Consider the following 50,791-nt stretch of genomic DNA (forward strand, 5'->3'; position numbering starts at 1 on the left):
TTATATTAAAAATACAATTTTATTATTCTCTACAATCCAATAGTAATGTTTTATTTTTCAAAGTTCTAAACAAATCTTACAATATAATACCAATCTAGTTTCTATTATCTTAGGTTATTTGCTGATAAAAAAAATATTGCTCAAATAAATATATATCATGTAATAAGTTAAGTATTGAGCACAATTTCAATATAATTATCACACTTATTTATCTAATAAAATACAATTCTTTACATTATTTTTTATCATATGTACAAATTATTTTTCTTTAATAGAGAAACTAACATAATTATTTTCGATTCATTTTTGTGCATTAGAAGTATTTATAGATAAATTTATACAAGAACACTTACTCTTATAATAAACTATTTATTTACCTTTCTAACACAAACATTTGAAAAAAAAAGTGTTTTTATCCCTACATTTATGTTAACTAATTTTATAACCAAAATTCAAAAGTTGAGTTTAATTTCATCTAACAAGATATTATATAAATATATTTTTTTAAATTTAAAGAGTAAATATAGCTATTAAACATGTAAAAAGATCTAAAATTTGTTTATTTGATAACAATAAAATAAAATTTAGAAAGATATTTTTTTTTACCTTGGTGATGGAAAAACTATATTAGATTAAATTTACAAATATTCCCAATCTCTACAGTGGTTGGATTGGAGTACAACTAACTGCAAAATCACCCAATAAATTAAACTTGGTGCCTTTCTTTCTTTGTTTCTTCTCTACATCGATTATCCAAACAAACCCTAACCGTTTTTACTCTTCCGATTTCTCACAATCGCAATGGGTTCCGAAGGATCCAGCGTCGTCGGTGAGCATTTATTACTTTTCCCAATCGTAATTTGCAATTTGCGTTTTCAATTCTTCAAATTTTCAATCCTTAAATGCTTTCGGACTCTTCAAATTTTTTGTGATCTTGTGGTTCCCTAATTGAGGAACTAGTCTGTGCTTGTTCTGGCCATACTCCACAGTTTCTAGCTGCGTTCCTTTTTGTTTTGGTGGAGTTTAACTTCAGAAATTGTTGAGTTTTGAATTGGGTGTCTGTGTTGGGTTATGATGAAATAGTTATAATTGTAACTTGTAAATGGCTTTTTGATTTTGGAGATGTATGGTTGCAATTGGTTTTTTATTTATTGTTATGGTGGTTGGAGAGATGGTGATTCCTTCCTTTTAATTTTTCTCCGCAAAGTAGTGCAACAGATTTTTTCTTTAAGATTTTGTAATTGGTGGAATTGTTATCCAATGTTGTGTCTGCCGTGCTAGTATAATGCTTGCTGCAGATGGCAATGAGTTGCTGTGGGCAGTCCATGCTGGGTTTTAAATGGCATTTGCGACTGTAGTTGTGATTTTTCTTGCATATTTTGAATTTGTAATCTTTGATATTGGGACTGGCAATTGGGTTGCGGAGACCACAAATACCTTGATGTTGTAGCTGGCTGCAACTGTGATTGTGGATTTTTTTTAATTTTACTACTTATCACAGCTTAAGTTCTTGACCTATAAGCCAAACCGTATAAGGGATTCACACTACCTTCAACCCAAAATCTTAAGACAATGAGTTTGTACATCTTCTTCCTTATATGTTGCTCAACTTTCATACTTCAACTCAATGTGAAACTTAGACTCATACTTGGATTCCTAACAATGTGTTGGTGAGTTGCCTAAGATGTTATTTTGTTAGATGGTGTTGAGGGGGAATTAATAAATCTAACATTGTTAATGATTCCTCTCTAGTAAATATAGGATCATGATTGATTGACAGTGCTACTTCTTTTATACATTCACCCAACAACCATATAAATTATTATTTTATTGAAATACAATATTTTATTAAAAAAAATTGTTGTAAAGTAGTTGTTTTTAATGAACAGTGGTGTCAAGATATTATTTTTTATAAATATATCCATAAATCTGCTTAAGTTCTGTTTTGGCAGTTATTGTAAATATATTATAATACTTATATATTTAGTGACCTTGATCATATTCGGTAATAGTGATAAATGAACTCATAGGATGATACTGATAACTTAATGTTTGCCTATGGCTGTTTGAAATGGGTTTGTATTACTGACATTTCAAGAGAATGGACAGCTTTGCTACACTACAGATTCTTGACAAATATTTTGGTTGTATATTGTTTACTATCTCTTATGAAATCCCTTTATAATTTTTCTTTGACAACGTCATTTATCAATTATTAATGACTGCCTTCATCTGTCATTGCAACATGAGGAACACTCCCTCATTGGTTAACATTTTCTGAAAACTACAAAATCACGAGAGAGATTCATGAAACAGACATGGGACCCTCAAAATTTTGATTTGCAATAAATTTTCACACCAATAGGAGAAAGTGTGTTTCTTGAATTTCTCTTGTAACTATTTAATTTAAACAGTTTTGATGGACTTAGTAGAGCTTAGATTTGATATTTACTCTTAAATTATTTGGTCCCTGCAGTTCCTAGGAATTTCAGATTACTGGAAGAGCTTGAGAGAGGTGAGAAGGGGATCGGGGATGGAACTGTTAGCTATGGAATGGATGATGCTGATGACATATACATGCAATCTTGGACTGGAACTATTATTGGCCCCCCTGGTGTAAGCTGTCTCTGCTTTTTGTCTTTTTCTTTTATTAGTTAGTTTTGACACTTGGAACCCCAACTAACGTCCCTATCTGCTTCTTTGGCAAAGTAAATACTTTGAATTTCAGTGGTAGACTGGGAGTTGTTTAATATTTCTCAGTTAAATGTTATAGATTAATAATTTGTAAAGTGGTATTTATGTTCTTCAGACATGTGAAAATGTCATATGGATTGAAATGTTGGGTGATAAATTACAAATAAAGGTTCCACTAGTACAAATAATAGCACATTTTATTAGCTCAATTATATAGATGTTCTAGTAAAGCCAGCTCCTGTTTAGTTGATTGAAGCTGTGCTACTCAATAGGTGTATTGAATAAATATGTTTTCTGTTTGTACTTATTTTTTGGTTGGCTGCTACTTTTAGCGGCCAGAGGGTACATACCCATGTTTTGTAAAAAAGGGACTGGTCAATGAACCAAGAAGAATTTCAAGGTTTTACGGTTGAACTGAGTTTTACACGTATAACAACAGAAGTCTTTTCTTATTGGATAAGGTTTTCTACCTGGATAATATCACACCATTGGATTTTGTCATAACCTAATGTACAGAAAGACCATCTAGATCTATTTTCTTTTTAATAGTTTGACTTTGTTTTTTATAAAATCCTTTCAGCTATAATTTTTGGGTCATCCATTTCGTCAACTCTTCTTTATGAGTGAGATTTTAGGATAGGTCAAGTAGGGTTTACAAAGGGGCGTTAAAGGGGAACCAGAAAACAATAACCTCTAGAGTCAGTTACTGTGAGCCTTTGTGACTCTGTTACCGAGTTAGGTGCAATTCTGCTAGGTTTGGAAGCATATCACTGCTGTTGCAAGGGATATTGTGGGAAGCTTCTGAGTCTCTAATACTCCGTTACATCTATATCTCAAGGGACCTAAATCGGGCAGTGATGGGATATGTTACTTGATTTAATGACAGAGTTTTCTATCTACTAGTTTCTATCATTTTACCATCTTTTTCTCAGCAAGTACTACTATTCTCTTCTCTCCTTTGTTCCTGATTTTATCTTATTTTATGTGTCCGTTAATCCATGCAACTTACACATTTATATAACATAGTTCTTGTATGCTCTTTACAGCTCATCATTCAGTCCGTACCATAAAGCATAGTAGGTGTTATGGCTGTATGGTTATTTTTTCTTTAAGCTTGAGAAGCACCTTACCATCGCAAATAACACCTCCCCTACATCTTCCCAGCTTGAATTCTTATACTTATTATACATACATAATTACATGTATTAAAATACTTTGTTAAAATATTCCTAATTACAGAAGTTTAGGAATACCCTTAATCCATTTGGCATTATATTTGGAAGCATATCAATTGCCTTGCATATCAATTGCCTTGCATATCAATTGCCTTGTATATTTTTTAAAAAGAAGTTTGATATTAATTCTACCTTCCCTACCAAGAGAGCATGGTAATTGATTCTAATCCTTTGTCTTCCTTCTATAAACCATCCATTTTCTATAGGGATGGAATGGGGTTGGGCGGGTGCAGGTCTCACTTTCCCATCCCCACCCAACGACTATGAAATTTTTGTCCCATCCCAAGTAATGGGTATTACCCGTATTTGGTTCCTTAGTGTTCCAAATGTTAATTAAATATTTTTTTACAAAAAATAAAAATCACAACAAAAGAAACATGATATTATCAAGATTCAACCTTGGAATAAAAGGCTTTGTCTGCGTTTGTTTCACAGCAAGTAACATACAAATGTGTTCTGTGAAATAATAGTTTTTTATGATTATAGAAATTAAATAAAAAATAAGTGAATATTTCTGAATAATTAAATCCCATTTTCTTTCATCTTATCTTAGTTTTCCTCCATTTCCTAGTATGTGCACTAATTATTTTTAATTTCTTTAATAATGCATCTTTCTAGCTGCTGAGCAAAACTAGAACTTGTATCCACCAAATAATATATTGATATGGCTTGTTTTCCTGTCATGTCATTTTACCAGACTGTTCACGAAGGACGTATCTACCAGTTGAAATTGTTTTGTGGTAAGGATTATCCGGAAAATCCTCCATCTGTTCGATTTCAAACAAGGATTAACATGACATGTGTCAATCAAGAAACTGGACTGGTAAGAAACGATTTTTGAGTAATTGAAATTGAGCTTATTAATCACTAAAGTTGAACTTGAATTCACTACATTCACTGAACTGGATTATTGGGATTAACATGACATGTGTTTATCATTACTCTGGTGTGATTGATATTGAACTCATTAATCACCAAATTACCAGGTTGAGCCACATCTGTTTCCTATGCTTGCTAGTTGGAAACGTGAGCGAACTATGGAAGACATTTTAATGCAATTGAAGAAAGAAATGATGTCACCACAAAATCGGAAGCTAACTCAACCTCCTGAAGGTGCATCTATCTTATTTTTACTATTGCTATTTGTTTATAAATTGCTATATTGGTAAACTAGTTCATAATTGTTAGTAGTATCTATAATCTGTTTGGTTTACTTGTCAATATGTGATATATTATTTATGTGTCTTGTCATTGTCTAAAACTGTAGGCAGAGATGTTCTGACTCTTGTATATGAAATTACTTTGTCTTTTGGTTAGTAATTGAAAGTTAATTGTTAAGAGATTGTTGACAGTATTAACTTTTTTGAACTTGTAATAAGGAAGTTGATCATTGTAAAATGTGAAGATGCCAAATCACCTGTAAGCAATTCAGAATTAAATTTGTTAGATTTTTTAAAACTTGTGAGATTTTAGCCTGTTCTTTCTCCTAGTAGTCTTAGGAAGTGCTTTTGTTTTGTTGTGTCTTTGTTAATATGTTTTCTCATTGAAACTGGTAGTGGAGCAACCTCCTCTCCTGAATATATGTTTTTTAACAATCGTATCTCAAACTTTTTCCATTTTATCTTGCCTGTTCTTACTGATTTATAAGCAATTTTGATTAGATGTCAGCACTAGCTTACCTCTGCAGTTTGGTTGTTAGAAGATTTATATTTATGATGAACCTTCAATGGCTTGAGCATACTGAATGGTTATTTTATGACTGTAGGCAATGAAGAAGCCAGGATTGATCAAAAGGGTCTGGTGGTGAGATGTTGCATTGTGTAATTCAGTGGAGAATCCAAGAATAATAATGTAAATAACTATATTCAATAGATGATCCATGTTCACGGAGGAATGCATAATGCATTTATAATGTAATTATGGACCATTTGGAGCAATCCAAGATATAGTAGTGACTATCATATCAGATCTTGTTAATCCTTTGTACTGAGGCTGTTTTTACAGCGCACTCTAATTTCGCAGTTTAAGATCCTTTTTTTTTTTCTATCTTTGCTTTTGTGTGAACCATATTATTATGGGATAACATTTGACTTGTCTTCAAACTGCTCTGATGTTTAATTTCAATGGTGGACTGAATGTTTAGTTAAATTATGTTTTTCACTTGTCTTGGTTATGTTAGGTTCCTGGTAAATAGGTGCTATCACATGAGCAAAATCTTACCCAACAAAAAACATATGTTAGGTTCCTGGTAAATAGATGCTATCACATGAGCAAAATCAGACCCAACAAAAAGCAGGTTGATTTTCCACTCCACCATATCAATTGAAATCCGCATCAGCATCCAACACAGATGTGAAATATCCATTTTGTCCTAAATGATTTAAAAAAACTTACCTTCCAGACAAGTCAAATAACAAAGTTTCATAAATGTAAGTTCGGAACTAATATGTCATTTTCAGATTTTGTCATCTCGAAGCTTTTGTTTTTTTATCAGTAATAAACAATGAATAAATGTGAATCACTTAAGGATGAACCAACCCATATACAAAGCACACAATCTTTAACCTATTTCTCACGACTCATCTCCACCAACACCTAAGAAATCACTACTTAAAAAACCGACAAGAAATGCCTACATCTAGAAACTTATTTGAACAACATAAATGAGTTTATGGATGCCAAGATCCGTAAGCAAACATAAATGAGTTTCAAATATCAATTTTCAGCACCATTTACACTACACTGGATATGAAAATTTGGAACTCATAACTCACTTTCGAATATAGTCATCCAAAAGTTTAAATGAAGTACGAAAATAACCTTCTGGGTATGAAATTCATAGTATATAACAATCACTTCTAAATTTCTGCATCCATAAGAAATATAATAAATTTTATGTGGGGTGTATGTCTTAAATGATATGGTGGACTGCCAAAAATAATGCCACATTTATGAAAGAAGTGTATTAAGAACCAAAATAATGGGACAGTGACAACATTGAAGAACTTGTATTACTTCCAACCTAAAGTCATTCATCAAGGATGACCATGTATGATGACCATGTATGATGAACATGTATATTAAAAGTAGCAATTTTCTATTTTCTTTTAGTACAATTATCGAATTATATTTTCTTTTTTAGTACAATTATTGAAATATATGTTAAGTTTAGAAAATCTAAAGAAAAGATTATGATGTTTTAAACCCACATAATATAAGTTCTTGAACAAATTTCAACCTTATCATTTTTACTACAGTAATATTTTATACAACCAGTTTTCATAAATGTTGCAATTCTAAAAGAATGACATTGCAGCACAACTAAAAGCACTACAATATAGAGACTGTAAACAAGTAGCAAAAATGAACTATGTACCCTAAACCAAGATAATATAATAAAATCCACACTTAATTGAATGTCTAACCTTTTCATTTCAATTATATTAATGTTGTTCCAATTTCATATACTTTTCATTTCTCCATCTTTAACTCTTAAAGTAAAATTTTAATTACTCTTAACTAAATATTAAAATATTTTTTAGTAAATATAGTTTATATATTATTTAAATAAGTTTTTTCCTTATATTATATACTTAAGTAAATATATATATATATATATATATATATATAAAATTCATATGTTTAATAACTATTCCATAAGAATTTCAATTTTCTTATTTCACAATTTCAAAATTTTATTTTCCCCACATTATTCATTATTAATAATTTTTTTACTTTTATCATCAAATGTATAACATAAAATTATTTTTTTAATAATTATATCAAATTAATTATCACCATTTTATGTTTAATAAATCTTTTTCATCATTTAAAAATTAATTGTATTCATACACATAATTATTAAAATAATTATGATAATAAAAATTTACATTCTACATTTATTTAGAAAACTAAAATTAATATTTATTTAATTTAAGACACTTTATTCTATTATGTATTTTATTATTCACAAATCTACAATTTAAATTATATTTAACACTTCTTATTATTTATTTTTTCTTTCCCCCTCTTTTAAAATAATTATTACATTCATTTATATTTAATTTTTCACTTTTTAAAAAATAAAAATTTCAAACTTTAATTCAATTTCCTAACACCAGATTCCATGAATAATATATGCCATTGGGGAATAAAATCAAGAGTGCTATGTGCTTACAAAAATCTTCCATTGAAGAAAAGTTTGGGACCACAACCAAATTCATTTCTTGTGGCCATAGCCAAACCTTGGAATCTTAACTATGAAAACCAAGTTTGTATCTATGCATGCAAATTGCTTCAAGCAACAAGATATTGCATCCACATGCCAATTTAACATTTTAAATTCTAGGGTTTCATTTGTTTTAGACACACTTTGATCAAATTACACTTATCATTTATTTTATTTTTAAAATAATTTATAAATAATGTATGTACAAGATAAAAATAAATTGAAAAATTGTGTAGATTTAAATAAAAAAAGAGTTGTCAATGTTGTTACTTTTGGATTTTGAATTAATATGTAAATATATTATTTTTGACAATACTATATCCAACACACTTACAAATATATTTTCTAAATAATTATAAAACAACACCGTTAATTTAAAAATAATAAAATTATTTTATTATATTAAAAAAATTCTTTAGAATCTTTGTTTGTAACTATTAAAAGTATATCCTAAAGTTTATGGAAGTAAATAGTTTACATTAAATTGAAAAATAATTCAGATTTATTTAGCGAGAATAATTATAGGTATATTAATTTAATTGAAATATTACTTATAATTAGACTATTGATAAAAAAATTAAATTAAAATAACTAAGTACATAATTTAATTAAATAGTATTTATTACTTAATATGGATGAGATAATTGCATATATTACTCTTTTTAATAATTTACTTTTTAGAATTGTTGTTTTCCAAAATAATCATAATTTACTTTTTAGAATTGTTGTTTTCCAAAATAATCATAATTTACTTTTTAGAATTGTTGTTTTCCAAAATAATCATAATTTACTTTTTAGATTGTTGTTTTTCAAAATAATCATAATTTACTTGCATGTATAATGGCTTAATTAAAGGTAAAGACATCTAAAGAAAAATAAAAAAGGTAAAAGAGATTTTCGTATTATATATTATTATAGATTAGAGATAATAAATTATAATAATTAAAATTTATTTTAACTTAAAAATAATAAATTGTGAATTAGGATAAAATTTGTGTATGATAATTATATTAATTAACTACTTATATTATAAAAAAAATGTTAAGCATGTTTAGTACATCACGTCACCCTATCTTCCAGTCAAACATGCTTAAATTTTAAATCACGTAATTAGGCATAGTAATACATTAATTAAGAGTAATAAGAAAAAGACATGTCTTATTACCAAGAAAAGAAAAAAACAATACATTAAAAAAAGTACCAAAACTCTTAAATTTTAAACTAAAAAAACTCAATTTGTACATACATTTCCCACATCACTTGCAATTAACCAAAAGAAAGAAATCTCTTTGCAATTAACCAAAAGAAAGAAATCTCTTTGTTGGAGATTCCATAATATTATATAACTATTTAACCGATTTTATAAAGCTGAGTTAAGTTTAAAGTTTACTTCTTATATAACAGTCATATAGAGTTTATCATAGACAAAATTTGAATTTGTTGGATTAATCAAACTACTTGTTATTAAACCGCTGTTAAATTATTCATTATATAGTTTTACACACGAATTAACAACTCGATGTTAAGAGGTATATTAAAAATCGTACATCAATTAAATATAAAAACATTTCATGGTATATGAGTGACTACAAACATCACATTATGAACCGATTTTATAATATTAAATTATACTTAAAGTTCACTTTCTATATTACCTTTTATTGATGAAAAATGATAGTTTGACACTCCATAGAGTTACAATTCTTGATGTGATGAATTTAGAAATAAATATATATAATAAAAGATAAATTTAAAATTAAATTATATAAAAAAAAATATTAAAATAATAATGGATTTCACACTACTTTTTTTTCATCTTTATCCATTTATACTTAATTTTCAAATCCTTTTAACTTACTTTCCACTTTTGAAAATTGAAGTTCAAAGCACGATTGTATTATATAACATTTCATTTAATTTGAGAACGTGATAAACCTAAAAACCATTACGTGTGAATAAGATAAAGGAATCTCATTTTGCTTTGTCTCCCAACCAAATCAGTGATTCCCAAAACTTATAAAAAAGACTTCACAGACGGAATTTGTTCATTATCTCATCCTCAAAACTTCTTTTTCATCTCTTTCTTCTCCCTCATTACCCTTTTGTCAAACAACCATGGTTTCTTTATCTTCTTCCTCAAATCACAGCATCAGCCAAGAGGGTATCCAAAAAATCCATCCTTTTGTTGTTTGGTGTTCTATTTATTATTCTATGCCCTTTTTTCCATTGATGGTGATTTGGTAGATTAGCATGTGTTTTTGTTTGTTGTGGCAACTTTGAAATGATTCATGAGTTTAATGTGCAGTTGCTGATGAGAAACCAATACCACACGACCAAAATGTTCTGCAGAAGCACGTTGAGTTCTTCGACAGGAACCACGATGGAATCATTTATCCATGGGAGACTTTTCAAGGTTTTTTCTCTGCATTTTTGCTATGTACTCACTTCAACTTTGAGATTTCAAATGAATGAAACAAAATGGTGTTTAGATTTGCTTATCTTTGAGATTCAACTTCTTATGAAGTTGACTTTTTAACTTAAAGTGTAATCAATCTTGTGAAAACTAGTTGGTTAAGTTATTCTCTTTTCATATCCACGTGTTATTAGTTTGCACTTGAATTACATTAGTTATTTGAAAATTTATCGATTTAAAATTAATCACCAACTCCTAATATGAAATATTTTATCTAAACTATATAGTAAATGTAGAAGTTATTTAATTTTAAACAACTAACAATCGTATTTGAATGATTTTGAATTAAATTATTGTAATAATATTTTAATATCTTATTTCACACTGAAAATCTTTTTTTATTAAATAGAATCAATTTCATATCAATTTCAATAGTTTTCTAATTACAAGTATTCATAAGATTTAAAAATTGTACTAAAATCAGTATAAAATTATATGAAAAAAAATATATTTAATCAAATATTTTTTTATTTGAAATAAATAAAATTAGAATGGTTAAATAAAGATATATGATTTCATCTAATATGTTCTTAGAATTTTTTATGAATAGATATAGTTGATCTATGCAATTTTTTTTAAACATATGAGTTTTAGTATAGTCCCTCATATTTTTTTTTATATTTTCTTTATTTTTTATTTTTTAATAATATTTTTTTTATGTGATGATAAATGATTGTTGTTATTTGAAGTCTCAGCTTAACCGAGATGTCAAGGCATAGTAATGTCTAAAAAAAAAACTTTTATAAAAAAGATAAAAATAAATAAAAGGTATATCATTTTATAAATTTGTTTTGGTGAATTAAGTAAATAAAATGTTAAATTGCAGGATTTCGCGCAATTGGTTGTGGCTATTTAATCTCATCCGTTGCAGCTCTTTTCATCAACGCTTCTCTCAGTAGAAAAACTCGCCCGGTATTCTTCTTCTCTCTTCCCACATATTCAAAATATTACACTAATTTAAAAACACAATACAAAAAATACTAAATATTAAATAAAAATTTAGAGTTTATATATATATATATAAATATAAAAATTATTATTATCTCACTTTTTTTATAAAAAATTTCATATTAGACATCATTATACAATTTGATATCTCAGCTAAACTGATATTTTAAGTAACAACAATCATCTGTCATCATTTGAAAAAAATATTATTATTAAAAAAATAAAATACAAAAATATGGAAAGACTAAACCAAAATTTATATGTTAACAAAAATTATACATATATAAATTATACGTATTCATAAAGAATTATACGAAGAGGTGGAAGCCTATTATCAAACTTTTTCTGACATGAAAATCTCATAATTAAATTTAAATGATGATGGAGAAACCAAATTATATTTAGACTCTATTTTGAAAACAATTATCCTATCACATATACAAGAATAAGGAGTTATATTTTAATAAATTAAGATAATTTTTTTTAAAATAATATTTATGTTTTATTATTTGTGGTGTGAAAGAAAAGTTTTCCAATTTATCAACGTGTGGTACATAATATTTTAAAAATTTGCAAGTATAGAATAAAACTTTATTTCTGTAAAGGAGCAATTAATTATAGTTTATCTTGATGCTGATGGAGTGCGATCCTTTTCCAATTCCATTGAACATGCTTCGTTTGAAAGGTTTCTTAATAAATTAAAAATCCTATTATTAATATGGAAAAAGTAAATGGTTTAAAAATAATTTTTAATTATTTAGCATAATAATTATATTATATTTTTGGAAGATAATTTTTTTTGGATGGTTGCTTAATCTGTTTTGGAAGGGGAAAGAAGTTAACCACTTTATATCAAACACAACAAGTGTTTTGGGGATATTTTTATTTATTTAATAGTATCTCAAATTAAAATTAGAATATTATAAATGGAAAAAAAATTATTGAAAATAAAGATTTAATGGAAAAAAATCAATCAAGTTTCAAACCAAGATTAATTATTGACAAGTGTGTGAATTTTTTTTATTGTGTGACATGTAATAATTAGAAGAAAAAAAAGTTAGCATATACAAAATGTATACACGATTAAAAATAATTATTTACTAATTATTATAAAATATTAGGGGAAAAATAGTAATGTAAAGAGTTGTAAAAATATAGACATTATGTTAACTTCATGATTAAATTTTTAAGTGAAATAGTGATCAAGAAATACCTTTCATTTCTCTTTAGAAAAGAAAACAAATCATATTAAGATAATGTTAAATAATTTAAGATTTATTCATAATAAATCTTTTCATTATCAGTTCTTAGAATTCTTTATGAATAAATATAGTTTATCTATATATCGATTTTGTTAACATATGAGTTTTATAGTCCCTCCATATTTATGTATTTTTTTTCTTTTTTTCTTTTGTTTACAAGTGATGACAAATTATTGTTGTTACTTTAAGTATTTTTTTTCTTTTTTTCTTTTGTTTACAAGTGATGACAAATTATTGTTGTTACTTTAAGTACCAGCATAGCTGAGATGTTAACATGAAAGTTTTTATTTTTTTCATGTAATTATAAATCATTTATTGTATTAATGGTTTTATGTTAGTAATTTCAGTAATTTTGAATATTTCATGAAATTATTTATTTATGCTACTTTTTTTTATCGATAATAAAAATAAATAAATAAATAGAAACCACTTCAGGATGATCTATACTTCTGCTACTGTTATATGGTGTAGGGCAAGTTTCCTTCTTTACTGTTTCCAATTGAAGTTAAAAACATTCAGAAAGCAAAACATGGAAGTGATTCTAGTGTCTATGATAGTGAAGGAAGGTACATATTTTTTAACTCTTTCTCATCATTTTCATGTAACTGTTTTAAATTTTCCAGAAAAAAAAAAGTTGGCATTATTTCCATTTTTATGTTTAAATATCTATTTTGAAAACAGTAAAATTTTATTATTTTTACTATCTGTATATAAACCTTTAAAATTAATAAAAAATAAAAAATAAGATATATAAATAATTTAACATGCCTGTCTTTTCTTGGCTAGAGATCAGCTTATTTTAATTGACCTTTCAATTTCAAAACATAATTGAATGTTATTATAAATATATATTTTTAAAATAAATTGAGAAATCCAATTATTGATATCTGTTTTTCATTTTATATAAGTAACAATGCCCAATTAAATGAATGGAAAGAAAGCACAACCAATATGTTAAAGTGAATTTCTACAAATTTTATAAGAACTAAAAGAAACAATTTTATCATATTAAAAGATTAAAATCATATTGAAACACTACAAGAAAATCATTAAATAGAAATCAATTTAGAGACAATATTATATACTAAAAAAATTATTAGTTTCTAAATTAATTTTTATTATTGATAAATTGTTTTTAAATTGATATATAATTAACCATCAAGACTTTAACTACCAATTATTTAGATTCTAAATTTGGTAGCAAAAACCTTGGTAACTAATTAGACACCAATTTAGAAATTATTTATCAATAATAGCACTATAAGAAAATCATCAAATAAAAATCAATTTTTAGAGACCAAATAATTAGTTGCAATAGTAACGAAATTGGTATATAATTAGCAATTAAGGTTTTAATTACCAATTATTTAGATTCCAAATTTGGTAGCAAAAACTTGGTTGCTAATTAGATATCAATTTAGAAACCATTTACCAATAATAGAAACTAATTTAGAAATAAAAAAATTATTTAGTTTCTAAAGTGGTATCTAATTTAGTCACTATAGTAACAAATTATATTTTGTTTCTAAAATTGGTTTTTATTTCATGACTGTCTTGCAGTGTAGAAGCTAATTTAGAAACCAATAATTTTTTTAGTGTCTAAAATAATCTCTAATTTAGTCACTATAACAACTAATTATTTTTTGTCTCTCTAACATTACAATCTGATTACTTACAATTTGGTTGTGTGTTTTAGGTTTGTTCCTTCAAAATTTGAGGAAATTTTCAAGAAGCATGCACGAACACATCCAGATGCTCTAACATCTGATGAATTGATGGAGATGCTGAAGGCAAATAGAGAACCTAAGGATTACGGTGGATGGTATCAAATTTTTCATATTCTTTTTATGCTATCCAAAAAAATTATATTTATAAAAGAGTATTTTAATAATCCACTGTTCAACACATTCTAATTCACAAAAAATTATTGGAGACCATAATACAGGTTGAAACTAAATAATAATTTATTTTCAAAACATGCTTGTACCAGTTTCTCTATAAATGCCTTTAAATGAGATTTTTTTTTAAAAAATAAATGCAAGTTAAAGAGTGGAGACTCTGCTTTTCATATAGAAGTGTATAGGAAGAAGATTATTTAAATAAACCTTAATTAACACAATATTTACTATTAATTAAAATGTATTATTCATGTAAATTCTTGAATGAAAAAACTATTAAAGGATACGGATACCAGAGTAGAAGGATCCTAATATTAATTGGGAGTCTTTTCTAATTATCAGTTGTTTCTTTTTTTATAGAGAAGAATTTATGGGGTTGAGTTAGGCTTAAAGTCCACTTCGTACTATGGTATCAGAGCCATTTCGAGTCTATCCTAGCGAGTGTTTGTTGGGCTTATCGTGTCACCCATTATCGGGCCACTATCGAACCACCCATAATACATAGTCTCACGCACGAGTTGGTAGTCTCGGCGTGAGGGGCGTGTTGGAGATCCCACATCGACTAGAAATTAGAGCCTTTCATTGTATATAAGTGGGTGCAAACCTCAACCTTATGAGTTGGTTTTATGGAATTGAGTTAGGCCTAAAGTTCACTTCGTAATAAAAACATAATAAATATGTGAAACTGAAAACATAGAATGTATATCTTAAACCATAAAATTTGACCATACAATCATACATCAATCACTGTTAAATGTCAGAGTAATGTAATTTTCAGAAGTAATTGTTTAATAAGTTTTAATCTTCATCATCTACACATGATGGTATGATTTAGAAATATAAACATTTCATTGGGTTATTTATATACATAATGTTGAAGATGATATATAAAAAGTGAATATATATGAATGACCCAAGTTGTTACCTTTGATGTAGGTTAGGTAGCTTTTCGGAGTGGAAGTTCTTATACATTCTTTGCAAAGACAGTGATGGTTTACTGCACAGAGACACTATTCGAGGTGTTTACGATGGAAGCTTGTTTGAAAAATTGGAGAAGGAACATTCACAGAAGAAAAATAAATGAATATATACAGATTCATATGAACTATATGCTTCTTTCTGAATGCCTGTTGAGTACCATAAAATAGTATTTACAGTGTATGCACTTCAGGAATAAGTTATCAGAGTGTTTGATGTAAAATATTTTATGTCTTTTTATTACTTGAAATTTGTTAAGTTAATGTTTTTTCGAGTGAACTACTTAAAAAATTAAATAAACTCATCTCATCAATCTCTCCTCTATTGCATGGTAGTAAGCATAGGATGATTTATGATATGAATCGTACGATACGATTTTCAGTGTACACATCAGTGTACACGAAGTAAGAATAATCGTTTTTCTTTTGTATTGCAGCTGTATAGTATGAATTGTGATACGAATAGCATGAATTGCGAAACGATTCCGTATTGTAACGAATTTTTAAAAAAGAATATTTTTAATTTAAATTTTTTTTTTTCTGTTGTCTTCATTTATTGAGATGAGTAAATAAAAAAGAGAGTCAGATATTATATGGAAGTATTGTGAAAGTCTTTCAACAAATTGACTACAAGTAAAATGTAAGTTTTGCTCTCATACTTGTTGGGGTGGAATAGCAAGGATGAAATATCATCTTGCTGGAACAAAGAAAGACATTATCCCCTGTTAGTGGAAGATAAAGGAAAAGAGAAAAAGGAGATGAACTTGGATTGTGAAAAAGTTACAAGAGAAGTAAGAAAAATGATCTCTACCAAATGACAATCAATGTTTACAAGAAAAAAAAAAGATGTAAGAAATTTGCAACTGTAAGGAGCTCTCTTTTCATTCAGATGCTAAAGGTAAGGGTATCCTATCTGAAAAAAAAAATAGTGAATTGGGAGAAATGGAGATGTACATTGATATGTGATGGTTAACTGATGGAAAAGGAAGATGACTCACTAATTTCTTATTGTTTAAGAGTTCAAGTGGTATTAAAATCCATTAACACTAGTTATGTGATAAAGGATAGAAAAAAAATGTATGAATTATTGGACAACATAGTGGATGAAATTGGAGAAAAACATGTTATCGAAGATGATTCTAAACTTGTGACAGCTGAAAAAATGTTAATGGAAAAGAGAACCAAATTATTTTGGTCTCCCTAGTGTAGCTCATTGATCTAATTCTTGAGAATATTGGAGTAATATTTTACAATATTAACAATGCAAAGAAAATTACCACATATTCTTAATTTGCATAAAAAACACTAAAATATTTTATATCTTTTTAATACTTGAAAATTTGTTAATTCAAGTGTATTATTTAAAAAATAAATAAACTCATTTCATCAATCTATAATATAAGAGAAATTATCTATAAATTTTAATATTTTTTTAAAACACTCTAAAACATGGTTATCAAACTGTTGACTCGTCCGAATTTATGTGTCCACATACTCTTACCATACCAAGTTAACAAAATAGTAACTCAATTTTTGAGGAAACTCGACAAACTAAATAAACTCGTTCAAACTCTCGGTGATTTAGGAAATTAGAGTTTATTGGGCTGTACTAAAATTTAAAATAGCTAGCAAGAACAGACAAGTTAACCATTATAACTAGGAATTTTTAATATTAAAAAAGTATTACAATGTAAATGAAAAGGGAAACAACAAACTATAAAAACTAAATTGAAAGACCAATTCATCAATTCTAACAAAATGGGGCTGAAAAACAACCTCAACAAAAACAACCTCAACAAGCTTACATAAATTAGTCAAACAGACTAAAACCCATGTCATCATCAGATTCTTCTGCGGGCTCTTCCTTCTTTTCCTCTTCCTTTGCTGCAGCAGCTGGAGCACCAGAAGCAGCAGCAGGAGCAGCAACAGCAGCTACGGCAAATTTACTTGGATCCTGTATTCAAAATAAAAATTCATAAATAAAAGGATGGGGATAGCATAACTTCAGATAATTCAAATGCCAAGATTATTTATTACCTTCAGATACTCCTTGACCTTGTCTGCCTCGGGGAACGAATAATCTGTCGCAATCGCAACAGAAAGAAGATTTTTGTAGGCATTCACAAACATGTGGGGTGCAGCTGCAAGAGTTGGGTATGAGATAGCCAACGAAAGAGAAGTAACCATGGAGACACCAGCAGCAAATTTCTCAAGAAGATCATCCTCAGTAAGATCAAGGACCTCAGGACTAAACACAGAGCCATTATCATAAACAGAAAGGACCACAAGCCCATATGAGAAGGGCCTGATGCCAAGCTTGGCAAGCAATGCAGCTTCAGAAGATCCAACCTTCTCTCCCTTCCTAATGAGTTCAACAGGGGTAATGATTTCCACAGTACCCTTGTTAATCTTGGTCGGAATGTTAAGCACCTAAAAGAAAGAGAATACGCATAAACAAAAATATTTTAAGCACAGTTTATTCCTTGCTAAGTAGTTTGTGAAAACTGTTATAAAAAATAGTATTAGTTGCTCAGTCTTCTAAAATAAAAAATATTTAGGTAGCTTATGTTTTTCTTGCACTTTCATCATATACTATAACATTCTAAAAACAGTTTATAAAACAATACCAACCTGGAAGAAAGAGGTCTGAGATGGATCGAGACCAGTGTTGCCAGGGGGAACAACGACATCAATTGGGGCAACCAAACCAACACGTGCAGGAGCTCCGACCTGTTCAAATCAAATACAGCAAAGTTTCAATGAACATTCAATCGAAGTGCATCATGACACAGTTGCAAAAATAGAAAACTAAAACTAACTATTTGTAATACAAAAGAACCCAAAAAAAATGTAATAAACAATTTCTCCAGACATAACAATTTTTGCCATCATATTTGGATAAAAAAATCACAGCTTACGAAATCAAATAGTACAAAAACTCAACTTACAATTACTCCCTTGCAATAGCATGGTAAACCAGAGCATGATAATATAACATCACTCACTTCAATCACTTTCCGTTCTAAATCATTTATTTTTCAGCATAAACAGACTTAACCAAACACATTCAAGAACTGTAATATGATTATTTAATTTTAAAAAAAATCACATTCATAAAAAAAAAAAACAGAAACAAACACACCCATTGTCATATATCAAATTTAATACAATAAAGTAGTGATAAAATGCAAAAAAATAGCAAAAACATGAGTTTACCTTGTACTTAGCAACCTCCTCGCTGACCTCCTTCAAGTCACCCTTGGTGAAAATCAATCCCACATTGCCCTAATCCAACGCAAAACACGTTCATCAGCCAAAACATTAAAAACCAAAACTAAACAGCATATACAAAACACAAAGGCGAAAGCTTAAACAGATTGAGGAGAAAGGGGAACTGACGATAAGGAGAGGAATGAGGTTGAGATAGACGTTGTTGCCGGTCTTCTCAGAGTGCATCCTGACGGAGCGCTTCATCATGGTGTTCTTCCCCATGAGGACGACGGAGTCACCGCGGAGACCCTTGCGAATGTTCTGGAGCTGTGTGGATCCCACGTTGTCGGCGTTCACCACGAGGATCTGGCCGTACTCCTCCAGAAGCTGGCACAGCTTCCCATCGTAAGCGATCTTCTTCTCTGCCTTGGTTGCTTTCGGTGCCATTGCTGATGATTACGACGATGATGACGACGGTGTCTGTGACCGGAAGTTTAGCGCGCAAAATCGAGGGCCTAGACGAAGCTCTGGCTCAGTCAAGGCGGACAGCGAAACGGTGCCGTCTCTTTAACCTCTGTATTGGTTGAGGTGAGTTGCAGAAGAGTGTGAGATGAAGAACGGAAGCGAAACAAAGACAACAGTGAAATGAAGTGGATTTATGAGATTAGGGTTTTTCAGAAACCTAAATCCCACGGTTGCGATCATTTCAGGCAACGAATCTGACGGCTCGTATTATTTACATAGGCCCAATGGGCTTCCAATATTGGACTTTTATTTTAGATAGTTTGCTCCTTCATAATTACTCTCTGCACCCTACAAATTTATAAAATAATTATTTACAAATGATTAAGTAATATTATTTAGAAAGTACGTAAATAAGAAAAATTTGCTAACAAAAATAACATTTATAAAATTTGAAATAATTTATTTTTGAAATTTTGGCTTGAAAATTTCATTAAAACAAATAAAGAATTAAAAACAGGGTAATTTTTTTATATAATTTAAATTATTTATTTTTAAATAATAAATATAATAATTGAAATATTTGTAATTGTAATAATTATTTTTGTGAATAATTATTCAAAGAAAATTAATGATTTATAAAAAAAAAATTATAAACGACACTATTTATTATTTTTATCCATGTTGTTATTATTATAATTGTTTTATTAATTATGTGTATGATTAAAAACAAATTTTAAAATTGTATAAATAAATAAAAATTGAAAATTTACTTGGATTATTTTTCAATATAGGATTTTTTAACATTTTTTATATTTAGATTTACTTAATCTGTATTTTATTTATAAATAAATAGCTATTAATATTATTATTTTTATTTATAGAACCTATATTCTTAGTATACATGGTTTAGTTCATTCGAATTTAAAAACACTGAATTTACTAAAATAACCTACAAAAGTAACAGAATTTTTCTCTAATTTGGATCTTATTTTTGAAAAAAAAAAAGATATTAATATTAGTTGTTGTTTATTTGATTTTAAGAAGTTATTTTAATTATATTGTTCTTATCTAAATATTTTAATAATTAATCACACGTAGTTTATATTTTATCATTAAAAACTAAACTTTTTATGAGTAAATTATATGTTTATTCTTACACTTTTTATACTACAAGATAATTAACACATACATTTTTGTCTCTTATTTTTCAAATAAGATAACAACACAACAAAATTTATCAAAAAGAAGTGCAAATAAATGTGAACTACATTCATTGTGTAAAGTTTTAGTTCAACAATGGCTTCACCAATAATCATTACGTGCACACCAAATTAGACTTATTGAGATAGATTAACGTAAAAGAAAAAGCAAGCAAAATAACTATAATAATATAATATCTAATATTAATAATAATTTATATTTATCGAAGAAATTTTTTTCTTTGTAAAATTTTAGTGATTTTGTGGTTTATTTGAATTGGTTAGTTTATCACTTCACTCTTTTTTTGTTCCTACTTGAAGAATGAGTGTTTTAAGATTCAAGCATTGTTTGTTTCTCTTCTAAAATTAATGAAAAAAATGGTTTTTTCTATGAGTTGTGTGTAAGATTGGTCATCATTTTCTACACGTTAAGCCTTCCACACTCCATTTTTAACATATATATAAACTTAACTATCTTCACTACTTAACCATCTTCTTCTATTCCAACTCACAAATTACACTATTCTCTTTTCTTCTCTTCTTCCAATTTTTCTCATCCATGGCTTCTTCTCCTTCCTCACAAACCACAAAACAAAAGGGTATGTTTTTCTTTTCATGGATGTGTTTTGAGTTTTCTCCATTTTAATGGTGCTACTCTTTATATTTTGCAATAAACTATTTTGTTTCTTATATATGTGCTTATCTTTCATTTTTGAAAAATTTAGGTTTAATAAAAAAAATCATATTCATGAAGATTTCTTCAATTTCATCCCACTATTTTTAACACTTTTAATTTGGTCTCAATTAAAAAAAATAGTTAAAATAGTTTTTTTTTCAAGAGAGTAATAACATTTAGGATAGTTATTAGATAGCTAATTAGATACTAATTTAAAAATTATTTATTAATAATTGAAATTATATAAAATATTATTAATTATTTTTATATAATTTAGTTAATATAATTGACTAATTATTTATCTTTGAAATTAGCCTTTATTTAATAATTTTATTATAATTGAACATTCTAACAAAAAATGAAACCTAATATATTTTTAGTCAAACTTAATTTATTGATACATGACACATTCACATATACAACATATGGAAATAATAATAATAATAATAATAATAATAATAATACCGTCATTATGAATTTAAAAAAAATATATATTAACTTGTTTCTTTTAAATATCAAAATGAAAACATTCAAAAGGAAACAAAATTTTAAAAAAAATATTATAATAAAGAATTTCTTTTCTTAAACCTAAAATTTATAATCACCATTTTTAGTCTTTATAAAATAAGACAATTTTGATTTTAGTCACCATAAAATATTTTCTTTGATTTGCATACCTTTAAAATTTAAAATGATTGCATTTTATCTAATTATTAAATACTTGTTAACACATAATCTAATTCACAAAATTATTTCTCTCCAACTTTTCATATTCTCATCTACAATTAATAGAGATATTAAGCACTTTATAAGAAATAATTACTCATATATGACAGTCCAAAATTATATATATGTCATTAAAATAATATTTTGTGTTTATTATAATGTTATGTTATGTTGTTAAAATAGGTGGCGAGAAACCAATCCCAGTTCATGAAAACGTTATGCAGAAGCATGCTGCTTTCTTTGACAAGAATCAAGATGGTGTCATTTATCCATGGGAAACTTTTCAAGGTTACTTTTTCTTTCCCTTTAACCTCATTTTTAGGCTTTTAGTTGCACTTTTGTAATTGCAATTCTAATAGAAGAAAAATTAAGATGTTTTTTCATTCCTCACTTCTTAATATTACTAAAAGAATAATTAAATAAAATTTTAAAAACTAAAAATAATTAATTATTATATTGACTAGATTGGATATTATTCTATAGACTAAAAAAATTATTGGTATACGAAGTAATTCAATTATTAATAAATAATTTCTAAATTGTTATGTAGAGTAGTTGATAGCTAAAATTTTGGTAGCTAAATAAATATCAATTTAGAAACTATTTAGTAGTAATAGAAACTATTTCGGATACCAATACATTTTTTAATTCCTAAAATAATATTCAATTTAACTAATATAACTAATTATTATTTATCTCTAATTAGTTTATATTTAATAATCTTCTCACTAAAAAAACTCAATTGACTTACATTCTTAATTTTTTAATACACTACAATCTCATTCTTAATACACTACAATAAAATCATTAAATAAAAAATAATTTTAGAGACCAAAATAATTAGTTACTATTTGATTAAATTAAAAACTATTTTATAAACTAAAAAAAGCTATTAATATCTAAAATAGTTTATATTATTAAAAAAAAATTATAAAATAGTTTATAAATTAGTATGTAAGCATTAGCTACCAAAGTTTTAACTATTTATTACTTTATATTTTAAATTAGTCTTTTAAAGACTAATTTAGAATTAAAATATTAGTTACTAGGTAACTAATTAAATACAAATTTAGAAACCATTTTATAAATTTTTATTAATAATAGAAACTACTTTAAATTAATATCTAATTTAGTTAATATAATAACTAATTATATTATATCTCTAAATTTGCTTATTATTTAATGATTTTTTATATATTTAAAAAATATGAAGTTATTTAGTAACTTATTTTAATAAAAAAATGGAATTTTAGTACATATAAAAAACTTTAAATAACTTTTATTTAAGAAAAAAAAGAAGAGATTTCACTCTCTGGGTTAACATTTCTTTTATGTTTTTACAAAATAATTCGTGTGAATCATCGATTCTTTTTTTACAGAAAATATTATAATTTTTATTTATGATTAAATGCAGGGTTACGTGAAATTGGAAACGGGATCGTTTCGTCTATTGGGCTTTCTATGTTCATCAATTTGGGTCTTAGTCAAACCACTCGTCCAGTACTTCTCTTTATTCCTTTTAAATCTTTTATTTTCTCAATTTTTTTATGTTTATTTTACTATTTGATAGGAAAAAAACTATATTATTTTAACCTCAGTATTTTAAAAAAGAAATCTCGAGGATCTAATTTTGTTCATTACCTCCATTATTGTTTATGTTTAAATTTTATAACCATTATTATTTTTAAGATTAAGTTTTTGGCCATTGATTATAGAGTAAGTGTAAAAAAGTAGAAGAAATAATTTCAATAATAAAAATTTATTGTCCTTAATGTGGTATATGATGACATATGTGTTCAAACCAAGAATTATAATATTTTAAAAATATATATTTGTAATTAAATAATTTTTTATGGTTCAAAATCTAATGTCACGTGATACTCATCAATAAATAATTTATTAGAAGTTATTATATAAGCTTTTAATATGTCTAGTTAAATAGATGTAAAAGTGGGTGTGAGTAAATAATATATATATATATATATATATATATATATATATATATATATATATATATATATATATATATACCTAAGTAATGAAAACTTGTTGGACCAAAAAATATAAAAAAATGTTAAATTATATCATAAAATCAGGTGAAAAAAAGTAGTAAAAAAATGACAAAATTGGTAAAAATTAGATTAAAAAAACTTATTAACATATTATTTTATTTTAGAAAATAACCTAATATATTTTATATTTTCTTTTCTATTCTATCCATAAAATTGTTATTATTAATAAACATAGATGTATAATGTTGAAATATCAACTTGAGTACAATAACATATTTTATTTTAAATTTTCATTCATTTTAAATCTAAAAAAACATATAAATTTATATTTATTTTAGTTTTTAATATCATAAAATTATGATATTATATTTTTAATATTATGTTACGCGTTTTTTAATTATTATAATAAATTATTATTATGATTCAACATTGATTCGATCATTAAACTTGTAATTAATATCTTGGCTGATTGAATAATCACTCTAATTTTAAGAACAAACATATAATTTCCTTAAAACATTTTCTTAATCTATTAATACCCACTTATCTTGGTTCTTTTGTTTTAGGGAAAGTTTCCATCTTTACTTTTCCCAATTGAAATCAAGAACATTCAATTTGGCAAACATGGCAGTGATACTGGAGTCTATGATAATGAAGGAAGGTAGTAAAAAATTTTCACTAATTTCATATTGTTGTTTTAATTTTCTGATAATATTAGTTAATTTATGACCATTTTTCTAGGTTTGTTCCTTCAAAATTTGAAGGGATTTTCAGCAAACATGCACATACTCATCCAAATGCCCTAACATATGATGAACTAATGGAGATGATGCAAGCAAATAGAGACCCCAAAGATTTCAAAGGAAGGTATAAATTTTTGCCTTTTAATTTCTATCATTATTACATTATAAGAAAATCATTAAATAATTATTACAAGAAAATTATTAAATAATAATTAAATTTAGAGACAAAAAATAATTAGTCACTATATTATTTAAATTAAATACTAATTTAGAGATTACAAAATTATTAATATCTAATGTGGTTTCTAATATTAATAAAATATTATAAATTAGTCTCTAAAATACTAATAAAGACTAAATTAGAACATAAGTTCACTAAAAGAAAATCATGAAATAGAAACCAATTTTAAAAACTAAAAATAATTAATTGATATAAAGACTAAATTAGAGACTATTTTATGGACTATTTGGTTTCTAAATTAGTTTATATTATTGTTAAATGGTTTCTAAATTGATATCTAATTAGCAACCAAAGTTTTTGCTACCAAATTTATAAATCAAATAATTGGTAGTTAAAACCTTGGTAGCTAATTAGATACCAATTTAGAAATTATTTAACAATAATAGAAAATAATTTAAAAACTATTTTTTTTTTAAGTTTCTAAAATGGTATATAATTTAGTTACTATTCAAACTAATTATTTTAGTCTCTAAAAATTGGTTTATATTTGATGATTTTTTTGTAGTGGTAGTTAGTAGTTAGTATCTAAAACATAGTAGTTAATCGTTAGATACCAATTTAGAAACTATTTATAAATTTTTATTAATAATAAGAACTATTTTAGATACTAATAATTTTTTAATTTATAAAATGGTCTATAATTAGTCAATACTGACTAATTATTTTGATATTTAAAATTAGTTTTTATTTAATAATTTTGTTGTAGTGATGGAATAAACATTTTCACTATTAATTATCATTATTTTCTAATAAAAAATATTAACATGTATTGAAAGGATTGGTGGGTTGGTTGAATGGAAAATCCTTTACAAAGTTGCCAAAGACAAGAATGACTTACTACAGAAGGAAACAATAAGAGGAGTTTATGATGGAAGCTTGTTTGAAATGTTGAAAAAGGAGCATTCAACACAACAAAAGAAGTGATTCATTTTTTAAGTTAATGATAATTTTTCTTTTTCTTTCATATATAGACACAATAATGTGTAAAAACAAGAATTTGTTCAAGATGGTGAAGTTGATTTTTAAGAATAGAGAGTGATAGTTTATTTAATTTGCTTTGGGTTTATTTGTTCAAGTTAAATGTATATATGTCATCTATCATATACATATATATTTGGAATTTGTTAAGTTTAAATTCATTGTTGTGGTGTGTATATAATGAAATAAGAAAGAAATTTAATTATCTACAATTTATTTGTATTATTGAACTTCTAATTGAAGTAACTAACATCTATAATTGAACTTCTAATTGAAGTAATGTCCTCATAGCATTTGTTTTTAATTTTAAACAACCATTTTCCTATAAATAGATTTTTTTTTTATAAAATGTAAGTATAATAAAATTCTTCCAATAAAATAAAAGTTGGACAAATATCTTAAAAAAGTAATATGATAAAACGAAACCTATCAAAAAAAAATCATGAAATAGAAACCAATATTTAGAAACAAAAAATAATTAATTGTTATAATGACTAAATTATAGACCATTTTAGAATAAAAAAATAATTAATTGTTATAATGACTAAATTATAGACCATTTTAGAATAAAAAAAAATTGATTTTTAAATTAATTTTTATTATTTTTGAATGGTTTCTAAATTAGTGTCTAATTAACAACCAATTATTTAGATTTTAAATTTGGCAGCAAAAACTTTGGTTACTAATTAGACACAAATTTAGAAACCATTTAACAACAATATAAACTAATTTAGAAACCAAAATTGTTTTTAGTCTTTAAAATGTCTTTAATTTAGTCAATATAACAACTAATTATCTCTAAAAATTAGTTTCTATTTCGTGATTTTCTTGTATAAAAAATAAATTAATATTTTATATAATTTTTTCTTAAAAATTATCATCATTATTGAAATTGACATCTTAATTAAATTGAGAAAAAAATATTAAATTTATAATTATTTTTACAAATTATTACAATAATAAATAATATATATTTCTGTAATTAAAAATGTAATTAATTTGTTACTATTAAGAACATGTTTAAACAAATTATAAGGAATTTGAAAAATAGAAATATAAAGTCAAAATTAATTTATACATAAATTTAAAATTAGAAAATTGACATAACAACTTATAAAAAGTTATTAATTTTTATTGTTTAATAGAAAAATTTAAAAGGAAAAATTGTTACATAAATGCCAGCTAAAAAGTTATTAGGTGTATCTGCTCAACAGCCTAACACAAATGGATCTTCTTTGTTTGGCACGTCGGCATCACATGTTCTATCAATTTCATTTCTTTAGATCAACCAAACGGGAAAATATTCAATAATCACGTTACATTTAACACGATCAAACTTGCCATACATGTCACTTTTTCAGGAATTTTGGATTCTATTTATAAAAAATCATTAAATAAAAATTAATTTTAGAGATAAAAACTAATTAGTTGGTAGTAACTAAATTAAAAATTAAAAAAAAAATTATTAATTTCTAAATTAGTTTCTATTATTGATAAATAGTTTCTAAATTGCTATCTAATTAGTTATCAATTATTTACATTCTAAATTTGGTAACAAAAATTTTGGTAACTAATTAGATACTAATTTAAAAATTATTTATCAATAATAAAAATTAATTTTAAAATTAAAAAAAATAATCTTTAAAATAGTCTCTAATTTAATCAATATAACAACTAATTATTATTATTTTTTAAATTGATTTTTATTCAATAATTTTTTTTATAGAAGTTTTTTATCTAATTTTATTCAACTTACAGAAAATATTAATATTCTAAAATATATATATTTTTTATATTAAAACTAATATAATTTAAATATAAAATAGATGAATAACACCAAAAGTCAATTACATAATTTAGATTCTTTTTACTGTTGTTTGCAGCATCAACTTTTGACTTGCAAAACCATTTAACTTTTCTATAAAGCAAGTAGTACTCATTCCATACAATTGCTTTTCTTGGAGTGTATGGAATAAACTTCTTTATTCTTTTCATGAAAATTTTTAGAAAATAAATAGTAGGAAATGATATTGATGTATACTTAGAACTATTCATCAATAGAATCCAAAGGAGTTATGGTTGGATAGTGCGCTAGTATTTGACTATTAAAAAAAATAAATGTTTTCATTACGAGCAACTTTGTTGTAGATAATTAGTGACTTTTTTAGGATAGGTATATGGATGAAACATGTACACTAGTCTTAATTGCACTACTTGTAACTTTGACATAAACTCTTGTTGGCTATATAGGGAAAAAAATAGTTTAATGGGATGTTGTCGATTTTTACATAGAGAGTACAAATTCATATTGATTTTCTATCTCTTTTTAATGGAAGAAATAAATTAAAGGATGCACCAATACCTTTATTATGGGAAGACATATTTAAACAACTTGAGGGTCTCAATGTTACATTTGGAAAACCATTAGAGCCTACAAATACAAGTAAGAGGGTTTGAGGAAAGAATGTTGCCAAAGTTGTTGGAGAAGAACAATGGAGAAAGAAAATTTTGACCTTCTTTATTGGGAAACCAACATAAACCAACTTGTTATGTCAGTGTATAGATGCTACGCATATTCAAAAAAACATTTATGACAATGTTTTGTATACTTTATTTAATGACCCTAAGAAATTAAAAGATAATCTTGAAGTCCAAAAGGTTCTTAAAGACATGTGTATAAAGAAATAACTTTGGCCACATGATAAAGGAAGATTTCTGACAAGTTTGTTTTCATTGTCAAAAGTAAAGAAGAAAACTTTTTTGCAAACATTGAAAAATGTCATTTTATACAATGTACTAAATGATAGGTGTTGTGACCATTGGAATAAGACCATCATCTTATATTTTGCAGTGTCCATAAAAAACACAATTTTTTTAATGTAACAATTATATTTCCAATTTAATTAGACGGTAGTTATGATATTAACCATCATTGATTTCAACTTTTGATGAAATGTTTAGGTAATTATTTTTAATAAAGTTATATTTAATTACAAAATCTTGGTCTTACTTTTATTTGATGGTATTTTTGTTCATATGTTTTCTTTAGATGATGTCCATGAATAGGAGAATTTGTTACAAAAAAATATCATTACCTACTGAAAATTATGGTTTTTTATAGAAGAATTCTCATCTCAAATCCCAAATTAGTTGCTAAAAAACGAGTTACTTATAAATTTGTTTATCAAGATTTAGTCTTGCAAAATTATTTTGAATCTTTTTCAAGTCATGAACAGGAGGCTCAAAAGTCATGTTAGGTCATCTTGATAGCGAATATATTATAAGAAGCCAATTTGATATCTAAGTTATGGGCTGAAAAATATTGACAAAGATAATCATTAAGTGAATATAATGAACTGGTTCTAACCTTCAAGAGATCAAAATGCCCTTCTAAAACTGAAGTGAATATGACCTCCAAACTAAGTCAACCCAAGAAAAAAATAATGATAATGACGTGCATCAATATCATATAATTTTATCACATTTGTTGAATACAAACAAATATTAATGTGATTTGATTTTTGAGATTCAATCGTCCCTATTTGTTGTTTTTATATGAACTAAACATTAGAGAATTAGAGAATCTTCTTTTGTTTGCCTTATTTTCTTTGTTTAATTTTTATTTTTTAATTTAAACTCTGAATGTAGTTGCTAAGGCTATTCTTATGGATTTTTTATTTTATTTTTTCTGTAAAAGTTTGATTTAGTTTCCTTTTTTTATTTTATGCTATTTTTCATTTGATAACCCTTTAACATTAGTTCTTAACAAAATTTGTAAAAATACTTTTCTATATTAAAGGATGAATTATTTTTTATTAAAAATAAAAGATAAAATGTTGTGGCGTGTGAAACTTAATTATGGTGGCAGATATGATCCTTCAATAATTTCTGGCAACTTCAAACCATATTGTGGGGACACTTTGCTTTCAATTTAAGACAGTCCATAAATGGTAAGAAATTAAATGCTCTTTAGTCATACATGGTTTTGTCACTTCAAAATTAAAAACAATATATATAATTGCTTATTCTTCAAAAGTTCTTTCCAGAAGTTATTACAAAATAAGTGATTGTGCTTTTTTAAAACAGTCTGATCTTTTAAATTACGTCACACATTGAATTTGAATCTTCTGAATATAAAAATTGAGAGTTTTTTTTTTCTTTTTCAGCATAAAAATGGAGAGTTAAGAGAGCTTTATGATCCTTTTCAAATGAGTTTAGTTTACTTAAACTATTTATGGTCTAATTTTGGTATATAGGGCTTAAAGCAATATTCAAATATCTTTGATTTTTTAAATAAAATTATCATTACAAGAAAATTATCAAATAAAAATTAATTTTTAGATACCAAAATAATTAATAGTAACTAAATTAGAGATCATTTTAAAAAATAAAATTTTTATTATTGTTAAATAGTTTTTAAATTAGTATCTAATTAGCAACTAAGATTTTTGTTATCAAATTTAAAATCTAAATAATTAGAAAGTAAAACCTTGGTAGCTAATTAAATACCAATTTAAAAATCATTTAACAATAATAATAGAAACTAATTTAGAAACTAAAAATTTATTTAGTTCTTAAAATGTCTTTAATTTAGTCATTATAATAACTAATCATTTTTTATCAATAAAAATTAGTTTTTATTTCATAATTTTATTGTATCTTAGATTTTTTAAATAAAATTATATATGTTATTTGATTTGTTTCATTTGTTTGTTTTTATTTATTATTTTCTTATTTGTTCGATACAATTTCCAGAAATGATATTTTATCCAATGTTGATCATGATGGTTTCTTTTTTCTTTTCCTTTTATTTTTTCAATTAAAGCAAACAAATATTGTCATCATAAATAATAGAAAGAACAAAAAAAAAATATTGTAATCATAAAAGTCTATATAAAGGTGAACATGTGGGACACCAAGAATTATGAAGACAGGAAGAAAATTACTGTCACACATATGGAGGGTAACTCTTTTTGTTTTCTTTATTATAAATATATTTTTTCATTTCTAAATAATTAATAATATTATGTTACAAAGTCAACTTTAAGTCTAACTCAACCCATAAAATCGGCTTATAGAATTGAGGTTTGTAAACTCTAATCTCTAGTCGATGTGAGATCTCCAACGTGTTTACACATTTATATACAATGAAAAACTTTAATCTCTAGTCGATATGAGATCTCGAACGTATTATAAAGTAAAGTTTTCATAGAATAATAGTCTTTTTCCCAATTTTTGTACTGGGAAAATTCTAGAACAAAATGATTTGAATGTTGATCTTCCAAAAGCAATTAAATGCCATTCCCACATGAACATGCAGAAAGAGATATCACAGCTGTTGCGTTATGTGGAAGAAGAAGCAAAAGATAGGAATCAGATTATGAAAGATCTTACACGTGTCCAATTCTCAGGGCCATGATTGCTTCATCATATGCACCCCACACCTATATATATATATACACATATAGATACACATCTCAGCTCATATATATCTTTTCATAGCTTATTATTACCAAAAAACTGTATTTTGCTTCTGAATTTGGTTCACCACATGGCTTCTTCACCACCCTCACTCAACCAGAAACAAGAGGGTATGCATGAAATAGCTCTGTGTTTCATTTTTTTGGGTTATGTTTTCATAGAAATTTCTATTAAAAGTGTGTTTTTTCTGTGAAGGTAATTTGAAAAACTTTCTGTAATTGTTTTTGCTTGATCCAATGAACATGTTTGCAGGAGTAGCAGCAGGACCAATTGGAGAAAAATCCATTTCAGTTGAAGAGAACGTTCTGCAGAAGCATGCTGCATTCTTTGACAGAAACAAAGATGGTCTCATTTATCCATGGGAAACTTTTCAAGGTTTTCACTGCTTTTCCTTTCCCTTTCAACTATCAGTTTTTTTTTTCCTTCTTGCAATCTGGTCCTTTTGGAGAAAACAAGATTAGGGCTTTTAGGGAAGAATCTGTCCAAAAGATCATGCCAATGATGTACAGAAAAGCATAAAAACCAGAACTAATCAGTAATACTCAAAGGAAGTGAGATTTTCTGTAATCGAATGAAATACTTGTTTACTGTAAGAAAAAATCAAATTTTAGATGATTATTGTTATTTGAAGATTAAGTTTTGATGTCAAGTTGATGATTGTCTCTAGAGATCTAACAGAAGATCGATGATTCTTCCTTTACTTAAGAGAAGATCGATGATTCTTCCTTTACTTAAGAGAAGATCGATGATTCTTCCTTTACTTAAGAGAAGATCGATGATTCTTCCTTTACTTAAGAGAAGATCGATGATTCTTCCTTTACTTAAGAGAAGATCGATGATTCTTCCTTTACTTAAGAGAAGAAGATGATTCTTCTTCTTAAGTTAGAAGATGATTCTTCTTACTTAAGAAGAAGATGATTCTTCTTACTTAAGAAGAAGATGATTCTTCTTACTTAAGAAGAACAACGAGACAGAGGGATGTCAAGTTGTATAATAATACTTAATATCAAAATTTTTATTAACTGAGATCTTATAAATTTTTATTTTGATTAAATGCAGGTATGCGTGAAATTGGGAGTGGGATTTTATTGGCGACTGGAGGTGCTATATTCATCAATGTGTTTCTGAGTGGGAGTACTCGTCCTGTAACTCTCTCTATCTCTTTTTCCAAATCTCTAATATCTTTTTTCTTTAACCAAAATGGAAATACTTGGTCGTTTACATTTTCCTTTTCTAGTAATCAACTCATGTTTATGTTTCTTTTGGTTAGGAATGACAAATTGGATCACAACTATTCCCTCCTTTTTGTTTTTTATTTTTATTGATTTTTTTTTAAATTAAAGTTTATTTTTTTTCTAATGACTTTTTGGATGATTTAAAATGAAATTTATTAAAAGGGGTTATTTTGAATAAAAATTATTCATTGAGAGTAAATAAAAAGGGTGATGGTGAATAATAGAAGGAAAGAAAGAGATAAGAGTGGTGGAATAAGAATAATGATTTGATCTCAGTTTATCCCTTACCCATAATGCATCTTATCCCTTCCCCATACTTTAACAAAATTCTTATCTTCAAAATAATTTGTGCCCATTAAATAATGATTGATTCTTAGCTCATATTCAACACATTTTTCCACATACAGTACTTGCAATTATTTCAATAATCCTTTTAAACAACTCTCACTATAGTAATCAATTTTAATAGTTACAATTTTTTCAAAGTGAATACTTGATAATTACAATAAATTAGAGTAATTACATATTATCTTTCTGTAGTCATCAATTTTAATGACTGTTTTTAGTGTAGTATTTTTTTAACAATTTTATCTTTATTATAAATAAAATTCTGATAATTAATTAACCATGGCATATAATGTTCATTTTCAATTAAATGTAACTAAAAATTAACAATAATATTTTATTCTAAGCAGTCTGTGTGAATCGAAATTATATATTAACTTACCCAGTTAATAATAATTTCGTTATCTATAATACATTTAGTAAAAAAGATACACATTTAGTTGATTCAATAACTTGTTTGATATTTTAAATACTACTGATTAATTAAAATAAAATGCTAAAAAATGTCTGTTTTCTATCACTTATTAACTTCTAATGGTGCAGGGAAAGTTTCCATCTTTACTTTTCCCAATTGAAATTAAAAATATCCAACGAGGCAAACATGGAAGTGACACTGGAGCCTATGATACTGAAGGAAGGTATAGTTTATTAAAAAAAAATATTTTTTTTAATCATTTTAGTTACTTAATTATAAAAAAATTAAGTTATATCATTAAAAAAATTAAACTTTAAACATAACTCAATCTTATAAAATTAACTTATAAGATAACAGATCCGATAGTGTATAGGGAACTGTTGTGGCAGGAAATATCTCTAGTTGTGATGTTTTTAAACATAACTCAATCTTATAAAATTAACTTATAAGATAAAATATCTCTAGTTGTGATGTTTGCTGCTCTGGTTCCCTTTTTCAACCGTCATACAGAAACTACTTCGCACCTATTATGAAATGTTCTAATCTTTAGTCGATATGAGATCTTATATATATATTTTGACTTGCATATTGATAAATCTGTGTTTTTGTTACACTTATGGTGTATTTTTTAGGTTTGTTCCTTCAAAATTTGAAGCAATTTTCAGCAAGCATGCACATACAAATCCAAATTATTTGACATATGATGAGTTGAAGGAGATGATTAAGGCAAACAGAGAGCCTAAGGATTTAGCAGGAAGGTGAGTTTGTGATATATATTATAGAATTGAATAGGTTCTTAATATTATATTATTGAGAGTAATTGTTGAGATGTTGCAATGAAACAGAATTGGTAGTTTCGTGGAATGGAGCGTACTTTACAAAGTTGCTAAAGACAAAAATGGTTTGCTGCAAAAAGATGCAATCAGAGCTGTTTATGATGGAACCTTGTTTGAACAGCTCAAGAAACAACGTTCTTCAACCAAAAACAACTGAAAATCGCACATTCAAAGTCTATGTTTTTTTTTTTGTGTTCATCATTCTTGTATTTCCCAACTCAAAGGTATTTTCTGTCTAAAAACTTTGTGCACACTGATGTAAGAAAGACAATATTTTATAACAAACATTTGTATGATGAATAAGTTGGTCCAAACTTATATACTTCTTTCTTTATTTTTTATTTATTTACACTAAAAGTAAAATTGGTCCAAACTTATACATTGTTTTGTTTATTTTATTTATTTATTTACATTATAGGAAAATTGTTAAATAAAAGTTAATTTTAAAAAATAATTAATTATTATTAACTAAATTAGATATTTTTTTTAATAATTAAAATATATATATTAATATATAAATTGATATTTAATTAGTTGTAAAATTCAATATCATATTATTTTTGTTTTTAAAATTAATTAATTTTAATTGAATTCGTAATGTATCGCTGTCATTCTCATCAGAATATTTTTTAATGGAGTATATTACTTTTATGAAATCTAATCATACATTTCAATGTCAATACTTTTTTTTTAATTCAACTTTTTTCTATGACTTTTTAAATAAATAAAAATTTCTCAGATAATTCAAAACAATATTTATATATACCAATATGTTATTGTATAATTCTAGTAATAATTAATTGTCTTTAAATTTGGATTCTTAATGGAGATCTAAGGCGATGAAATATAAGAATTTGTTACTTGTACTTCTATCCAAATATATTGTGGTAGGATAATGTCTTGGCAAAATGAAAATATCAACAAAGAGTATGATTGGGGTCAAAAAGGCCCACATGACCAAAAAAATCCACACAAAAGAGAATCTATAGGATCAAATCTCACCAAAAGTCTTATGGACAATGATCAATCCATGGGATATTTAAAATTGAGAATGAAAAACTTAAAAAAAAGTTTGTATATACATTGTCAACATGGATCTAGTCATATTGAGTTTAAGTTAAGCTGAGACGCATCAAACTTAACGAATTAAAATCACGATTAAGTTAGACTTGACCTAAGTTGGGACAAGTTAGGTCGAGCAAGGGTCGATCAAGCCCAAACAAATCGGAACCATCATGGATTGAGTTATGTTTGACTTATCTAAACTCAAATCAAGTTGGACTCACCTTGGGCATAGTATAGTTGGATCCATACTGGACAAAGTTAAGTCAGACCAATATTTGACTAAGTTGAGTCGCGAGTTGTGTTAGGTACACATCAAGTCGAGTCAATTATTTTTGGGTCGAATCGAGTTAGGCCCACTTTGGGTGCAACCATGTTGGGCCTACAATAGTTCAAGTAGACTCAAGCCCATGTCAGGATGAGTAATGTTGTGTAAACGATAGATAGGTGACAACTTTTTCTTGCACCTATACAAAATTCTTCCTGGACCCCATCATTTTCAGAGAAAACTATTTTGCCTCCTTTAAAAAATGGCTTCCGGATTATTTTTTTCAAAATATTTCTAGAACATCATATTTTATGAATTCCGGATTTATCAATCTGAAAATTAAAAAAAAAATGTGTTCTGAAAAAGGTGTTCCAGTATTCCAGATTTTCTATTCCAGAAATACCCTTTACTTATGGAATCACTATTCCAAAAACACCTAAAATTGTAAAGGATAATTTCGATATATTTGAAGAATGTAGGGTTGCAAGAAGAAAAATGTAGAGGTAAATTGCTTAGATAGGTTAAGTAGAGTGAGACCCATTTGAAACTAAACATGAAAAAGTAGATAAACATTTGTGATAATGTTTTTCAAAAATATTTTGTCTTTTGAAATTTAAACAATATAAAAAAGTTAACGCTTTAAACAATTTTATTTTAACTTTTAATTTTAAAAAAATGACTAGTGGACCAACTCGTTGTGACAGATCTTTGACTTCTAGTTTAATAAGTTAGGTCAAATGGACTAAAAAAAACATAAATTGTAAATCTAAACCTATATCCTAAATCTACATTACTTATTTATATTTATATTGTTTGAAAATAAAAAAATGTGAAATGACAAAAGAAACGTCAATATTATAGTTCTTGTTGATCGAATTCTTTGATTCCATGTACAAATTCTTGAATTTTCCTTGATAATCTTCTTTTTACTTTTACATTTCATAAAGTTTTAAGTAGTTTTTTTTTTCTATCACATTTCATAGTTCTTGTCTTACTTAAATCTTTCTCTCTAAATTCACTCAAATTGTTTTTAAATTTTAATTCCAGCACCCTTTTTCTCATTATTTTCGTACCACATTTATTTCACCACCTTCATCTTCAAGAATCTATTTGGTAATCAATGAGTTTTACATTTACGTTTACTTAAAAAATCAAACATCTTCCATAAATATAAGTATAAGAATATTTTTACAGAGTTGAGTTGCTTTTTTCAGATTTCCACTTTTTAATATATTTCTAATAAGTTTAACAAAATATTTTATATACTCTTTAAATAACTCAAATTGAAACTTTCTCGTGATTATTACTCTACACACACAAAAATCCACATGACCTATTTAATTTTGTATTAAAGTAATCCCAAATTCCATTGAAAACAATTAATTTTATCTCATTTTTCAAATTCACATTCTAATTGAAAAAAAAGTGCTTTCAACAATTTAAGACATGCTTGATAAAAAGAAGATGCACATTAAGTATATCTAGCATTGCTCTTTACTTTTCATCAAACTAAGTATACCACACATCATGAAAATTAAGAAAATTTAATGCAATTTACAATAATCACTTCCAAAGGGTACAAAACAACAAATATGAATTTCATAATTCTCTTCCTTCACAAAAAAATAAAAATAAATTCTCTCTTACTGAATTCAATAAACAAGAAAATGGAGACTGAAAATGAATAAAAATTGCAGGCATAAATTGACATTCACCACCAACAAGTCATTATAGAAATGAGAAGATGGAAGAGGTAGTTTTCTTGATCTAACAACTCATGGCGAACCATTCTCAAAAGAATGACATTGTGAGGAAGAAGACCACTGTAGTATAACAGGGTTGAGATTGAACTTGCTGGTTCACCAACAAAAGATGTCACAAGCCTCACCATTGACCTAAACAATAAAGTTGTAAGAGACTGCACAAAACAAAAAATTGTTACCTAAATAAATACAGATTAAGAACATGCTTAGAGAAAATTGATTGACTAACAAATTTTGTATAAGCTAATAATACCAATTGTCTTTTTATACATTTTTTTATCAGCAAAGAATAAAATGAAGTTAGAGATCCTACCTTCATTAGAGATTAAAACATTTCATAGTATATAAAGTGGTGCAAACCTCACCTTATAAGTCGATTTTATAAAGTTAAATTAGGTTTAAAGTTCACTTCTTAATATGATATCAAAGCTATTTCAAGTCTATTCTAATGAGAGTTTGTTGGGCCTATCGTGCCACCCGCTATCGGACCACTATCAGGCCATTATCGGACCACCCATAAATATATTGTCCCACGCACGAGCTGTCACTTAATATGCGAGGGGTGTTAGAGATCTCACATTGATTAGAGATTATAACATCTCATAATATATAAGATGTTGAGTTATACTTAAAGTCCAGGTAAGAAATATTCCAATTCCTTTACAGGAAACTTCCTCACATAACCTCCTACGATTATATGATGTCTTCAAAACAGAATTCATAACATCTCGACTTTTTTTTTTTTGTGATCAGCAAAAGAAAAACTAGAACTTATACTAGTTTAGAATTGTTTTCAAAAGATTGACATAAGTAATTGACCAACATAATTAACTCCTTATACATAACTAAAAGAAAACTGAATTTGTTCTCTTATTCTTTTTATGGAGAACCCTTTTGAAACAAACCCTAATTTTTTGCTCTGAAAATGAAATGAGAGGAAAAATAGACAGAAGAAAGATGGTACTTACCATGATCATTATATTCTGAATGGAGTGAATGAAGCAGCAATGAATTAGTGTAGTTGTAGAAGGGGTTTTGAAATGGAGTTTGGTTGATTTATATGAAGATGGTGGTGAAATGGTGGATCAATAATTGAAAACCCTTATGTTGCTTATCTTTCAAATTCGATGCAGCAGAAATTCAAACCAAACCGTCAGCGTAAGTTCAAATTTATAAATCTCATGCAAATAAATAAAAAAGAGATAATAAACCAATTGTAGAAAAGATAAAAAAAATTGTTTAATTATTTCAAATTTATATAAACTTAAATAGAACAAAGAACAACAGTATTAAATTTGAATTCAATTAAACATGTCATTTGATAATATATTAGTTTACTTTAACATGTTAAATAATTTTTATATGATACTAATTATATAGATGACGTGTTCTTCTTTAGACGTCACAGTCAAATTATATATAATATTTATGGAAAGTTAATTAATTATATATTAATAAAATAAAATAAATAATAGGTAAATCGTTCACTATATCTCAATAAAATGCATATTTAGTAATATTTAAACTAAATAATAAATTATAAGAATCTGTTTTTTTAATAAAATAATTGCATTTCCAACACATTGAAATTTTTTATAATACTATAGAAGATTTAAAGAATTTATATTTAATATTCGTGAGGTTATATCACTACAGAAAAAATTAAGGGTCTTTATGTTGTTATCAATAAAAATAAATAAAAATGATCAATTTTATCATTATATAATCACCATCTTATCTTTATATTTATCGCTATTTTTTTTATTGTGATAAGTTCAAATATCCGAAACCTATTTTTCTTTTCAATGTGTACGGTTATAAGTTATAAAAGGTTACAATGAGTGTATTGAAATTTTGGGAGTGCAGTGAGTAATTTGTGAGGGGTGCAGAAGCAAGGCCTTGTCCTCCTTCCCAACCTTATTTACAATTTGGCTCTTTCTCCCTGCACCCCCAATAAATGATTTCCTGCACCCCATCGTTCTCCAAAAAGACCATTTTACCTCTTTTAAAAATGACTTAAAAATTACTCATTCCAAAATATTTTCGGAATATAATTTCTGAAACACATTTTATGAATTCTGGATTTACCATTTTGGAAACTAAAAAAATATGTTCCAGAAAGGATGTTTTGCAATGACTTTTTGTCTTCTAGATTTACTATTAAAAAAACACATGTTACTTATGGAACCCCTATTCTGAAAATACCTTTTGCTTATGAACTCTTATTCCAAAATTATTTAAAATTATCAAGGATATTTTTGGTATTCATAGAATGTAGGAGTGCAGAAAGAAAAATGTAGGGGTGCATGAAGAAATACCCTTATAATTTTCTTTCATACAAAATTGAGCCCTATGAAGAAAACTTCATGGCTGATTCTCCCTGCACCATATCAATTCAGACCTGTACCCAACACACTGACGTAAAATATTTGTTTTGTCCTTAATGATTTAAAAATTTTGCCTTCTGGATATTCATATCCGTAAGTCAAATTACAAAATTTTGGATATACAAATCAAAAACTAATATGTCACTTCCGAATTTCACCATTCAGAAGCTTACTTGGACAACATAAATGAACTTTCGGATGTCAAGATCCGTAAGCAAACATAAATGAGTTATGCAACTCAATCCTCAACACCATTTACAACATACCATTCCGAATATGAAAATTCAAAACTCATAACTCACTTTCGGATATGACCATCTAGAAACTTAAATGAAATACAAAAATAACTTCCAAATTTGAAATCCAAAAACTATAAAACTCACTTCCAAAATCAAAATCAAAATAATTCTTTTAAATATATCTTATCAAAATCAAACTCAAACTCAATCTATCATTCTTTTAAATACACTAAAAGAATAATAGTTAGAATGATTTTATAAATTATGTTGTTCATAATAATACTTGCAATTTTTAAACTATTTATAGTTTTGTGTAGAATTTCATCATTTGACACATTGGAATATTTTTATTATTGTTATGTGGGTTTAGGTGGTAAGGGAAAAAGATATTAAAATGAATATTATATGATTAATAATAGAAAAGGGTAGCACATGTAGCCACGTGTTACACACACGTGCATATTTTAACAAGGGTTGCGGTACAAGAGATCGCTGTCGGACACCGACAAGAAGTATGGTAAGGTGTGACAGACGCGCACGTGGTCCTATACCGGACTATCAGGTTCTTCTACCGGTAACTCACCAACCTTTCATAATTCCTCATTATTTTCTTTTATTTTTCTTAAGAAAAACAAAACTTGGTGGCCAATATCTCAATATTTGATTCAAACAAATTAATTACTCCATTGCATTTTCAACCCCTTCCTCTCTCAAACTTTTATAAAATCGGTTTATAAAAATTATTTATATCCATTTATATATTATGAAATGCTCTTATCTTTAATCGATATGAAATCTATAATATATTTTTCTCACATTAAGAGTGAGAGCTCGTGCATCAGACAATAACAATATATTATGGTAGGTCTGATAATGTGTGATCTGATAAGACCAACAAACAATCATTATGATAAACTTAAAATGACTCTAATACCATATTAAAAAATGAACTTTAAGTCCAACTCAACTTTATAAAATCGACCTCTAAAATAGGTTTGTATCAACTTATATATTATGAAATGTTATAATATTTAGTTGATGTAAAATCTCCAACTCTTATTTTATATATTATAAATTTTTTTAATCTCTAACTCTTATTTTTTTTATTTTGTTTTTCTACAGTTATTACGACATGTTTTGTTATTATTATTATTATAATAATAATAATTAATAGCTTTATTTTCTATGCCGTGCTTCTCTTGTTGGTTAATGTGAAGAAGGAAGAAGGGTTGCTTGAGTTTAGTTTTTGGGTTGTAAAGAAAGAAACTTTTGAAGTGGGTTTCTGAATTTCTTTAGTCTTTTGCTCTGAAAATGGAGAGGGATTTTCTGGGTCTGAACTCGAAAGAACCACTGGTTGTAGTCAAGGAAAAGATGAATAATGATAGCGGGTGCAAAGACACAGGCATGTTTCTATTATCTTCTTCTTTTTCTCACCTCCACTTCAATGTTTCTTTTCATTTTTTGGTTGCTTTTCAGTGTTTTTTTTGGGAAATTGAACATCTGAACCAGTTACTAAATTTTCTTGGTTGATAAGGTTGGAGATATTTTAGTTTCTATTTGCTCCTTCTTTAAACAATGAAAGCTGTTCCTGCAACTTTACTTCTGCTGCAGCTGCAGAGATGCAGGCATAGGTAGAGGCTCATGTGTGATAGATTTCACTAGTCTAGCTCCACTTTAGAATGATTTTGAGTGAATGTTCAAACACTTCAAAATGGTTCTTATTTATTTAATTTTTATAGCTGATAAAAAAACCAGTGGAGCTAGACATGTTGTGACTCTTGTTTCTATGTTTGAACTTTTGCATGTGACTGTGTATGAAATTTGTAAATTGGAAAAAGAAATGATTCTTCAGTTCTTTTCTACATGATGCTTCTGCACAGTGATGCTTAGATTGATGCCAAGCAGTAAAATTTGACAATCTCCTCTCTTTTCCTCTTCATCTCTTGTGCATCCTTTGCAGTCTATTTAGCTTGTGTTTGGTTTTCTAGATTCTTCAGAGTCACATTGAAATAGCAAATAGCATGATTTTAGTTAAATTTTTAGGTGTTTGGTTTGGTTTCACATGAAGGAATTAATTCTGGGTGCTAAAATGATTTTGGGTTGAAGCAATACAGGTACTGAGTTTTACTACTAATTTGCTTTTATAATAAAAACATCACTTCACTTTTTAAAAAAAAATCAATTTTGCCAACACTCCTACAAAATTCCTGAATAAGATTGAAATTTATGGTGGTGGTTCCTTTGCTGGTGTGTAGGTTTCACAAAGGGAGGAATGGTAAAATGGCCCTTCATGAACAAAGTATCTGTTCATCCTCATTTGATGTTTTTGAATACTCCTCAGGTTTGAATAATACACCTTCTCTCAGTTTTTGTGTATTTGTTCAAAACTGCAAATTAGCACAAAAGTTCGTTGATTAGGCTTTATATTCACTAAAGTGAAGTGAGTCAAACATATTCACTCTCAGCATATCAGATTACTCCAGAAAAATCAGATTTGTACTCTTTATTTTCTGTCCAATATATGGTTTCAGAGGAAAACCTTTTTGTTAATGAAGTTGGTATAGATCTGCTTATGATTTCTACTTATTTAGATCGGAACCTAATCTTTCTGAATTATGAACTTGAACTTTAAATCTCAACCTAACTTGAAGACTTTTTTTATGAGTAAGAAATAATAAATAAATATGAATCACTTTAGAGATGATCTAATCCTTATAAAAAAATAAAATAAAATAAAATGATAGACCCTAATATCCCAACCTAAATCAATCTCTGTCAACTAACACAAAAGCTCAGAATATCAACTACACATGAACCTACTCTTGGTAACAGCGAGTATACTAACACATCAAATTCCAAAAGAACATAAAAAAAAAACCTGTCAAACACAAATTTCCAACAAATAGAGGAACTTAAAAGACCCCTCTTTAGATAGGAACCTAGCTTTAAGACTTATTGCACTATTTCATGTATGTTGGTTCAAAACATCTTTCTGATAGATTTGTTTCTTCTGCTTGATCTCACATTAACAAAGCATAAGCTGATGCTAATCCCTTTGCTTTCACTGAATGTAATTTTCTCAGAAATCTCTCAATCATGATGGACAAGGAGGCATTCATTTTTCCCTGGCACCATATCCTGCACTACATGATGTAGTTTATATGAATCGCCCTCATGATGTGAAGATGCTTTCAGTTCCCAAGCAAACAATTCCAGTTTCCATGGGACATCCATCCCTAAAGAATCATTTTACAACTGTTGGTCAGAATATGAATGCTTCTGGTATGAAACAGCCACTACTCAGGGCAATACCTGTTACAGCACCTCATTCAGTTCTTCCTATAGTTGGTGCTGATGCTGATGCTGCTCCTGGAATGACCAAAACATGGTAATTACACTCTTAGTGCTTGAACAGTTATCTAGAGAGATTATTTGAGTGCTGTACTGCAATGAACAAACTTGTTATTCTCTAACTTGTATCATTTTGAAGTAACCGTGTGAAACCATCTGCATCTGTTCCTAAACTCACTATCTTCTATGCCGGAACTGTGAATGTCTTTGATGATATCTCTCCTCAAAAGGTATTTTCTCTCATTTACTACTAGAAAATCACTAATTAAGAACCAATTTTAGAGACAAAAAATTATTAGTTTCTATATTGATTAAATTAGATACTATTTTAGAGACTAAAAAATTATTGGTTTCTAAATTAGTTTCTATTATTGATAAATAGTTTCTAAATTGGTATCTAATTAACTACCAGTTATTTATATTTTAAAGTTGGTATCTAAACCCTTCATATCTAATTAGATACCAATTTAGAAATTATTTATAATAAAAACAAATTTAGATACCAATAATTTTTTTAGTCTTTAAAATAATATCTAATCTTGTTAATATAACAATTAATTATTTTTTATCTTTAAGATTGTTTTCTATTTAATGATTTTCTTGTAGTGCATTTTTTATTCATATGAATAAAAGAACTCAGTTTTGAAGAGGAGAATGCATCTAATGGTTGATGCTTGACCATTTTTCTTCAGGCACAAGCTATCATGTTGATGGCAAGGAATGACTTATCAGCTGCTTCTAATGTGGTAGTGCCTAATGTTGAGGCACCCAGATTGACACTGGCAGGAGGTGATGGTGTGCATGTTAGTAAAACCATGCCACTTTCAAGTCCTCTATCTCTTTCTTCACATATTGGTGCACAGTCACTTAGTGGTTCAAGTAGCAGTGATGAATTTTTGGCAGCTAAAACATCTGGTGGTACCCCTTTGTCTGTTAACACAGTGGAGACTCCTAAAGTAGTCAACACAACCACCATGCTGCCATCAGGTTCGGTACTTAATGTTTCTTTAGTTCTTCTATTAAAAAATGAATTTTAAGTCTAATTCAATCTCATAAAATCAGCTTTATGAGGTTAAGTTAGGTTTAAATTCCACTTTTTAATATGGTATGTCAGTTCGAACCTATCCTAGCAAGAGTTTGTTGGACTTATTAGACCACTCGCTATAGGATCGTTATTGGACCACTCATAATATGTTGTCACACGCACGAGCTGTCACTCTTAACGTGAGGGGGTTGGAGATTCCACATCGATCAGAGATTAAAACATTTCATAGTATATAAGTGGGTGCAAACCTTACCTCATAAACTAGTTCTATGAAGTTGAGTTAGGCTTAAAGTTCACTTCATAATATCTCCATATATTTCTGCTTTGGGATAAGATAAATTAAATTTATAGTAAACAAGGGATGTATCTCTCTGCTGATATTTGTGTTTGATCATTGCGAAGTGTTTGTATTTAGTAGAATGAGAAGGTTTGCTGAATGAAGTTGACATCTTTTACCCTTTTATGCAGCTGTGCCACAGGCTCGCAAGGCATCATTGGCTCGATTTTTGGAGAAGCGCAAAGAAAGGTTAGTCTATACATAGTTTTTATCACTTCACAAAAAGAAAAAAAATGATTACATGGTAAACAAATTATTGGAGTCTTGAGGTGTTTCTCAATGTAGGGTATTGAGTGCAGCACCATATAACCTCAACAAACAAGAAGTATGAGAATATGGCAGAGCATAGTGCAACTCTTTCAAACACCAGTGCAAGTGAGGGTGCTGATGCACTATTATCAACTGAACAAGGATAGTAGTACTACAAGAAAATCATTAAATAGTAATCAAATTTAAAGATAAAAAAGTAATTAGTTACTATATTAATTAAATTAAATATTAATTTAGAGACTAAAAAATTATTGATATCTAATGTGATTTCTATTATTAATAAAATATTATAAAATATTTTTTAAATTGGTATTTAAATTAGTTACCAAAGTTTTATCTACTAATATTTTAGATTTTAAATTAGTCTCTATAAGACTAATAGAGACTAATTCAGAACATAAGTGGTTAGTAGTTAAAACAATGGTAACTAACAGATATATACCAATTTAGAAACTATTTTATAATATTTTATTAATATAAAAATCACATTAAATATCAATAATTTTTTAGTCTCTAAATTAGTATATAATTTAGTTAATATAATAATTAATTATTTTTTATTTTTAAATTTAATTACTATAAAATGATTTTCTTGTAGTGTAATAACTTATTCTTCTTTGTAAAGGAGACTACTTGAGTAGATAAAAGTTGTTGTAAGTTGTAATATAGTAATGTTGCATGATCTTATTTTTATCAGAACTTATGGTGAGATTATTGTATCAAAAGTGTGTTGAGTGCTTAGGTAGAGCCTTAGTTTCATTATTTTTGGTGTAGGGCTTTACCTTATTACTTGAAAATTGTTGGATTTTACCTTCCTACAGTATAGCATTAGACAATTTGTTACAGTGTTGGAAATAAAAGCAAGTTTAGATATTTATGTTTATTCTCTATACATTCATTAAATCACTCAATTTTCAATTCTACTAATTGTGCTTTTACCTTCTTCTCCTATATTTTTTATCTTTAATTTGCCAAACAAAGACAAAATGTTGAAAGGAAATGAATTTTGATATAGAATTAGTAAAAGATACTGAAAAAAATCATACATTTAAAATTAAGAACAGCAGAAATTTAAAACATATCAGAGAATAATATTTAAAAAATAGATGAGTTACTGTTGAAATATTAAAATACTACAGTGGATACATTTTTTGTTATTTTAAAATATAAATTAATTAATATGAAATTGTTTTAGTTTAAGTAATCTCATATCTGAATTCTTGAATTCTAATATGTAATATGTTAAATATATAAATGAATCACTCAAAAAAATCATTAAATAAAAATTAATTTTAGAGATAAAAAATAATTAATTATTATAGTGATTAAATTAGAGATTATTTTAAACACTAAAAAAAGTTATTGATTTCTAAATTAATTTTTATAATTGATAAATAGTTTCTAAATTAGTATCTAATTAGTTACCAAGGTTTTAACTACCAATTATTTATATTCTAAATTTGGTAGCAAAAACATTGATAACTAATTACATACTAATTTAGAAACTATTTATCAATAATAAAAATTAATTTAAAAACTAATAAATTTTTTTAATCGTAAACACTACTGAATTAGAAGATATATTTCAAAAAAATGACAGATCTATTCACTCTATCAATAATCAAGCCAGATCAAAGGAATTTGATTTTTCTATTGATTCCTTCGTACATGAATGAGTTATTCAACTCCAAGATGAATAGAAAAAGCACTCTCTACCTCCTCTTCAATGGCTATCTATCAGTAGCTTAATCTTATCTATCTATTAATAGTTGAAAAATTAAGAAAAATATTGTAAATATATGGTTAACATTAAAGGAATAGATTCTCAAGGACAAATTTGAGTAGTGCAAAATACAAATAGAATTTCAGTCAAATCATATTTATTCTTTCAATTACACTACAATAGATTTTTAAAGCTAAGCACAATTTGAGAACCTAAAAAGTTTTACACTTTGATTAGAGGAAAAGGTGAGAGAGAGATAAAAGAATAAGATTATTTAGATTAAATAAAAAAAGAAAAAAAAAATATTTTTTAATTATTTAGTATTGTAATAATAGTAAATATAAATGTGAGTTATATGTGAAAGATATAATTGATTATATAGTATAAATATTAATAAAATATTTTATACATTTTCTTTCAGATTTGCACCTAATTTTCACACTTTTTTTTTTCTTTACTGTTTACATAGAGTTAAACATGTGTTTATGGTACTTTTCATTATCTGTTCTACCAAGGCAAAGAAAGAATTCATTTTTATAAACATCTGATATTTTATTTTATAAATATTATCAAAGAAGTATTTTTGGTTTTTAATGTTAGTTTTGAGATAAATAAATATTATTTTGAAAGTTGAATGGACTATTAAAGATATTTCATGATCATATTTAAAAAAGTGTTTATTAAGTCAGACAAAGCGATAATCTAATTTAATCCAAATTAATTTAAATAAATTGAGTTGATTTGTTTTAATATTAAATTAAATCTAATTTAAATTCAAATCTATCAAATCTAAGTGGTAATACATATATCACTGAATCACTAAAAATAAAAATAGATAGTTTTTTCTTTCTCTTCGTCTTAGTCGATGATACTTAACTCAATTATTTAAAAGTTATTTATTAATAATAAAAATTAATTTAAATACATACTAATAATTTTTTAATTTTTAAAATAATTAATTTTGTCTTTAAATTGAATTTCTTTTTAACAATTTTATTGTAACTAATATTATTACAAAAACAAATTATTATTTGACAATTCATTTATGATGTTATTTCTAAGTTATTTTAGTTTTTATGTTTAATGGATAACTATCACAAAAAATTATTAAATTAAAACTAACTTAGTCAATATAATCTTTTTTTAAATTAGTTTTTATTTATTATTTTCTTAATGTATATTTATTTTATTAATCTTTTAAGTTTATGCAAATCAAACCTTATCCCATCTTTGTTCATCCTATATTGAAGCTGATAACATAAAAATAATAGAAAGTGTGAAAGAATGAGAGAGACATCATAGGAAGTCACAGGTACATGCAGAAGATTCACGTGGGTGATGAAGAAGTGGATGATGATGCTTCAAGAATTTTGAGTGGTTCTAATTGTGTTATCACTTTCTTTCTTTGGTCACAATCTCTCTCACTTTCACTTTCTCCATTTTTTAATAAAATCTCATTCATGGGAAGATGATAACTTTGGTGGGTAACACAATCAAAACAATTATTTTATTATTGAAAAGATTTGTGTAAATGATGAGAAGAAGAAAAAAATTGTAGAAAAGCATATATGGTGTGGTGCAACATCAATCACATTTTCAATCAAAGAGGAATAATGAACTATACATGACGTGCATTTGTTTCAAAAGCTTCAAGCAAAACCACACAAATAATTTAGTTTTTGATGTGATATTTGGCTTGTAAAGCTTCAACACCTTTAAGGTTCTTTTCAACCAAGTAATTAATATCTTCATTTATTTAATTTCTCTTTTCAAGATAAATGTATTATTTGGTTTCATCACATTTATGTGTTGGCCCAACTGATAGTGATGTAGATTCTTTAAAACATGGTTTGGAAGAAATGAAAGTGAAAGGTGAAGAAAATTAATGGAGTTTGTTTAGAATGGAAGCAAAGAAAGAGAGAAAGAAAAATATTATGTTGAGGTCTTTCAAAGTATTTTTACTTAAAAGTTTGTCAGAACATAACGAATAATCTTTATAATGGGATTTATTTATTAGTTTGGTGCATTTAATCTTTTTCTATTTTATTTTCAATATTTTCAAATCACAATAAAAAATATTGATGTAAAAAAATAAAAAAACAGTGGAAAAAAATTAAAACAAAAAGAAACTAGTAAGATAGTGAGAACTTCATTATATTAAAAAACATGATTGTTTACATTCTACTAAAAAATAAGTTTTAGATGTTTCTTTGATTAGTATATAATGTCTCTAGTTAATTAGTAGATGATATAGTAAAATATACACATACATACTAATATAATTAATTATGTATACTGTATCTTATTACTCTTCCAGGAACTAAAATCATAAAAGTTAACAAAGATATAAGGTTGAGTTATTTAATCTTAGAGATCTCATACATTATACAATAATAATAATAATAATAATAATAATAATATATATATATATATATATATAAATCATACACATATTCAATATATAACTCACCAATTACACTATTTTATAATTAATAAATGAATATATTTCATAACAATATTTTAACACGTAGTTTGAGTTAAAACATCGCTAACAAACTGTCAGAATCTTTAATCATATTTTAATATATAGTGTAACCGTCACAAGACATATTGGTATTAAGTATACTCCACTATAAATTAACACATGTCCTAAGTCATAAGGTAGTTCATAACCTACTTATCCAAGTCTGATGTATAAATCTCAATTAGCTTCTTATCATCTAATATCTTAATCTACATGGTCAGATTGTAAAATATTTCTTTACTAAGTGAGCTAACATGCTTAATATGTTATATAAGTCATTTACCTCAAGTATCAACGATGCATATCATAAAGATGTTATTACCTAATATATATACATATGCATCATGCTCATCTTACATTAATCATACACAATTAATCCATTCATGCACACATGATAATTCATCGATCATTCTCATGGTGACACATGTATAACAATTCATTTTTATATACACATCAACACGTCACTTGAATGAGCTCGTTTCATTTGAGCGACTTCTCTTTTTTGCTTGAGAGATCACTCTCGCTTTAATGAGGTTTGTTGACAGTGTATAAATTAATTTTATAATCTCCTCACTCCAATGTCTAAAAAAACTTTCCCTTATTCCTTATTTCATCGAAAAAGTATATTTTTCTTTAAAATGCTACGGTGCTAAAACAATTTATATATAAATGCTAGCTAACCTATGAAAAAATCTTGCCTCACTTATATTTGTTAGTCAATCTTTTTATAACCTTGCTTTTTTTTCTTTCTTGATTTACTTGTAGTATCTTGGAACTCACAACAAACTTTAGAAAGTTAACATTGCTCATGCTAAACAATCTTTATTAACATATAAAGTTTGTTGCAAATGGCATTGATTGTTCCATGAAAACTTAAATGGATTAAGTCAAAATAAATGGTGGTGCTTGGTCTACTATATTTTTAAGTAAAAAGCGTTGTGCTATGAATAAAAGCTAAAATGTTTAGCTTATTAGCAAGTTTCAGATCTAAGAATTGATACTAGAACCAAATCACGAATTCAATTCTTAGTGAGAAAACCATTAAAGGGGAGATTATTGCAAGTGAGATTATTATAATTTCTTTCACAACCTTCTTCTTTACCCTTTCTCTCTCCCGACCCCTCTAACATTGAATAAAATAACTCTTATTCTTTTTCCTTCCTATTATTATTGTTAACTTTTAAGTACTATTCTATATCTTTTTTTTTTTTTTTTTTTTCCATTTGAACCAATTTTTCAATATCAAGAACCAGTTTTCAATTTCAAATTTTGACAACTGCTTCCTGTCCCTAATATCTCATGTGAATTGATAAAAATGTTTTTTTTAGTTATTAAATAAGAGGATGAAGACCAAAATACACTCCAAATTTGGTATTTTAGAATACATTTCTCTGAATTAGATTTCTGAAACACTTTTTTTTATTCTAAAATCCTTTTCCCTTTTCCAAAGTATGTTTTCGGAATCTCTTTTTCAAAACATATTTCTAGATGTTGTTTTCTAGAATGTATTATTTTTATTCCAAAATTGTTTTTCCAGTATAGGAT

General features: G+C 26.6%; 5 protein-coding genes, 1 long non-coding RNA gene and 1 pseudogene across 6 annotated transcripts; 5 read left to right on the top strand and 2 right to left on the bottom strand.

Moving 5' to 3' along the window:
• The first annotated feature begins 652 nt into the window (after positions 1-652).
• Positions 653-6,077, top strand: LOC137806178 (ubiquitin-conjugating enzyme E2 variant 1A). Its single transcript, XM_068606163.1, has 5 exons — positions 653-829; positions 2,477-2,616; positions 4,627-4,752; positions 4,916-5,042; positions 5,695-6,077. Exons 1-5 carry the CDS (start codon positions 802-804, stop codon positions 5,751-5,753), a joined length of 480 nt encoding a protein of 159 aa, XP_068462264.1. The 5' UTR covers positions 653-801; the 3' UTR covers positions 5,754-6,077.
• Positions 6,078-10,056: 3,979 nt separating this feature from the next.
• On the top strand, positions 10,057-16,029 carry LOC137806166 (probable peroxygenase 4). Its single transcript, XM_068606149.1, has 6 exons — positions 10,057-10,318; positions 10,463-10,570; positions 11,457-11,542; positions 13,312-13,406; positions 14,537-14,662; positions 15,675-16,029. Exons 1-6 carry the CDS (start codon positions 10,273-10,275, stop codon positions 15,820-15,822), a joined length of 609 nt encoding a protein of 202 aa, XP_068462250.1. The 5' UTR covers positions 10,057-10,272; the 3' UTR covers positions 15,823-16,029.
• Positions 16,030-17,358: 1,329 nt separating this feature from the next.
• On the bottom strand, positions 17,359-19,644 carry LOC137806179 (large ribosomal subunit protein uL10). The gene is made up of 5 exons (XM_068606164.1): positions 19,115-19,644; positions 18,932-19,000; positions 18,347-18,445; positions 17,753-18,145; positions 17,359-17,669 (listed from the first exon to the last, which is right to left on the bottom strand). The coding sequence occupies exons 1-5, from the start codon at positions 19,370-19,372 to the stop codon at positions 17,526-17,528; spliced, it is 963 nt and encodes a 320-aa protein (XP_068462265.1). The 5' UTR covers positions 19,373-19,644; the 3' UTR covers positions 17,359-17,525.
• Positions 19,645-21,077: 1,433 nt separating this feature from the next.
• On the top strand, positions 21,078-26,122 carry LOC137806180 (probable peroxygenase 4). The gene is made up of 6 exons (XM_068606165.1): positions 21,078-21,188; positions 22,175-22,279; positions 23,406-23,491; positions 24,570-24,664; positions 24,745-24,870; positions 25,764-26,122. The coding sequence occupies exons 1-6, from the start codon at positions 21,149-21,151 to the stop codon at positions 25,909-25,911; spliced, it is 600 nt and encodes a 199-aa protein (XP_068462266.1). The 5' UTR covers positions 21,078-21,148; the 3' UTR covers positions 25,912-26,122.
• Positions 26,123-31,317: 5,195 nt separating this feature from the next.
• LOC137806181 (probable peroxygenase 5) lies at positions 31,318-34,595 on the top strand. The gene is made up of 6 exons (XM_068606166.1): positions 31,318-31,556; positions 31,699-31,821; positions 32,506-32,591; positions 33,570-33,664; positions 34,074-34,199; positions 34,287-34,595. The coding sequence occupies exons 1-6, from the start codon at positions 31,397-31,399 to the stop codon at positions 34,432-34,434; spliced, it is 738 nt and encodes a 245-aa protein (XP_068462267.1). The 5' UTR covers positions 31,318-31,396; the 3' UTR covers positions 34,435-34,595.
• Positions 34,596-37,141: 2,546 nt separating this feature from the next.
• On the bottom strand, positions 37,142-38,444 carry LOC137806182 (uncharacterized). The gene is made up of 2 exons (XR_011080314.1): positions 38,339-38,444; positions 37,142-37,525 (listed from the first exon to the last, which is right to left on the bottom strand). It is a non-coding gene; the product is annotated as an uncharacterized lncRNA (long non-coding RNA).
• Positions 38,445-41,190: 2,746 nt separating this feature from the next.
• LOC137806183 (protein TIFY 6B-like) lies at positions 41,191-45,262 on the top strand (annotated as a pseudogene).
• The last annotated feature ends 5,529 nt before the right edge of the window (positions 45,263-50,791 follow it).

The sequence above is a fragment of the Phaseolus vulgaris genome, chromosome 3 (genome assembly GCF_000499845.2).
Source record: "Phaseolus vulgaris cultivar G19833 chromosome 3, P. vulgaris v2.0, whole genome shotgun sequence".
In the NCBI taxonomy this organism is placed as follows: Eukaryota; Viridiplantae; Streptophyta; class Magnoliopsida; order Fabales; family Fabaceae; genus Phaseolus; species Phaseolus vulgaris.

Coding starts and splice junctions, on each gene's coding strand:
- LOC137806178 (XM_068606163.1), top strand. CDS start 802: ATGGGTTCCGAAGGATCCAGCGTCGTCG. Junction 830..2,476: donor CGAAGGATCCAGCGTCGTCG/GTGAGCATTTAT, acceptor TGGTCCCTGCAG/TTCCTAGGAATTTCAGATTA. Junction 4,753..4,915: donor TCAATCAAGAAACTGGACTG/GTAAGAAACGAT, acceptor CCAAATTACCAG/GTTGAGCCACATCTGTTTCC.
- LOC137806166 (XM_068606149.1), top strand. CDS start 10,273: ATGGTTTCTTTATCTTCTTCCTCAAATCACAGCATCAGCCAAGAGG. Junction 10,571..11,456: donor TCCATGGGAGACTTTTCAAG/GTTTTTTCTCTG, acceptor GTTAAATTGCAG/GATTTCGCGCAATTGGTTGT. Junction 11,543..13,311: donor TCAGTAGAAAAACTCGCCCG/GTATTCTTCTTC, acceptor TATATGGTGTAG/GGCAAGTTTCCTTCTTTACT.
- LOC137806179 (XM_068606164.1), bottom strand. CDS start 19,372: ATGGCACCGAAAGCAACCAAGGCAGAGAAGAAGATCGCTTACGATGGG. Junction 19,001..19,114: donor ACCTCATTCCTCTCCTTATC/GTCAGTTCCCCT, acceptor GCGTTGGATTAG/GGCAATGTGGGATTGATTTT. Junction 18,146..18,346: donor CTCAGACCTCTTTCTTCCAG/GTTGGTATTGTT, acceptor TCTTTCTTTTAG/GTGCTTAACATTCCGACCAA.
- LOC137806180 (XM_068606165.1), top strand. CDS start 21,149: ATGGCTTCTTCTCCTTCCTCACAAACCACAAAACAAAAGG. Junction 22,280..23,405: donor TCCATGGGAAACTTTTCAAG/GTTACTTTTTCT, acceptor GATTAAATGCAG/GGTTACGTGAAATTGGAAAC. Junction 24,871..25,763: donor CCCAAAGATTTCAAAGGAAG/GTATAAATTTTT, acceptor ATGTATTGAAAG/GATTGGTGGGTTGGTTGAAT.
- LOC137806181 (XM_068606166.1), top strand. CDS start 31,397: ATGCACCCCACACCTATATATATATATACACATATAGATACACATCTC. Junction 31,822..32,505: donor TCCATGGGAAACTTTTCAAG/GTTTTCACTGCT, acceptor GATTAAATGCAG/GTATGCGTGAAATTGGGAGT. Junction 32,592..33,569: donor TGAGTGGGAGTACTCGTCCT/GTAACTCTCTCT, acceptor CTAATGGTGCAG/GGAAAGTTTCCATCTTTACT.